General features: G+C 45.3%; 1 protein-coding gene across 1 annotated transcript; it reads right to left on the reverse strand.

The window, feature by feature from the left end:
• Positions 1–30,033: 30,033 nt before the first annotated feature.
• FHDC1 (FH2 domain containing 1) lies at positions 30,034–60,550 on the reverse strand (the record flags this gene model as incomplete). Its single annotated transcript, XM_084285675.1, has 11 exons — positions 30,034–32,079; positions 35,107–35,271; positions 37,496–37,613; positions 39,944–40,014; positions 40,911–41,018; positions 41,119–41,189; positions 43,757–43,857; positions 43,939–44,024; positions 52,726–52,828; positions 53,407–53,468; positions 60,065–60,550. The coding sequence occupies 11 exons, from the start codon at positions 60,548–60,550 to the stop codon at positions 30,034–30,036; spliced, it is 3,417 nt and encodes a 1,138-aa protein (XP_084141801.1).
• Positions 60,551–60,948: the final 398 nt, after the last annotated feature.

Consider the following 60,948-nt stretch of genomic DNA (forward strand, 5'->3'; position numbering starts at 1 on the left):
AGTATTAAATTGACATATGGAAACATCACTGTAAGGTTTTCTCTTGAGGTTGGAGACAAAATAGATTATGTCCTACATACATAAGAAAAGAGTTTGAAAGTGTTCTTTTATTTTATTTTATTTTATTTTATTTTATTTTATTTTATTTTATTTTATTTTTTGATACGATTACTTTTGGGAAAACACAGGTGGGTCTGAGTCATATAAATGTCTGATTTTCGGAATTGCTAAGCCTGTATAATCCCCCCCCCCCCAGTAGGTCTGCAAGTCTATCCACAAGAGGGGCAGTAGCACTCTATTCCAGCACTGAACTTGTCCTTCCAGATGCGGTTTTAGAGCCGGAGATCAGGACATTGATTTTGCTTAATACATCACTGACACTGCCATTTTAACAGCAAAATCCTCCATCCGCACTCTTTTAAGGAATGAGGAGCCAGAGCCTGTCAGGTGGATTAGCCATATGTCAGCTCCACAGTGCACACCACAGCAGAGCCATAGTTAATCTCAAACCTTGATCGCAAGCCAAAGGGAACAATTATATAACTTAGAAATCTGAAAGGTGCATAGAACAAAAACAAACAAGAAGGAACAATCACCCTTACTTACACATGTGCACATTTTACTACAACTATTAGGCAATCAAGATTGTCATATAATTGGCTTTTTTTAAATTACAAAAATGATGGAAGGGTAGCAGTAATTAAAAAGTGCAGGCAAGACGTTGAAAGATGATAAATTACACAAAGGCAAAGTGCAAATGAAGCAAAACCTTTACAAGTATTTATTTGCTTCTTCATGGATTCACCATTTGTCGTGAGAAGCCAGTGTCAAACTGGTCAGAGGGACACGTAGCCCTTGGAGGGAACAGAGTCACCAGACCAGAAGATTACTTTTGAAAAATGGTATCAAGCCCCAGAAAAGATGCAAGCCATAGGAGTGGAGCTCTTCACTGGGACAGATTGCACGGGCAAGTTCTGTGGCACACGCCTGAACTGTCACGAACATCCAAAGCAAACTTTTGAAAACTGATGAAAGGAGAAAAAGGTCCACTAGCATTATTCCTCCCACATGGTTAAAGGAGATGATCATGCAATTAATTCAGCTTATTTAGTAGGACAGTGCCTAGGGCCCCTCAAGGTGGGGCCTTATTATGCTAGGCACGTAAAAACAGAACAAGTCTCTGCCCCAAAACGGCTTACACTCTCCCCATACAAGGTCAGAGAGAAGAGGATAAAGGAGAAGCTGAGTGAACTAGCTGTGGAAGTGAAGATATTACTCTGTAAAACACGCTAGGAGTTATTCTAAGAGGAAACTGTCCACTTAGGTAGTTTGAAATGCCGGCCTTTCTGCACTGCCTCAGAGCAATGCTCCAGAGATCATTTACAGAAACAGATGTTGGTGTCACACTGCACAGGAAGGCCACCAGTCTGTAGTAAACTACTCAGGCCTACCTGACAGCAGTGGCTGGTTTTCCACAGAATAACTCACAGGAAGCCAGGAAGCTAATGGTAACTTCACTGCTCCAAGGGTCATGGTAGCAAGTCTCCAAACCTGGCAAGCAGTTTAATACCAGATATCTAGACATACGTTCTTGCACATATCATCTGCTGAGATATTATTTGCAGCACGTGGGTTGCAACCAACTCATTCGTATTTGCAGCATCCTTGGGTTTTCTTTTCCTTTTTATTTATTTATTATTTGGTTGTTTGGGTTTTGTTTTCCAAAGATATCCCAGGTTGCACACCTCTCTAGCACTTTACTTATACATTTCCTAATCTACTGTGGATACATGGCATTGCTCCTCACTGGCAGGAGCAAACTCTTTACACTAAGTAGTGCTAGTAATAATAACTTTTGCTATTTTTCTCTATCTTCGAAGCACTGAACAAAATAACTAGCTAAGCTACTCAGAATGTTTTTCTAGCTGCATTTCACATTTAACAAAACTATCCATTTGCTTTGTGCCCACGCTCTTAAGGTACTGCAGTGAAGGTGCAATGGTAAACTCTAGCTGAGAGATGTCAGGCCTGACCTAATCTGCACTTCAGCACATGTGTATGCATACACAAGCCCGTAAGTTAGATTCATGAGTTGTCCAGATGAAGTCATGGATAGTGGTCACTATAACTGTGGTTGTTTTTTTTGGTTTGGATGTTTGTTTGTTTGTTTTTTTCCCACATACAATGATAATTTCAGTGAGAATAACCCTTAGTTTGGATTAAAGGACCAGAAGGAAACAACCCAAGCAAAACACTGGTGAGAGGGCAACACATACAATTTTGTCTGTCTGGCCTGTTCTGAGCTGGAGACAAAATGGCTGGCATTTTTTCTTGCCAACTTCGACATTAACAGGAGGCACTGAAGCCAAAGGATTGCGTGCTGGCCTCGAATGCAGAAAACCTGCGTTCTGCAACCTGCCGGCTAAGTGACATAAGGCGTACTTACTTCCACATGCCTCTCTTTCCTTTCCCACCCATTGCTACTTTTGTAGATCATGAACTCATCTGGATAGGAGCTGGCTTTTTTTATTCTCTCTGTGCACAACAGAGCCCTGATCTCAGTTGGGCCTCTAGGCACCAGGTTAATATGTATAATAATAGCGTGGTACAAAAAAACAAAGGCATAACAGTTTCATGACAGAACGCATCTCAGATGAGTTAATGTGTGCAAAGCACTTTGAAGTTGAAAGGTACTGCAGCATGTGAAAGCTGAGCAGTACTTTCCTATGGATTTGTTGATCTTGAAGACTCAAGAAACCACTCAAAACATGCCTCTACTCAGCGAGATGCAGAATGCGAAGCCCTGCTATACGTTCTGATCTCCAGATTGAGTACTATGTCCAAGAAATTCCTATTCAAGGATGTCATTAATAAAGCCGATGTCACTATAAGCAAATATCCTTACTTTTTGCACCTCTCTATATTAAAAACAAGCATCCCTGGGGAAAAAAATTCAAATAGGCTTTTCACAATCCTGCTGATTTTGGCATTATCTCTTCTCCATTGCTTTGAGTCACTCTTGCTTTCTGGTTCTCCTATGTAATTTGCCCTGGGAAATCCAAAAATTCAAAGAAAAAGAGTTACAACCTGCCAACAGGTTGACATGAATCTTATCCATTCTGGATCCTGCAGTTAAGCTGACATTCCAAGGCTCACTGAAGACAAACAGATCCCCAACCAGGAATAAAGAGCATTTTGTGAGTACATCCAGGTTTCTTGGCTGGGTTCTTTCACGGGCCTGAGGTGAAACTCAGCCCAAGCACTCCCTGGATTGATTGCAGACCCAAAATGCTACTTAGGCTCATGCTTGCTTGAGCTGTTCTCGTACTTCACTGCTTCACACTACCATTTAATGTATTTCAGGAACAATGAGCAGCCTAGCTCAGGTTTAGGACCTACCTCACAAAGGACACCCCACAGTGTCTTGGAGCTCATGTTCTGACTGAGACAAGCTGCAGTAACTGAGCAAAACGTCTCCTGAAGGAAAGCACAAAGGTTACAGGAGAACAAGGGGGCTGCACAGAGCAGCTTTGTGCCTAAGTTTGGCCTTTCTGAATTATAAGTTCTGCACACTTTTGTGTACACATAACGCACAGTAACCTGCACCAATGCGCCCGCTTACACATGCATCCATCCAAAAGGAGCAAAGCTATAATTAAATAAGGCTGACGGACGCCCACAGTCCCCACTAGCACCCACCCCCGGCCGCAGACGTCTCTCCAAAGGCGATGCCACTAGGTGGAGCCAAGCATCTCAGTTACTCCCTGGCCATGTGCACAGCTGCAGCATCAGCTGCATTGCCTAAACCACAGGTTTAAACACGTTTCTTGCTTACCGGGCAGTAATGTTGTTTCCCTGGCCAGTTGATACAGGGACAGGCTGTGGCGAATTGTCATTACGAGATTGCAAAACCCTACTCCCCAACCGCGCTGATTCACCCTTAGCGGAGGGTGATGTCAGTCCGGGTAGATTTGGCAGCCAGAAATGAGTTTGGGAAATGAAAGGAGGGGCTTCTGCTTATAGGGTGGAAGAGCCTCCTCTGTAATAGCTGCTTCTGGTTATCTAGGGAATGAGGGAGTCTGGCAGCTCTTGGCCCTTGAGTGAAACGCTTCTGCTCATCGACAGCATCCCAGGAGCTGGCAGACATGTGAGGAGCTTCTCCATGCTCCCGTAGTTGCCCCTCCAGCCTTTGTGGCAGTCAAAGGAGGACACACCTGGCTTTCAGATGGTCCAGTGATTGCAAATTGGACAAGAAGCTGCCTGTTTTCTTTGGTGAGGGGTACGGCAATGGGGAGAAATACAGGGAAAATGCAGAAAACACAGGGAGTAAAATAAAACCCCAGCCTCGTGGTCCACACAGAGCAGAAAGTTCAGGAAAATGATCAAAATACAGGTAGCAAAATGGCTGTCACTGTGCTGTTACATGGGTGGTGATGACAAGAGGCTGAAAACTAGTGCTGTGCAAACACACAGTCCTGGAACTCCCCGCCTGGAAAAGGAAACAGTGCCAGGTCTTGTTCACTCAGACCTTTTGCACTGATTTGTCTCCATCTCTTTGGAGGCCAGCAGAGCTAAGTGTGCTCAGCTGCCCACAACAGAAGGGATTATCCCACCATAAAGGTGGTGAAAACCATCCAGTTTATTTTGTAAATCAGTTTACATTCAACCATGTCCATATCTAAACATGGTGTGGGAAAATCTGTTTATAAAGACACTGTAAGCAGAGGAAACAAATAAGTGTGGAAATGAAAGGGGGAAAGGTTAAAAAAAAAAGTCATTAGCAAATCAACTAATTGCAACATCTAGAAAATCATTAGGATGCAGATTGTCAGGCTAAATTTGAATTGCATTTATCAGCAAATATCATGGACTGTGGCAAGCAGGGAGCAGAATGTAAATACAACCACAGCTTGAAATGTATAACGCTATATAGATTCTTTGTTGAAATGGGAATGGGGATTAGCTAAATCTGCACTACAATGAGAGCTGTATATGTGGGTCCAATATAAACTTCAGAGAAGCTAATGTGAAAACAGAATCAGATCTTAAACTTTATAGTGCACTTACAAAAACTCTGTGTTCATCAGAAAAAGAAATCTTTAGTACATCATTATATAAATCTGCAAATACCATTTTTCTGCCCAAGTCTAAAAGTATTATCCAAAATAAGCCTGTATTCGTATTTACCTTGTCAAGTGGATGTATCTACAGAGATACCATTTATCATCTCTCACTTTTTATTCCATGCATGTCTCATAGTGTGGTGATCTCAGGTTTTGATCATTATGAAATTAATGTTTTCTATATGCCAGCTCTTTCAGTGGCAAATACCTAGAGGCAATCACCCTTAACAGGTGTTAACGGTGCATTATGCAAAGTGGGTCGTACAATCATGGGTTTGTACAAGAGCAGCCAAGTGGCCCAACTGCTGGAGGACCTCTTCTCTTCAGGCAAAAATACTAAGATGCTTTGCAGTCAAGGCGAGTTGAAGCCTGCAGGAAGGGGTGTGGTAGGCTCACAAAAGTGTGTCGATGGTCAAGGTGTGTCCCCGGTGAGTCATTAGTGTCACATTGCATAGCCTCCTGGGACAGGTGACATTTGGTAGCCACATTGCTAAACACAAGTATTGGTAAACCTTGCTACTGGAGCATGACGTGACCATCCTGGGCCTTGCAGGCACATCAAAGAGCAGATTTACAGGGCTGTTATCACCTGGGATACAGTTATCACCTGAGAAGAGTTGGGGCCTCTGCTGTTCTCTGGTGAACAATTTTGAGGAGATTTTGGTAAATGTCAACAGTCCGCCCATATAATACCCCACTGTAACGAACAGAAATAGGTTTTTAAAATGTAACTTATGATTAACTTTATCCTCAAAAAGCAAATTATTATTTACTATAGTTTAAATTTGCTGTTGGGAAGCTGGGATAAAAATAAGTAAATAAACTTTTTTTTTTTTTTTTCTGTGTTCCTGAGCTTTAGACAAACCTAACACGCTTAGCCAAAGGTAATTCAGCCTTTGGCTTCAGCTGTGCTGCCCTGCTGAGGCAGATTGAAGCCCCTTGGTGTCACCACCACAGTAAGGCCTCCTGGACTGTCCTTTGAAGTGCGCTGAGGTGCTCCGTGTCCCGGATCCTGCCTCGCACCGCTGCCTGTACCGCCGAGGCAGCTTGCCTGCAGGCCTGCTGAGACTTGCCTGCCACCCATGGCGCTTGAACGCCAGCCTCTGCTCTGGGCCGAGGCCCAGCTCCCGCGGGGCACCCTGCGAGGGGAAGAGCTCGGGTACCCTCCTGCAAGCCCAGCCTGACACCTCTGTCAGACATGGGCAGCACCAAGGCCCACACGCCCCATCCAGGCACCCCACAGAGCCACTCTGAGAGAGTCACAAGGATGAGCAGCCATGGCCTGAGGGGCTGTGAGCTGTGCCTGTGAGAAGCCCCACATGCAGCACACCAAGGCCTCATGCTCAGTGAGACCGCTGCCTCCAGCCACAGGGCACAGCAGGACACAGGGCACGTACCCTGGTGGCAGCAAGCTGGATGAGAGGCACCCCTCTGCCAGTGAGCTGGAAAAGTCACCCGGGTGAAACGCCAAAGTGACTCTGCCTCGACTCTGCCTCCCAGCCTGGGAGTTGCTGTGAGAAGTGTTAGCCTGGGCACAGCAGGACCCCTTGCTTCTGGGTCTGCTGGAAATAAAGTGCTGTGCATTGGGCTTTTTCTTTGGCTGTCAAACCCTAAAGTCACATTTTCAGCCAGCTCAAACAGATACTTTAGCATCCAGCCAGGAAAAATGTAAGGCGATATTTACATATCTCTGTGTGTGCATGCCTGTTGACACTGTTCGCCACCGTTCCAGCGTTAAACACAGTGGTGCCATGCTTCCTCCCTTCCCCTCTGCCTTGTTACTACCAGGGTTGGCTCCTGCACTTACAAAGCAGCTTTGTGTCCTCCCAGGACATAAGAGAGGCTGTTCTAAAGTCCGGCATCTGTCATTTATTGTTTACAGTGAAAGCTGCAGCTTTGAGCTGAGATCAATGCAGTTGCTTGAAGTGTTGGAGAATGTGCTCAATTATCACCAACCTTCCTGTCATTTGTTTGTATTGCTCTGCCGTGCACTCAGGCTGCAGGCCACAAGCTCCAGCAAAGCCTCCAGAGCCGGACAGCAAAGGCAGACATGAAAGGCGCAATCACACACCCAGTTAAGCCGAGAAGCTAAAATTAAAGCTGGTTGGAGCGGTGTGAAACGCCCTGCAGGCAGCAGGAGGATGTCTTTCTCCTAGGACCTTTTACAGGGCAGCAGTGAAAGCCCAAACATAACAACCGATAGGGGGGCTTGCTGCTGCCTCTTGCTGACCTGTCTTCAGAAGCAAAAGCTGTGTTTGCTTTGCCAAAACGAAGCCGGCACCTCTTGACGGTGACGTGCCCAGCAGGTGGGAAGTCTCCTGGCTGGAAATCTCCCACGGTGTCTGCATGGCCACATCCAAAGACCCCAAACTGACATGAGAGGCGTACAGTGGTAGATGCTGCAGTGTGATACGCCGCTGCCAGAGGTCACACACCCTGACACGAACTATTCCCACCATCACTCGTAAGAAGCCAGGGGAGCTGCAGGTATGGTTGTGGCTAATGGGAATAAGATCAGCCTAGATAGCGCGTTCTGGGAACAATGCGATTGTTCAGCATCGCTCATACAGGAAACCAAACAAACCCTGTACAAACAGAGCCGGTTCTCCCTGAGAGCTCCTCGAGGCAGCTTCTGGTGCCCCACAGCACAGGGACCCCCCAGGCCTGGGGGGTGGCAGGCAGGGAGCAGTGCCCTGCTTGATGGTACCGCTGGTGCCCCCATTGAGCCTGCCCCTGCCAAAATGTGGGGGGGGGGGCACAGCCCCACACAGCTGCGAGGCAGTCGGGATGGGAACACAAATTAAAGCCACCCATTTATGTAAACTACCTCCAAGAACCAAATGCAAAAACAGACGCTTAGAAGCAGAACTGCAATACCAGTTTCAGTCAGGACCCACTGGCGTGCAAGATGAATTATATACATGCAGAATTTCAAAGAGGATTAATTAGGACAGGCTGAGTTCTGCCCACATCTTAATGACCTGAATAGATTATCCTCTCCCTCCTTGCTGCCTTGAGCTATCTGACTGGGGATTGTAACTGCAGATTTTCGCTTCGCTTCACACTGTAAAACACAGCATCAGCTTCATGCACAGGGCAGGGGGCTGGCGATGCACTGCTGCATCTGAAGAGCTCCCATCACCCTGCTGGGGGTGGCTTGTTTGCAGAGACAAACTGGGGAACAGCAAGGGGGAACAGGCTGCCCAAAATTAGTGTTTCTCCAGTGCTTCTCAAGCATTATTACAGGAAAAAAAAAAAAAAAAAGAGAGAGAGAGAGAGAGAATAAGTGAATCAGTGGAGGAAAAACACGATGAAGGAAGGATTATGATAGCAACCGGATGGAGAGTTTCAACAAAATAAATCAAAAGATGAACAGGAGGCCCCTGCACCTTGCAGTATTTGCTTACAAGAAGTGGTCCCAGTTCTACCAAATAAACTGTTGCTGTCCCATGGTGGACGGACAGCACACAGCCTCCCTCCAGCCTGCACAGGGCTTGTCTGCAAAGCTCACACTGCTCTGCCCACCCCTGCACAGACTGGGCGCTCTCCTGCCCTTCCTGAGCATGGGTAAATAACCCCACGCCTGCACACCTTGGGGTGAGTACATTTTTCATGGGTGAATACAGATTTTCCAAGTGATCAAGATAGGCTAACTGGGAGTGGGAGACTTGATTATATAGCAGAGCTCATGGATTTCCATGGAGGCCAGGAATGCTGTGTCACGGGTGTCACCTGTGCTGTCACCTCTGCTATTTTCCAGGACCAATTTCCAAAGGTAATTTTTTCAGTTGCAATAAACAGCCTTGGAGTAGCTCCTTGGAGGAGCTACTTTTCCAGAAAAAAAAAAAAAAAAAAAAAAAAAAAAAAAAAAAAAAAAAAACCATTTAATTTCTTGGTAAGAAACTGTGCCTGTTTGGTGAACCTTAATGAGCAGAGCCGCAGTAGTTTGTAGTAGTTTGTATCTATTTATTTTCTGTAGATCACATCCATTGACTGTTCCCTTATTGGGACAGGCAGCCAGGCAGCATCCTCACAAGCCTAACCCAATGCGAGCATCACTTCAACTCCAGCACAGTGCATAAAAGGTGACCTGGCACAATCCACATCCCACAGCTCTCTGCCAGGCAAAAAAAAAAAAAAAAAAAAAACACCACCATTTGGGTTCTCATGCCATTTTATGCCCTTTTATCCTGCAGCTCTGCCTGTGTTCTTTCATGTAATAAACAAATCATAGGTCTTGCTTTACATATCGCCTCACATGAAATCTCTTTCCGGCACTTTGTCTAGAAAGTGCCTAGCAGACCACTGCATTAAATAAAAATGAAGTCAAGCTTGGAGCTCCCCTACCCAAAGCCCTGGGGTTTACAGAGCCTTCTTTGTGCAGTTTCTATTTCTGTCTGATTAAGCTATCTAATTCTCAAAGATTAAGCTATCTAAACTGACTGAGCACTGAAGCATTTAAAATGTAAATGCACTGAGCTTTAATCACAGCCTGCAGACTACCTCCCTCTCTCTCTCCTGCATATACGTGGGGGCTATTTCCTGGCCACTTCTGGGCATTGCACCTGCACCTGCTGGCACATGCACATCCCACAGTTGACCAGAGCACTGCTGCTGTGTAAACTGCTGGTAAAGTGCCTTGGGGATCACCCATCCAGCAGAAGAGAGGCCTAGGTGGAGGCAAGCTCCTCACAGGGTGTGTGGCAGTGCTGTGGGGCTTGGGGACGTGGGCAGCTCACTGCACGTGTGGTCGGCACTTCCCCAAAGCCATACAGAAGTCAGATCACCCCCAGGTGTCACCTGGAGGGTGAAGGACAAGGTGTCCAAGCGTGAGGACGCGAGGCCGAGGGTGCAGCTAGGGTAGCAGACGTTGTCCCATCCCCCCTTCTCTGTCCTGCTGCCCCCATGGCCTGGCACAAGCCGTGGCACCCACACCAGTGGCTTCCTTGTTGGCTCAGCCTGCTCTTGGTCAGGCAAAAACATTGTCAGCAAGAGGTCGGAGAGGAGGAGGAAGGCAAAAACATGGCTCCCCCATCCAAGGCCAACTTATACTCCTGCAGAAACACACCTCAGAGAAGCAAGAGTTGCCAAATCCCCCTCTTCTCCCTCCCAGTAACACACTGTGAGAACGAGACGTCCCTTGATTTCTTTTTACATTTGTTCTCTACACAGGGAACGTTGCAAATCTGCATGGGGAGCCCTGGGAGGAGAAGACACGCTGTGGCCATCCTGCAGCTCTGGTCGCGGGGGAGAGTGGCTTCCTGAGCCACAGGCAGCAACTGCAACATCAGCTTTACCAGGCCTCCACAGGCTGCTGTCACATTAATTTGCCTAATTGCTTTTGAACCAATGTACAGTTTGGGCACCTGGAGCATCCCGTGGCAATGAGTTCCACCAATTAATTACGTCCGCCTGGAAAAAAAAAAAAAAAAAAAAAAAAAAAAGACGACTTCCTCCATGCCTTAAAAAAATATCTGCTCAATGATTTCATTTAACATCCATTAAGTCTTATGAGCAAACGGCTCCTGTTCCTCCTGTTACTCAGCAGGCCGGGGACTGCTGCCGTAGCCCCGAGCCTGAACCTTTCCAGGCTGAAGCTGGCAGCCGGGGTCTCCTCACGCAGAGGCAGCGTTGCATGCTGTTCCTGTCATAGGCTCCCTGCCTGTCCCCCTGCCAAGCACAGTGCTATGCACCCACCATCCCATTCGGTGGGAGCCAAGGGCCTTGGGCACCCTTTGAAAATCCCCCTTCAGTGCCACGGGCCGGGCACCAAGGCTGCTCCCAGTGACACCCACAGCGAGCCTTTGTTTGCCGGCACCGCTGCCTCTGAGCCGGCAAACAGTGGGTGGCTGCCCCAGCTCCTGTGGCTGGGATCACGGCGAGAACAGAGGCAACGTGTTGGCTGGGCAATTAGAAGCGTTACAGCAATTAGCCTCTTATGGGCACTCGCAGTAGGAGCACAGCAGATAGGAAAAGACATGACCTCAGCCCGGATCAAATAGGCAAAGCCAGCCACGGCGGGGACTTCTTCCAGAAGGCAAACAGGCGAGCTGCGGCCCTGCCAGGCCCAGCATACCGGGCAGCCCGGCCTTTACGGCTGGCCTTTTTCTCCTTGGGCCTGTAGCCCGCCCTTCTTGAAGCGCTGTTGTTTTTCCCTTGAGCACCACAGCCGTTGCCTTCGCGACACAGCTCTGTGTGCCGAAAACACGCTGCTGGCACTGCACTGCGCCGAAGCCTTGCGGCTGGGTGGCTCCTGACAGCGCCGAGCTGGCAGTGACGGCCCCTGTCCCGGGCAGGTGAACCGGGCAAGCACCAGCAGGGATGTGCCCATAGCAAACCCCGATTTATCTTCTGGGGCAGGGACTTTTCCTGTGGCTGCCAGCATGAATCACAGCCCGAGCCTCCCGTTTTTTGGCTGAAAGCATTCGCAGGAATCACCACTGCTCCTTCTTTAACATTACTCTGCAAAAGCTGAGTAAAACAATGCAGTTGTTGGCTTTGCAGGAGTCAGGCAGCTCTTCTGTTAAGCAGAGGATTTTGATCGTGCCCTGTTATTTCATCTCTTTAGAATATTCACCAGACAAAGTAATTTTCCTGTCTCTGAGCAGCGCTAAGCTGTCAGGCTCCTATTCTCTGAGCAAAAAGCAGTGCAGCATCTTCCCCCTACACAAGTGCTTTTTTGGGGGAAGAGAAAAAAGAAGATGAAAAGAGAAGAAAAGGAAAAAAAAAAAGAACCAACCCCTCCCTCCTCACGCTGGTCAGTTAGAGGCACACAGTTTTCCAGAGGTGGCAAGAAGAAGGAAATCGTGGCTGTTCACATAAAACCCCAGCACCCAGGAACTGCTCGTAGCGCCCAGGAGAGTCAGCCCCACCAGGTAGCATAGTATAGAGAGGCTCATTTAGCTGCTGGAAATAAAATCCCACCCTGAAAATACCTCCCCATTGGGAATTAAGCAGCACTGGGGCTAAAACTGGGCCTCAGACAGGATGGTGGGGGGTGAAGGATGGGGGCAGAGCGAAAAGGGATTACCCAGAGCCCTCCCTCGAAGGCAGCACAGACACTGCCCGTGTTGTTTCTTTAATTGCGGAAACAATGTGCTCTTTCACAGGCTGCAGGTGGCTCGGGGCATGGCAGAAAAGGGACATTATGGCTTTCCACCACAGCCTGCTTGAAAGGTTTGGAGCCCTATGCACAAAAAAGCCTTTGCTGAGGGTATGGCTGCTGCATCAAGTATCTATGAAAGCTGCGTATCTGCTGCTATGAATCCGATCGCCACAGAAAATGAATGGAAAGCATTAAGAGCAGCAAACAGTATTTCAAGCTGCGATGAACAGCATCCAATTCATCAGTGAATAGCAACCCCGGGTCAGCAAAAGAATAGCTTTGTTTGAATGAAGTGTGGAAGTGCCTCGAGCAGTCCGCAGGAGCAGATGGGCAAAAGAAGGAGCCAGAAACACGAGCACTTCTGAGATCTAGCGAAGGGCCAGCCCCGAGCGAGGCAGTCTGGCTGGCCGGGTGTGCAGAGGATACCTGGGCTGAATGCCCCAGGTGAGCTGGGTGATGGGGCTGTTGGCTCATTCACAGCACCCCCCAGGTGATGGGGCCGTTTGCTCATTCACAGCACCCCCTCGTCATTCCATCCTGCTCCCAGCTGCTGCTGGGCTCCCCCTGCCCCAGGTGCCTCTGCCCGACCTCCAGGCCAGATGCTGCCTGCAGGGTGGTGACAGCAAGACAGCTCTGATAAGCTCTGATGGCTCTGTACTTAGGGGAAATCCTCTTGGCTCTTGCCCAAGGCAAGGAAGGCTCAGAGGCCTGGCTTCCCAAAGGATGCATCCGGATCAAAGCCTGCTCCCCAGCCGCCACCGCCACCGCAGAGGCATCACCTCCAGCCATAACAGAAGGTTATAAAAACAAGGTCTCTCCCTGACACATCCCAGGCTGCAAGGAGGAAACAGCTCCCAGGACCTGGCTGCCAGCGTGCTGAAGGTTCACAGAAATGCTGCTGGACCATAGGGACACACAGGAACGTGCCCCAGCTGTGAGAGGCAGGGCAGCAGGCACCACTCAGCTCTGTGCCATTCTTGCCTTAGCCACAGGAGCCCGGCATGGGTCTGGGAATGCCTCCATCTGCTCCCACTGTTGCAATCCCACAGTCTTAAAATCCAGAGCACCACAAGGCTCAGGGCCAGCTTCTCAGTGCAGAAGATGCCCAAGAGTCGAGCTGTGACAGTTTATGTTGCTTTGATAATTTATATCCCGTTTTATAGCTGTTGATGTTACAACTCCTTCGACATGAAAGATGGCAAGGCCCCCGTCTTATGGAGCTTGCAGTCTAGTACAGACAGGTAAACATAACAAGTAGAAACATTAAACTTTAGGTAGGGAGTGGGGACAGGTTGAGGGAGTATGTACAGAAATTATCTTTGGCACATCAAAGAGCTGGAAAAAGTCCATCAGAGGAACCTTTAGGCTATTTATGTATTTCAGGTAGCAAGATAAAATCATGAATAATGAGTTCCTGCAGCCTCTTTGCAGAACCAGCACTGAAGCAATGCTTACAGAGGCACTTCTCTGCTCACCTATGTCCTTCACACAGGGTACAAGGAATCCTCCATGGGTTTTCCTTGCTGACTTTTAACCAGCAAAGAGAGGAGAAATAGCAACCAGTACTGCCATGCCCTCCCCACCAAGGTTTGGTGCCTGTCCACGACTTCCAGATCACAAGGTGCATCTCCTCAGCACCATCCTCGGCATCTTTCTCCTCATCTTCTTCTTCCTGTTTTTCACCATTTCTCCATTCTTTCAGACTGCTTATTTTGAACTTTAGTCCCCAGAGCTCCCAAACCTTGGCCCCGCTCCCCCTCGCCATACCCAACCCACACCATCTCCAGCGAAATCCTGCAGCGCAAGGCAAGCTGCACGCCAAGGACAGGAACAACCAGACCCAGCTCCAATGCAGCCAGTGCTCGCCTCAGCTCCTGCCATCAGAGAGCGAGCACATGCTGAGGGGACATGCGTGGATCATTCCCTCCAAGGCGTTCCTGCACTGTTTCTCTGACCAGGGGATGAAGGCCTGAGACCCATCCCTGACAGGCTTTGGAAATCCTCTGTTGCAAAACCCAGGATTTCAGCAGGAAGAAAGCAACCTGGACAACTTGCTTGTGCTACACCACTGGGCTGTAGGAGGCTCAGGCTTGTGGGGGCCGGAGACAGCTCCAGAGCGGACCTGGGGATGTTTCCCAGCTTAATATAATTATCTCATTTGTGAGGGCTCCCTCCTAAATAAAAATTGAGCAGACCGATATAGGGTATGAACTGTTTCCAATACAATGCAGAAAGACATCACCCAAACAGACAAACATACGTGGCAGCACAGTTTGTTGTTTCGCTGCCAAAGAGACTGAGGTAAAAATGCAAGTTGATCAAATCACAAAGACATCCTGCATTTACAGAGGCTATGCATGCTTTCCACCAGGCTGGAGGAGCTGCTGCAAGTACAAGCCTCAGTAGCCAGGATGTGGAGTTAAGTAGAACTGATGCAGAAAAAAAAGCAGCCCCTTCCACTCCCACTGCGCCAGCCCAAGCTATACTGTAAAGAACCAGGTTAAAAAAAAAAAAAAAAAAAAAAAAAATCCAGCTGAAAAATAAGCTAGTGAAAAGCATTATTTCTTAGCCAGACAAACTGTGCAGTCTATTTCATCCTCCAGCAGCCCAGCATCTGTGGGCTGTGCCAAGCCTGCCCCTGGGCAACTGCGTTGTGACTCCTCTGCTGAAGGCAAGCCATTGCAAGAGATTGCAGTCATTTTTTTAATTATTTTTTTTTCCCTGTTGTTGTTTCTCTTGCTGTTTCAGCCTGTTCAGTAGTTGCAGCATCTCTTGTGGTTTCTGTCAGACCGAGGAGCTTGGTGGCATTTGCCTGGAGACGTCTCTCCTCAGACACCTCGTGCTGCTTCTCTGCACCCTGCCTGTGGGACAGGCAGAGAAACCAGGGGGAATCACACAGCCTGATGGCAAACCCCACCACCACACAGCTGAGATGGTGAAGGGGCTGGCCAGCTACTGGCACACATGGCTCTGAGAGACTGCCTTCAGCTGCCTGACAAACTGAGACAACTTCCAAGGGCCTTCTGCCCTCCTTGGGCCACTCCTCCTCCACCATTGTGGCTGGAGACCTGCTGCCCCTCACAGGTCAGGCAGGCCAGGCCCACCTCCTTGCCCACAGCCCCCTTGTTTCAGGTCTGCTCTGACCCCAATGCCGACTGCAGGGGGAAGGCAGAGACTGATCTCCAGCACCTCCTGCTCGGGTGGGAGAAAGCATGGCCTCGTTCGACCCCTGCAAGCAGCCACTCATATATATTGCAGGCCTGCTGGCTTCAACACACAGAATAGGCCATGGTATATCACACAAGGAGTTACAAGAGGCTTTCAATTCACCAAACGTCCCTTTTCCCACCAATTCAGCATGGACCTAAATCCACGGAGCGCTGTGCAAGGGGCCAGCAGCTTGCCCTGCCGAGCACAGAGCCCAAGCTGTGCTCAGGGCCATCCCCGTGCCTTCCGGGCTCTCCCGATATAAAATCCAAGCAGTAACCCAACCCTGGCAGCGGCAGCGTGCTGCATAGGGGCCGCATGAGTGAGCCGAGTGACCAATCATTTCAAGGCAAAGTAAACAATCAGGGAGAAAAAAAAAAGCATGCAAGTGGATTGGCGTAATCTATGCCAAGAGAAAAGGATGTTTGTTGCACAAATAAAGTGAGTGGGAGCAAGACTTTCCTGCCTGACTGGCGGAAAGGTCCATAAATCAAGACTGGAACTCCCTGCCACGTATGTGAATCAATTAAAGCACTCGATGAATCATTTATTTTCAACATAGACAATCAGCAGCAATGGTTTGATGTTCAATTGATTTCTCATTTGTCTCGCTTCCCTGAGTAATGACAAACAGCTCACCGCTTACACGGTGCATGTCTCAGCCCGACTGCTCCTGGAGCAGCTTCTGCTGCAAGGCATCAGCCGGGCACCTGCTCCTGCCTGCTGGCACTTCACGCCTTGCGGGCACTGCTCTGCAAGGCCCTTGGCTCTGCTCGTCTCACCGATCCCACACCACGTTACATTCTCCTTGGGTCTCTTTTCCTTTCCTTCCTTGACAAATTAAAAAAGTTAGAAATGTTCGTTCCCACTGCTTGGCATGAGAGCCAGATTCCTGGCTAGAGAGCATCAGTGTCCAACTTCTGAACAGCCCGAAGTCTATAGAACAGACACAGGCTGCCCACAGAGGCTGTGGGCGCTCCCTCTTTGGAGATCTTCAGAAGCCGGCTGGACGTGGTCCTGGACACTATGCTCTGGGTGGCCCTGCTGGAGCAGGGGTTGGACCAGACGGACCCAGAGGGCCCTGCCCGCCTCAGCCATTTTGTGTTTACCACAGAAGCAGTAGAGATTTGCATGCAGTAGATGATTATGTGCCATAAACATACATTGCATTGCATTCATCCAGATAGCCTTGTAAAACACTTTATATGGCCCTCTAATTTGTATTTGTGGATGCCTCGTGATATATTTCAATAGTTATAATTGGGAGCATACCAAAATGAAGTCCTCAGTTTGGGTGCTCGGCTTCACCGAGTGGTGAAGTGGTAAAGAAGTGGTGGTCATTAAGACATCAAATCAACAATGTGGACGGATTCCTGTAGCCAAATAGTTAATTTAGGGTGTGCAACTTACACAGACCCAAATATCTGTTCTGAAAAAGGAAGCAGCCCTCGCTGCTTGTTGCTGCTAGCTGATACGAGGCGCCACTGGGATGGGGCCAAGGTGTGCATTAGCATAATCCTATTGTGAAAAGTAAACTGATAAAAGACAGGTGGAAAAAACGGGCATGCCGAGCTTTTTCATTCATGAAAACAAGGTGCCCGTGCTGCTCAGTGCACAAGGTTGAGCGTTGATCTGGGGGCATGGGAGCCGAGTACCCTTGGAGTGACTGAGACCCTCAGTGTGCTTGTGGCCTCTGGAAAAGGAGGCCCTGAGCTGCGCCGCCTCTTCTGGAGGCTGAGCACCAACGCACCAGCACCTGGCTGCACAAGCAGCTGTCCAGGTTCAGGGGCCACAGGCAAAATCCAGGTGTCAGTGAAGAAAGGTCCAAGCTCTTCAGGCTGTACTATGGTGAATTTTATGGACAGACAAGCCATACTGTGCTGCTGACTGCCTACAGTCCCTCCAGGAGCATCCCCTCCCTTTTCCCCTCCCATCACCCCTCCGGAGAGCAGGGCACCCGACAGGCACCTTCACCTTTGCAAATGAGCTGGCATTCATCAGCCCTCAGGGCTGAGCAGTGTTTGAAGCTGCCTTTGTGCTGTAACACTGCCCAATAACCCCCACTGGGCAAAATCTATTGCCTAACATGCTGACCAACAGATCTCCCTGCTTCTTTCTCCTTCACAATATAGGTCTCCCGAGTCATTTTTGGCCATATTTATACATAAGCTGGGCACAAGAGTACTACAGAGTAATAAACAACTAGTTTGCACTGCTCTCAGAACATTTCCAAATGCCTCTGCTTTTCAGCCACTTCACTGGAGAACCTCTCAAAAATCCTCTTCCATTTATAGCCAGGATTCAAAGACTGGAGCTCCGTTGCCCACAGCCCTCATGCCCGGCTCTCCCACATCCTCGCTCCAGCAGATCAGTAGGAAAACATTTGCATCCCCAGGATTGCCCAATGCCCAACAGCCCGGGAAGCTGTTGAGGCACCTCTCTCAGAGCAAGCCTTGCGTCACCTCCTGCGTTTGGGCAGCAGTGCGGTCATGACTCAAGGCAGCGTGCGCAGAGGCTGAGGAAAGTCCTTTCAAGCGGCTCCGGATTCACCTATGGGGAGCAAGCGCGCCCAGAGTTCACCCCGCCTGAATTCAGCGCTAGCTGCCTGATGTCACCGCGATTACAGCTCACTTCCTTCAAATCCTGCAAGCCAGGACACAGCAGGCGCTCGCAGGGGCTGTGCAAAGCGTGCCCGCAGTGTGCCGTACCCAGCTGGTGACACGCTCCAGTGCACGCGCGCACCGGCACAGCAGCTGCTCCGGAAAAGGCGAGGAACTGCTCCTCTGGGATTCCTGAGCTTCCCAGCTCAGGCAGAGCATCCTGCACGGGCTCAGTGGTACTTTGCCCCCGTTTATCAGCTCGTCCCTTTTACTGGTTGAATGATGGGGCTGCCCCTGGGATGGGCAAACATTAGGGCCAGAGCGGGAAGCTGAAAGGAAGGAGGAAAATTCACCAGGCCAGCTTTCACAAGTAATGCAAATCTAGGGCTTGGTACCTCTGGGCCAACATTCAGTGCCACTGAGAGCCACCACACTCAGCTTAGATTTCCCTGAGGCTTTTCTGAGGCTCAGCAGCTTGGGCCTGAGAAGGAAACATTAACGGCCCTGAGTGGTGGTGGAGGTGGTGAAGAACCTGATGGTCTTTGGGGAGGCAGTCCCATTCAGGGCTGGTTTCTTCAGCCCCGTCAACGCTCAGCCCAACAGCATCATTATCTAACTCATGCTTTCAAATGTGGTAAGCCACCACTACACACATAGCAGAATCAAGGAGGGGAAAGCAGCAAACCCACTGACCTCCTGCAGCAAAGGGTTTCAAGGGTCAACCAAGGGTCTCCTTGGTTTGAAGATATGGCACCTCCAAAGCAGGTCCTTGGGATGGGGCTTTCTCCTCTTTCTTCTGAAGCCTGAGCTCTGGCTGCCCACCCCCACATGACAGGGACAAGGAGCTGCTTTGAGATGCTTCACTGTCACAGACAGTTCCAGCTTCAGCAAAATCCACCCCACCAGCCTTTCTTGCCAAAACGTAGGCTGATTTTTAATTTCTGCAAGGCTTACACAATTTCAAGACAATATTAAAAAAAAAAAAAAACAACAAACAAAAAAACAAAAAACATACTTTACCAATTTTCTACACTTGTCTTGATTTTAAAAGACAACACATCTTAAATAAATAACTAGCACTTCTCCTGGGCTCTGCAATTTGAGATTTATCTTTGGAAGAGGAGAACAGGGTTTTTATTGCTTACACTTGAAACTGGAACAACACACTTGATGCCTGCTCAGAAATGCGCAAGCTCTTTGAAATAATGACACACCACATGGGAAGGTGTAACTCATGCCTTGATTTTTAGAAGAGGCAAAAGCACTTGATTGCAGCTGGAGTTAAACTCGAGTGAATCCTTCAGCTGGGTTCAGCCAGTATTATGGTTACTTGGGTCCATGGGTGGCTGGGCATGGTGTGCAATAATTGCAGCCACTCAGTGCTTGGAGAACCACGACAGTAAACAAAAGGAAGAGTTGCCCAAAGAAGTTCTTAAAACTGACTCCTCCATGGACCATGCACCGCATCTTTCCTCCTGGCCTCACAGGTTTTGCTCCGAAAGCCACCTCAAATGACTTGTATGCCCCCTGCCATCTCCTCCTCACGTCCTGAAGGAAGCACTTTGCCCTGCTGGTCCCATAATGCTGAATAAGATTCCCAGTTGAGTCATCTGCGAGCTCTTTCCTGGAACGTAGCTCCTAAACTGGGGCTCCAGTGACCTGCCCCCCCTCAGCAGGTGGTGGCATCGGCCTGATATCCCCCTCCTGGTGGCCCAGGAAGCGCTGCAAGTCTCCTCAGGCTGCGGTGACTCACGGCGAAGCTGCCGGAGGTGGCTTTGGTGGAGCACGGCACCCGTGACTCACCCCGCGCTGGATCAACACCCGCGTCCCAGGCCCAAAGCAGCCATTTCGGAGCCCTCCTCCCTCCGCCCCGCTCCTGCTCCGAGGAGTACAACTGCTCCGGTTGCCATAGCACGGGGCTCGGCAATAACATCAATAAGGAAAATGACCCGGGATGAGGCCATCTGTTTTATAGTCCCTCTGAGGCACCGCAGTGAAGGTGTTGCGCTCGGTTGAGTTGTGTCTCACTCCTGGGGCACCCAACGCAGCAAGCAGGGACACGTGCTCAATTAGGGAAGAAGGCTTAGGGGGGACAGAGAAGTCCCCTCTGTCTAAAGGGCAGCCTTAGCTGCCTTTCAGGGAGAGAATAGAACAGAGAAAACAGTCAACATGGACACACAAAGGTCAACAGAGAAGCAGCATTTAATCTGCACACACATCAGAGTAGCTCCAGGCTCCTCGCTAGCTTTAGCTTAAGGCAAGGAGGAAAGGAAACCCGGGAGAAGAGTCTCAGAGCTCCCTTTTTAAAGGACACCAGTAAATAATCATTAGATGTTATCACTGCCTCCCTAATTACAGAATGCTCCCACATGGGAGGGGAAGAGGCTTACTGAAAAACGCCTATTCCTAGCTCAGGGGACAGCAGGAAAGGGGAAGAGAGGAGTTTGTTGCAGGAGGCAACAAAGGGGTGAGCAGATAGGGTTTGTCAGTACAGACATCATCCCCACCAGAGAGATGGAAAGGGCAAGCACACAACTCTGGCGGAGGACGGCCCTGGTGATACCAGAAACTTTCAGGCCCTGCAACTGACCATGTAGTAGATGCCTAGTTAAAAACAAACTCTGTTGTCAGGCACATTTACACTCTGACAGAGGAAACGTTGGCCACCGAGAGCAGCCTGGGAAGCCGTGGCAATAAAGACAGGCCAACCTCCAGGAGCTCCCTGCACACCACAGCGTGCTGCTGCCGGACAGGCCTTTAAGCAGCGGCTTTGGGTCTCTCCCTGGGCCACAAGGACACCAGCACGAGCAGCAAGGCCTCCTCCCATGCCAAAGGCCACTGTGCCCCTAGGGACAAGGCCGGTGCTGGTCTCCCCGGCCCCTGCGCCATCCTGGCAGCAGGCCGGGGCCTCCTGGGGCCTCCTCTGCCAGCCACTTCACCGCCCGGCCTGTGTGGGTCTTCTCCAGGAGGAATCACAGCTCCTTCCCTGCAAAGGCTGCCTCTGAGAAGCAGAGATCTGATAATAAGAGCCTGCCAGTTTGGCACACAGCATTGTAACAGATCCAGTTACCAGCAATTAGACACTCCACCCCGATTAATTCGTGCTAGAAATACTATGACGGTTTTAAACAGAAAGCTTGATTATCTGTTCGAACTATTTACCGAAGGTTGGGGTGAATTCTCTGTTATTTAAAATGTTGTGTATTAAGGCTGGACGTTTTATTCAGAGATAGTTACTGTAGTTTAAATGAGATTTATTAAGAGAAGTATTTTAATGAAACAGGAGGTTAGCCTCAATCGTACAATGGCCCTCTGTGATTAGTCACACACCTGCTTTGCCAATTCATGCTGAATTTTGAAGCTATGCATTCTCACAAATTTCTCTTTCATAGTCTTTATAATACTGTTGGGTGATTTTGCAATTACAAAATGTCTCCTGCTGTATTTCCACATGCCCTTCTCCCACGGGTTGCTTATGCCGTGTTTCACGTTCTTTCAGACACCTTTGTGCAAGCTGGGGACACAACAGCACCCAGGAGGCTGGGACAGGCTGGAAGCTCACCTGTAAAATTGTCTGGTTTTGGCTGGATGTGTTGTTTAGTGAGACCAAGTGGTCAGGAAGCATTGTTTAAGCTCCTGCACAGGCAGAAGACAGGAGTTAAGATTTGGCTTGAGCATTCGTCTCTTCACTGTAGCCATCTCCTTGCTGTCTTATTCCGTCTGAGGTCCATTTGGGGCACAAGCTCTGATCTTGCACCCTCTCCACTGCTGCATGAACGGGTCTCATGGAGCAGTTGCATCTTGGAGCAGTTGCTAAAGCACCAGCAGGAGCTGCCACACAATCCAGCCCACGCTCCATCCAGTTGAGTTAGATGTCTCTGGCAACAGATTGCATCAAACCCTCCAGAGGAGCACAGATATTTTCCTGCAAAGAGAAATATTAGCTGAATTTCTAGGCTTACCAGTTAGCTTCACACTTAATATAAGCGTTTGTATTACTTGGGATGAACACAGTGGTTCTATCCTAAGTGTGGGTGTGCTGATTTCATTAGAAAAGCCACGTTGCAAGCAAAGATATGCATCTGAAGTGTCACATTTATCATGAGACTTGCTGCTTAGCTGTGTCGTTATAAACAGACATCCTATCCTGGAGGAGACAAAGTAGTCATTGGGAATATTTATTGTATCTTACTAAGCTGTTTGGCGGGTAAGCCCTTTAAGAGCAGGCTAAGCAAACACCTGCCAGGAATGGTTTAGCTATAGCTAATATTGCCGTGGGGCAGGGGGACAGACTCTTTGCTTCCTTCCATTTCCCTTAGACCCATGATGGCACTGTCGTCAGCTGCCCACGTGAGCCTGCCCTCAGGTGAGCAGCACCGGACCAATGTGCAGTGTGGTTACCAAATATCTCTCACATCTCCTCCTCTCTCTCCATCCAAACTGCACCAAACTGCAAACATCCACCCTTTCCCACAAGCCTCTGCAATTTCCAGTGTTTTGTTGTTGTTGTTGTTGTTGTTGTTTTTTCCATTGATTTGTCTTTAGTTGCAAACTTGTTTATTTCTTGCACTCAATAGGTTCCCTCCTGCTTCCAGGGTTTTCATAGAGTCATAGAATATCCCAAGTTGGAAGGGACCCATAAGGACTCAAACTCCTGGCACCGCACAGGTCTGCCCAAAAGTTTAGGCCGTGTGACAGTGCACAGTCCAATCGCTTCTTAAATTCAGATAGGACAATCACCTCCCTCGACCGACTAGCAGTGCTGTGCTTGATGCACCCCAGGATACGGCTGGCCCTCCTGGCTGCCAGGGCACACTGCTGGCTCATATTCAACTTGCTGTCAGCCACAACCCCCAGATCCCTCTCTGCGGGGCTGCTCTCCAGCATCTCGTCACCCAGTCTGCACGTACAGCCAGGGTTGTTATGCAGGGGTGTTAACAAGAGTAGATGGGAAGGTGAGGATTTTTCATCCAATTCCTTTCCTGACTCCTGCCTTTACTTGCTTTAGCAACTTCACACCACCATCAGCCACCGAAGGCAAAGTAGCATCAACGGTTGCAATATATTCCTTGGACAAGGTGGCAAACACTTTTCAAGCCTTAGCCTATAGAAAACCAGCTTAGTGGTTTCCCACCTTGAACACCCTTGTTTCAGCAACACTATTATCATGAGAACCGCATGCCCCCCTCTTTTAACCACCCTGTGCTAACCGCAACACCCTGAGGTCCTCAGCAAAGTGACACGAGTGTGAAATTTGTCCTTTTTTGGAGCAGGTGGCTGCGCAATTTTATTTTTTTATTATTTTTTTTTTAGCAAAACCATGTTTAAGTACTCACAGCAATGAGCAGTGCATACACTACATAAATACACTATGCATACACTCAAAGTGCTCTCCATTTCATGCAGCATTAGTCACTTCCACCAGAAGGAAGGCTGAGTACATATTCTCTCAGAGGCACCTCTGGGCTTCTGAGAGCAATCTACTGTTGTCAAAAGGTCTTGGTCCTTACTGTGTGAGAGAAAAAATCTGCTGCAGTCTTAACCCATACCATAAAAAGCTGCGTGCCAGTGTGAAAACAATAATGCAATTATTTTGCTCGGATGCGCAGGGAAACGGCACCAAACTGGCTGCACAAACCTATTTTGCTTCTGGTACCAGGATTATGGGTGGGGTGAGGAATCACTTAGCCTTAACTTTTTAAGCTGAGCTGTTGACATTCTCTCATTATAGCTTTCCAGATTTGAACCACAATGCTAAAGCACCCACACCTTTATTTGAACAGAATTCCCCCTCTGCAAAATGAGCCCGTGTGCTCCTCTCCTCTGTGCCCCTTCCTGCCCCCCATAGGCTGCTCGACGTGTTGGGAGCGATGTTAGTGCAGAAGAGATGGGAAGATGAATTCTGACTCTTCCTCTGCTTGGTGACAGCCACCTCCAGCAGCTACCCGCTCGCACAGACAAGGCGAGAGCTACAAAAAAATAAATGTAAACCCTAAAAACGGATCCCATTTTTGTTGCTCTATTCCCACATCTCACTGGAAGCTGGCAGGGAAAAGTCTCAGCTTGCAGGTTTTGCAGACAGACGTCTGACTAGCCTGGGCAAAAAGGAAAGGAAGCAAAAGAGCAGAACAGCCACTGAAGAGTCAAGAAACAAAAAGAGAAAGCAGGATGGAGTGAGCAGAAGAGCACAGAAATGCTGGGGTGTGGAAGGGAGATAAAGAAGGGAGATGAGTTATTAGTGGAAGCTGGAAAAATTAATAGAGGAGGATGGAAAACTGCAATAGAGGAAATAGGAGTGGGAGGAAACAGTCATGGGATGTAAAGGGGCAAATACAGCTGTAAAAGGGTGGGGGAAAATCAAAAACACATTTACACCCATTTTTCATCCTAAAATGGGAGATTAGAGATTTGCATAGGGAATACGCTTGAATCAGTTTAAATGCTGCATGAGAAAGAGCAGAAACAAAAACGTGAAGCTTGCAACGTGTCCTATGTTCAGCACCAGAGCTGAAGTGACTCCAGCAGCACTCGCTCAAGTAATTTCTGCAGTGATTGGAGTCAGTCACAGGGGATTCCTCGTTTCTCCTGGAGACTGCTTCGTAGCTGGGTTAGCCAGAAACAGCAGACACGCGGGGAAGTGTGAGGATGCTAATGACACAGAGAAAAGGATCCACATGCTTTCTGAAAACTTGTCTACAGCTGTGCCTGTCCATTTGTAAGCATCACATTTTCCCTCATACACGTCTCCCTATTTCCACAGGCAGCACGCTGAGTACTGGACCTCAGTAATTCCAAGCTGCCAATCATGCACGTGTCCATCTTAGAAACAAACTCAATTCCTTCCCAAAGCTTGTTATGGATCACCAAAAAGATGCAAAAGCTTCTTTTTTTTTTTCTTTTTTTTTTTTTTTTTCAAAGAAACTATTGAAAGTGCACTGGACAGTCCATTCATTTTTTTTCCCTGAACTCATGGAAAAGGATCAGGAGTAACCACCAGCAACAACACCACAGATGCGGATTCATTTTTCACCCATTGACCCTCCTTTACTGCTGAAGGAAGCTTTTTCACTTGTAACAACAAAGAAATGCAAGGGTAATGGTAAATAAAGTTGATTGTAAATTATTATGCAGAAGTGGAATCAAAGATTTCGTAGCCAGCTCCTTTTGATTGCCCAAATAAACACTGTTTGTGTTGTTATTTCAGGATAAAGAGGAAATGCGAACTTTGGTGATCTGAGGCTAGACAGAGATTTGCTTTTATGCCTATTTTGCTGCTCCATCACTGCAAATGTTGAAAATAGCTGGTGCCCCTGTGCAGCAGAGAGTTACTTGAAGCTACACGCTCTATGTGATGGTCAAAGTCCTATTGTGAAAAATGAAAAAAAAAAAAAAAAAAGAAAAGAAAAGTAGGTAGAGTTCATCTCTCTCCTCCATTTGGCCTAAGAGGAGGCATCAAAGTCTGTTGTTCCCCTTCTCCCCCCAAACAAATAAGGATGGAACAGGGTAAAAAAGGAGCTATTGTTCAGACATGATCAAAAGCAGGAGACACATCACTGTTCAAAGGGAGTCTGTCCCGCATCCCTGCTTCAGATGGGGTGAATGTTCTCAGAAACGCTTGAAACTCTCCCCCCTCCTTCCAGACAAGGCCACCCTTGTGGAGCATGTGCTCGGCCCCTCCAAACCTGAACACCGCCGCTGAATTCAATGTCTTAGAGTGGCCTCCATGCTCCGCACTGGTTCAGCGCATAAAGAAAAGACATCAGCAACTGGGGGCTAGTGATTTTTTTTGGTCTGGTTTTAAAATCAGAGCAAGTTGCTGGCTGGGACAGCGCACGCTCCGCACTCTCAGCCTTCTGCCTGAAACGACACAGAAGCCAGCCGCACGGCAAGGACCCGCGCAGCGTTGGCTGGAGCAACTTTGTCCGAGTGCAAGTAGTCGGTGCTGCTGCTGGTGGTCGCACACTGGGAAGAGAAACACGCTTTGTTGCCACAAGAACCCTTCTCACATTCTTTGCCTCGGTGTCACTTTCTTTACAGTCGCAAGGCTATTTGCTTGGACGCCAGCTTTAACAGCACGCAAGATTTCCAGAATGCATCTTTCAGCCAGGAGAACAAGACAGATTTTTATTGGCTTACGAGCAATAAAGAAGTAATGTATTTCTGGCTATTTAGATAGTGACGTGGCTAAAGCAAACTCCTTTGTTTTCAGCAGCTGCTAACAATACCTGTAGGGAGCTGTTCCCAAGGCAGTTATCTCTGGCACTGGCAGCAGGAGGATGTAAACAGCATGTATCAAGTTAATGGAAAACGTCGAGCAGCCAGCTCGGAAAGGAACTGTGTTCAGCCGGGCCCCTCTCGCGGGGATCGCCTCCTCACGTGGAGCAGCAGCAGCAGCTTTCCGAGGGCAGGTCCTCCTGGGCCTCGGCTCTCCGTGGGTGCGCGTGGAGCTGGAGGCAGCGAGCCGTGCAGAGGATGGGGTCACCGTCACTGTATCTGAGCTCGGGGTCAGCGCTGAGCTAACACGCTGTGTGCTCGCTCCCAGCCCGCTGCTGGCTCCTCTCTGGCTCGGTCAGAGCCAACGCGTGAGCGGCTGCATCCGTCCACACAGACGTAGCCTAAGATGAGAAAGATAGCGGTGGGGTTATTTTGAATGACATAGCCCGGACTTGCACGCTGTGGGAGGCGTGATGGGAACTCTTTCTGTCTTCCCTGATAATTTAATGAGCTGTTGTAATGAGGGATGCACTGAGCCCCTCATTTGTATGCAGTTCCCACATGAGATGTGAATATTAAATTCCTTTAAGTATGAATCAGCACCTCTCTCCTACTCCCACAGCTCCTTCCCCTATCTCGCCATCTCTTCCAGCTCCGCAGCCCCAGATTCCCCTGCGGTCCCCCGGGCTCCCCCACTTCACTGTCACCTCAGCAGCCATCAAAGGAGACAGATGCGCCTCTGATCGCGATCACAAGCACCAGCCGCTCGGCAGAACAAAGCTGGAGAGAAGGTCTCGTGTCTTTCTTCAAAACCGACTGCAGCCCGGCTACCCCCGCGGCCTCTTTCTTTGGGAAAATTTCATGACATGGGAAATTAAACCTACGGGGCAACGCTGTCTCTGACAGCTGGTAGTTTAAATAATGAATTGGTAATTATAAACCCTTTTGAAATAAAAATGAAGTTTAAAAAAACATAAACTTTTGAGACACACCTTTTGATGGCGCAGGGCTTTCCCATGTAGATTCCATCAGCAGCCATCACTCAGCGCTGGCAGACAGCAGGTGCTCGCCGCTCCGCACGGGGAGAGACGCACTCACCAAACGAGAAAAGTCAGGGGCTAGGCGAGTTTGCAAATAGCAGCAATTCCAGTCCAAAAAATCATTTCCATAGCAGAGGGGAGGAAGTGCTCCCTGAGGACAAGGAGGCTGGCTGGCTTTCATTTTTTCCGACCCATAGATGTTCTTTTTTTTTTTAAGCAGCAAGGCAGGAAAAATTATGGGAGAATGGGGTGGAATGTGAAAATTCAGAATTGCAGTGTAGAAATCACCACCTGCTCCTGCAAAACAGGCTACTCTTTATTTCCAAAGCCCTGGGAGCTGTAAACCAGGATTTCTCAATAAAGTGTGCTAAGCTAAAAGGCATGAAGATAGTGACAGATCCAGACTTGTTAGTGCCACGAACATTTGTCTTGGCCACATCATGCAGTGCATACACAAAGTGCTGCATCTACCATCTAATACCTTCCACCTTATACCCAAACATGTGCAGAAAGCCCTGCCTCAGGAACATTCAGAAACTAAAGACGAATTGCATGTCTTAGTACAAAAACAAACCCGGCACTGTAAAAGCCAGAATTTCTGCTGTGAAGTCCGTCCTTTTAGGATTTTCCCACAGTCACCTACACTCAGATTCCAGTTGCCAGAGACCTCCAGGACCAAAGCCAAAAGCGTAACAGGAAAAAGAAGCATAAAGCTCATGCCCAGTAAATGGGAACTTTATTAAACTACCAAGTTACTCCGAAATGTATAAATGTTCCATTAAATACATTCAGTTTTCTTTTACACAGATTTATAGAAACTTATTTACATATTCCAAACACATTTAAATTATTTTTTTCAAGCTTACTACCAATAAAAGTTTTTTTTTTTTTTTAATAAAGGAGAAGAGTTAATCATCTGCTTTTGCAGATGTGCATACATACACACAGATACAAATAAGGAAAAGAGAGATTTTTTTTTCTTTTAAATCTAACCCACAAGGGAGGCAGCATCCAAAAAGCTTATAGGGTTTCGAGCAAAAATTCACCCTGACCAAAAAGTGGGCTATATAAATTCTCCCTGTGGGACAGACTCAAACAAGAAGCCCTATGTAATACTTCGTGGTGTTTGGGTATGGTGTCTGCAGTAAGATTTGCTGGTATAAAGGAAGCACTAAGGGCCCCTTGCCAAATTCAGAGTACAAAGGTAGCTGTCCCTGATACTATCCCATGAGAAGCATGTGAGCAATCTGGCGGCTCGTTCTCATTCCAGCACCAAGGGATAGAGCAGACAAGCAGATCTACCATTAGTAAGTCAATGCCACTTGTCTGAAGAGATTTTCCTTTTATTTTTTATTTTATTCTTAAATGAGGCTTCATTTGTAAGCAAGTAAAAAGGCAACTCTTTAAATAAGATGCTTAGGAGAACAGCGATCAGTTTCCTCACCTACGTACGTTTCCCTTAGGAAGACGCATAGCATGCTGAACAAGTTTTCCCTCATTCTCTGTACCTTAGTTTGGGAAGATGTTAAAATTTGTATCTGCAGGAAAAAAGAGCTGTTTCTATTTTGTAAAAAGCTCATCAAATACTAGTTTAAGTCATCCTTTGGAGTCTTTAAACATTAAAAACCACATTCGAAGCAACCAAGGAAGTCTACAAAAACATTGTCATGCGTAAGCTCTGTGTTTCATGCTAAATATTCATGTTGACAAGGAGAAGAGGAGGAGGAGGCAGGGAAACTGATGGCTCAATCAGAGCCACTGCAACATTCAAGTAATTTGGTAGTAGATAAACCAGTGGAAACATGGAATAGTACGAAAGTGCTCAGCACTACAACGCAGCCTTCAAGACTTGAACTGCAAACATCCTTGATATGTATCATAAATATATGGCACTTCTGTATGACCCAAAGCTGGCAAGTTTGCTTGTGACTAAAACAAGTCAGATGAGGAGTAGGCATCATCCCAATGGTTACTGATGGCCCTTCCAACAGGCACAGCCTCTGGCTGTGCTGCTCAGCGCAGCACCAGCCGTATCTACTCGTGCATGCAAGACAACGCTGCCACATTCTTGGAGAAAAAAGCCTCCTGGCCAGCAGAAGGTTTTCTCCAGACACACGTACACATTCATAAAACATGCTAGAAATTCTTCAGTGAGGTTAAAGACAGCCACAAACAGAAAATATCCCATTTTACTATTTTTTGGCCAGCAGTTCCCAGTCTGTCCAATTGCCAGCAATGGACTTTGCAACAGGCAAAAAAGAGTTCCTGAATCCGAGGCAGTAGAAGCAACGAAAAGCACGATCACCCACGTTCATTTTCAGTACTGTTCCACAGGATTCACTTTAACATCAAATAAGGAACCGACCAGCACAAACGCTCGAGTCTTAGGAATAATCTTATGTACATACAAACTGGCCTTTATCCATGCTTTCTGTCACAACGCGTTTCATCTTGTAGTTTAACTGCTTTACAATTTTTGGCTTTTGGTGACCTTCTATAGGATAAATACTCAAAGGCTTGCTGTTACGCTCTTATTCCATCACAGTAGCTTCAAATACATTCAAATTCATAAAAAAAGGATTTAGACCAGAACCCGAGTAGTTGCCCTTTTCCAGTGGTGTGCGGTACTTCAAAGAGCACATGGTGTTGCTTCTCAGCAATGTTACCGTTTTAAGGAATCCCACGACGCAGACATCCAGTGCTTGAACAAGTGTTCACATTCCAAGGTTCCCCAAACCTCTCCCTTACTTCAGCAACGGCTTCAGTATTTTACCTATTGTGGTCCGGTTCGCATCTTTCAGTTTAAGAGAGGACTTCTCCTCCGTTCCCTGCTCCTTTGCTGAGGGCTCCACTTTGGTGCTGACAGTGTCTCCCTGGAGGAGGCTTCTCCCAACCGCTCTGGCACTGTTTGCTCTCTTTAAAGTACTGCCCCCGTTCTCCTTTGGACTCATCTCATCAGAGGTTGCTGCTGGCTTTGCTTTAGGCAGCCGCTGGGACACAGACCTCGTGATGGTTGGAGGTCTGGATGAGCTGGAGAGATCCACTTTTGCACGCTTTGAAGAAGAAGCCACTGTATTCCTCGCGAAGCTGGGGACAGTGGATGGTGTCTTGGGGACACTGACTGGGGCAACTTTGGTGTCATCTGCAGGGGTCTGTGGTTTCACGCTGGAGCGACAGATCTTTATTTCATCTGTCTTCGATTTTACAGTACTCCTAATGGGTTTAGAGACGGGCTTCTTGAGAGCGACTCTGTCCCTCTCAAAATGAGCGCTGCTTGAGGTCACAGTCCCCCTCTGTAACCTTGGCTCTTCCACTGACACGCTGTGCCTGTAAGGACTCCTCGGCAGCGTGTCGGTTGTGCCTCGGACAGAGCTGCGACGAGACAGACGACTCTCCACCGTACTAGTTTCACGAAGCGCCGGCTTGGCTTCGGGCTTTTTCACACTGCTTGGTGGTTTGTTAGACCGAGAAATAGGCACCACTTTCCTCATACTTTCATTCTCAGAGGCATTCAAAGTTCTTACAGGTCTGGAAGAAGCTGTGTGGCTTGGGCGAGTGCCACTGGATTTGGAGGAACTTGGAGATCTGTCCTTAAGAGAGCTTCTCTTTGGTCCTATCGTGTCTTTATTTTTTACGGACTTCTCTTTAGAAAGCATGTGCTTGCTGTTGGCATCATCCTTATCATTTGTGGAAGCGTGAGGAGACAGATCCTTGGCAGACGCAGTATTCAGGTTCGAGAAGAGCGTTCTAGACCTGTACTGAGCACCACTCACCGAAGAGCGTGCTTTGCCAGCCTCACTTCTTACTTCGTTGCCCACCGATTTGAAATCATTTCCCTCTTCAGAGTCCAGCGTCAAAGAGCAGTCAGTCGTCGTATCCGACACATAGAACATGGGCCCGTCGTCCCTGCTTCCAGAAACACTTGTATCCAGAGACATGGGGCTGCTGCTGCTGGGCTCTGAAGCTTCGCTCTTGCCACCCACTGCCTTGGCTTTATGGTCATGGGCCTCTCTGGAGCTCCTGCAAGCTGGAGGCAAGTCATCATCGGCAGTGCTAAGGGAATGCAAGCTGAGATCATCTAGAGTCTCCAAGTCTGTCCCACCGACATCCTCTAAGTATATTAGAGGTGTATCTTCTGCGGGCTTTGCTCCTTGAATGTCGAACTTACGCAATCCTTTAACAAGTTCGTGCTCCTCAATTGCAAGGGCCAGAGCGTTTATGTCAGCGGACTCCTCGCAGGAGGCATTAGAAGTGTGCGTGTTGTAGTTGGTGCTTCTCGGTGGGTAGCGGGCACCAGGACCGGCTGAGCCACCGAAGTGACTGGACTGTGCTGGGGGCAACTGCAGGTGGTCACCGCTTTTCCCTTTGGTTTCAGACTGCTGGTGCAAGTGTAAGGTATTTAAGTTGAGATCTCTCGTTTCTTTGGATTCAGTCCAGGCCACATTGGGTCTTGCTTGTCGGGTGTTTGCACGGGGAAGGCTGTTAAACTTGTTTGGATCCTCATCTTTTGAGATCTCCAGGAAACTCTGCAGCTCCCTGTCTGCAGTAATCCCCAGAGAAAGTCGAGAGCGTCTAGAATTGGGGTTTCTGTACGAAGGGCTTTGGGGTCTCTGCTGCAAGAAGGGAAGAAATTCTTCAAGTCCTTTTTTGGCCAGCATTTCCACATCATTTTCACTGCTGCTCCGTCCAAAGCTCCCAAGCTCCCCAGCTGCCCAGGATCGACGCTTCTCCTCCAGCTCCTTCCGCCTTTGCAGATGATGAAGTTCCTGAATCTCTCGTTCCCTGTTTTCCTGATAAAGGAAGACATAAATCCATGTTACAGAGGACAGTGCCCGACATGAGAACAAGTTGCCCTGCTTTATCTTTCCCTTTATTTCTTCCCATCAACGTTATTTCCTTCTGCCATCACCCTCCCTCCACCCCCAATACATACAACCCACATGACTTCACTGTGGCAATCACAGTCTGCAAGCATTAACCATATGGGCAGCAGTTCCCTGCATAACTCATGCTGAAGGCACATCAGTCTGTGCGTTTTCTTCTTATGCTGACCAAGCTCCCGCACAGCACAGAATGTGACCTGTCAAACCCAAGCAGATGTCAGGTGCACTCAAAGAGTCCCTGTTATATATGGAGAGCTTGAAATCTGCTCGCGGTATGTTTAGAGTTGGCAGCCTTATCTGGTGAGTAAACTTCCACCTGAGCATTACATATTTTACAACAAACTCGTCTGATGAGCACACAGTCAGTGTGTTCCTTCCACTGTCCCATATTACAACAACTGCAATTGGAGCAGCAAGTGGGGTTGCTACGGGGTGCTACTTACCTCCAACTTGAACATAACAGAAGGGGAATTTTATGAAAAGACATTACCTACTTCCACATGAAAGCACAGAATCACAGAATCACAGAATTTCTAGGTTGGAAGAGACCTCAAGGTCATCGAGTCCAACCTCCAACCTAACGCTAACAGCCCTCCACTAAACCATATCCCTAAGCTCTACATCTAAACGTCTTTTGAAGACTTCCAGGGATGGTGACTCCACCACTTCCCTGGGCAGCCTGTTCCAATGTCTAACAACCCTTTCAGTGAAGAAGTTCTTCCTAACATCTAACCTAAAACTCCCCTGGCTCAACTTAAGCCCATTCCCCCTCGTCGTTTATACAATGCCTCATTATCATTACTTAGACAACAACGGACACCTCTCAAGGACCATTAATAAATGCTTCATCCCAGATTTGGACCTCTTGTTCACTTCAAAAATTGGTAACTACTGCTCAGAAGTTGCCCGGGGCAGGCTGGGGATTTTGCTAACGAAGCTACTGGGTTCTGGTTTAGAAGGCAGCAGTTTGTGCTTGAAAGACAACACAGGAACACCTTTCTGCTATAAAATCATTGTCAGTGGATTATTATGACCGTCAACATTTTAAGTGTCACCTCTACACTTCAGATTTAATCTAGGTGCAACTTCAGTTGACCTTTCCAGGTTATTTTCTGAAATGGAGAACCTGGTTTTCTAGAGCCAGTACAGCTGTAGCAAAAGAAAGAAGAGAAAGGGCTAGTCTTGACAGAGGATTCAAAAATTACATCATTTTCCAGCATGTTGTTAAGTCTGCCCTCAGCAAGCCTGTATGACACACTGTTTAAAAAAACACACCTCTATTTGTCTGAAGCACTGTCTAGTTTGATTTTCCCAGTGTTGTGACAACAGAAGAGCTGCACAACTATAAACAGTTGCCTGAAAGCTTTCAGTAAACAAAAGCCTAATGCTGAAACTCCTTTTGATGAATGGGTTGATCTACACCTCTTAAAGTGGATTTGAGGTGACACTGGGCTGTGAAAGATAAGATGCATTAGAGACCTCAGAAACCCAAACAGCTAAGAAAGGAAAAAGAAAAAACTTGCTTTTCAGGAAGAATGTCTGTGACAGGGAGCTTTCTTTCACAGGCGTGGAATTACAGAATTAATTCTTGCCTAATGCTAAAGCTTAACTTTAAATATCCCATTGTAAAGAGAAATAGTTAAAAATAGTAGTAAGTAGATATTACTTTCGTCTTCCATACTAGACACAGAACATTTTAACCTCACCCAAAACATGCTTCTGGAGATTTTATTCACAAGAAAAATCTATTTTAAGCACATAGAGCCATATTCTAAAATTGAAAAAAAAAAAAAAAAAAAAAAGAGTTAACACACAGTTTGAAATATGTGCACTTGGCTATCGTGTGTAAGCCATCTTTTCACACTGCTGGCTGTGCTGTCCACATGTTACATTGAGCAGACCTGCAGTCTCTATTCTAAATTGTTCCGTTAAATTTGTAAGGACATAGGTAATCCACATGAAATACCTCATAAGTAAATCTTTTCAATAGTCACAAATAAAAGACTAATTTGTCATTATTTTAGTGTGATTACTTACTACAGAGAGAGGAAGGGAGATCCCCATGGGACCCTGAAGTAATAGCTATTCATCAACCACTTGTAATGTGTGACTATGAATTAAATCCCCAGCCCTGAATAATTGAACACGTCCTTCATGAATGCACAAAGTCATCTCTCACTGAAATGTCTGCAATAGTTACCACCGTTTATATCTGTATAATATTCACATGCATAACTACGTGCTGCCTTGGGTGGTAAACGGTAGGTAAGCTAATGGGGCAATGAGCATGTTAACTGAACGTCCTCTTAGCTTGCTGTAATCAAGAACGTTCTCTCATTTCTAAACTAAAGCTTTTATGCAAAGTGCTGTCAAATGCAGATCTCATAAGGCAGAAAAAATAAATATATTTCTGGATCCATCTAATTGATGCTATTTATAAAGTCCTAAAAATTATTTGTAATGACAGGCAGACTTTTCTCAACCAAAATTCTAACCAGGGCTAATATTGCTCCTTGCCTATGCTTATCTTCGCATACTTGAATTATTTGGGACCAATTCAAGGTGTGCAGTTATATACCATATAGCAATTATCAACCTTCTCACCAAAGGAGGAGGAAGAAGCCCACCTACAAGCAGGCCTACAGGCTACCCTGACAGAACACCTCAATGGTCTGGCCAGCCTGAGCAGAAGGTGCAGAAGAGAACGAGAGCTGATGAGTTGGCAGTGGGACTGCATACCGGGCTGGGCAGGATGACCATTTCCACGGCAGTTTGCTGTAGCCATTCTGGCAAATATACCAAATACCACCAGATAGGAAGTGTCCCATAGGCAGAAAACAAATAACTTAATCCTTGTGGGCCAGCATTTATTTCAAACGAGTGAGAATTGCATTCAGTGCTTACCAGCCTTACTGCAAGTTTAATGGTGCTTACCTTAACAGCCTTGTTGAATCTAATGCAGAAGTCCCTAAATATCTGGAAACATTCATCCAACTTCATAGTTTCTTTGTCCTCACAGAAGAAGTCAATGAGAGCGTTTCCTTCCTTTTGCAATTCCCGTTTCTGGTGTTCAAGCTCTTTTAGATGTCTTACAGCAAACTGTAGCAAAAAACACAGTAGGGTGAACTAGATAGAAAAATTAAAGTCCCAACAGGTGATGTAAATATTAAGAATTTAAGAAAATCACTTTCCATCCTAGAAGCTGTTACAGAGCCCCGGAAATTAAGACTTTGAGGGAAAACTCCTAGTAACTAAAAGAAGCGTCTTGTCATTTCAATAAATTGATTAAGGAAGGTCAAGGAAAATGCATAAATCAAAATGTAAATTCTAGTGACAAGGATACAAACCAGGCAAAAGTTCAAAAGCCCTTGAACTGACATAGAACTTTAATTCTCAGTTGAGTAAAACCAAAGACTGTACTGGTGGACCACTTTGGAGCCCCCATAAAGCTCTCATGCCTTATTTTCCCATTTTCCTGGCAACTTTCAACTCAGTTGAAATGGGTTAGTTCTTTCTCTCTGATTTTCTCAAAAAAAATCATGAATAAATTCATGGATATACATCATATGATCCACTGCTTCCTGAGCTGACCTTAGACCATCACCAAAAAGCCTTTCATGCCAGACAGGTAAGGGAATACATATACTATAAATGTATTTTAAGACATCCAGAAATTATCTCTGTAAAGTAGTGCTCTGAGTCAGAAGTGTAGAGCTATACAGACTTGGTTGGAGTAGATTGTTGGAAAAAAGTCAGGAGGAAGACAGCAAGACTGTAGTTAGACTTTGAGCAGCAGAACTACTTAAAAGAATTTCAGAAGTTGCTCCTCTTTCTCTCTGATCTACATCACCAGCCATTCACTCCCATCCATGCATGGTCCCACATCTGAGAACACATCTGACTCAACGTAATGTGGGGAGAAAATTAATTTCCAGACAAATCTGTTCTGACACTGTCCACCTCATGATCACCTAAATACTTCTTGTACTGCAGCACTGGAGTGTGAATAGGCAGCTGGAGGTACTGGTGACCATTTAAGACAACCCCACCTGCCAGAAAGCTACTTGCCAAATGATGCCAGTAGGGTAGGAACAAATCTGACTTGTTAGCGTTCAGAAAAAAAACAAAACTGGATAGAAGATAAACTGGACAATTGACAAGAGCATACATAGAAAATTAGTTCCTCCCACATATTTCAGTAATTTATTCATGAGGATGAGATAATGAAAGCTGACTTTCAATCAGCTTGGTTATCATCTGCAATTTAAAAACAAAAACCGGAAGCGTTTGTGTAAGGTATGTATTTGTAAAATTATTTTTTTCCCAACATTTTTTTGGAACATGGCCTAAACAAGGTTGTAGTGTTACGTAAAACCATCTATTAAATTAAAAAAAAATTCCCAAACATGTCAGAACAGAACATTAAAGAGTCTGGGTGCAATGGATAAAAGCCAATATTTCAGAGTGAATGAGGACAGCTATTTCAATCTTGACCCGCCTCTTTCTTCATCAGCTTCACATCTCCTGTAAAACTACAGGACTATTAACTACACTTGCAAGTTGAAAATCAGCGTGGGTTAAGTTCCAGTTCCAACGCCTGCTTTTTCACTTTTAATAACTATCTATAGCATGAAACAGAAAAAAAACATTTAATTGAAGTATAATACATATTTCTCCAGGCATCACCCGGAAAATACCAAGAACTTTGCATCAAAGCTAAGCGCTCTGCTTCAAAGTGAAGTGCTATACACATTCATGCTTATGAAGTCACTGCGATAGGAAAAAAGAAAAGGAGAGCCTACCAAGAAGAAATGGTATGGCTTAAGAATAATACACTCTCTGTGAAGGGCAAATTAGTACAGAAAACAGCCCCTTAGCATGCAAGCTGCTAACAATATCTCCCCAGTCACCTAACAATCAGGATTAATATGCATAGCACAGCCTCAGCAAAAACTGACATGATCCAATATAATGTCACAGCTGCCCAAAGTGTAGTATCTGTGTGTTAAGTACAAAACCAGAGATTGGTCCCAATTGTTTTATATTTTAACTACAGATCTCCAACAGTCATTTCACAGGCTTCAAACACGCTTGCCTAACAAGCCTCAGCCAATGTACACTCAACATCCCTCCTGGTAAAAATACAGTCTTTCCAACACTCTTGACAAACAGCATATATTTGGAACATCTTCGTACAACTGACAGAGTAGGCATATCGAAACAATGCTTCACTTTATTAACTTGTCCACACAAATTACACTGAGCTGAGGAATGCTACTGTATTCAGGTGATAACAACACATTAACACAGATATCCTACAAACCTGCAGAAAGCTTTCCATCTGGTAAAAGAGTTTCGGGTCTCGTCGAATGCTGTCTTTAACAGATCTTGCTTTGAAAGACAGCGATTGAAGCTCTGCTTCTAAATTATCAATGGATAACCTAAAAAAACGCATATACAGAGAATACTTATCAGTGAGAAAGAGTTGCCCCTAGGTTAGCCACAATATGCATCAAAAATAGATGTTTAACACGAGGTGCAAGCTGGCTTTTAAACAAGACCTGCCCGTTCAGGAACTATTTCCAGAGTATAAATCGAAAGTTAGGAGAGAGATAAGCACATTTCTTCTTATTTGCAAACCGAAAAGATTCCCATGGGGTGTGGTTTCACAATTAACTCAAGCCAGTCCTACCCAGCCTTACCACCTGAAAGTGCAATGCCACCCTGCCCAAGCACTCCTTTTTTCTCCCTGTGGCCTGTGCTAGCACTCATCTTCTAAATACAGCCATATCTGCGAACTGAAAATTAACCCAAAGAAAGGTAAAACAATTTGCTTCCAGATGGATCATTTCCTTGGTCCATCTTTTTACATTACTGTTTAAGTGCCAAAGCTGGCACAAAAAGGGGTCAGAAGGGACTGTCAGCCAGGACTGCCCATTTTGGCAATAACATGAGGCATCATGAAATTGCATGTTATGTTCTTCTAAGTTGTCACAGCAATGTAGCCCACACCACAGTCTCGACACAGCAGTTGTAACATTTCATCCTTCTACCACATACCAGCAGCAGAGCTGCTCCTGTTTTTAGGCAAAAGGAACTCAACAAATGTACGATCACAGGAAGGAACTCTCATCTGATGTAATCTAAGTCTCATCCTGGGAGAGGCACTTTCCATACGATGGGAGCTTCCACTCAAATCCCTCAGTCACTTTGAGGGTAAACACTCCTAAAGCCACGACACTTCCTTCACAAGGAAACTGAGCTCTGTCTGGAGTTGAAGCACCACTATTTCCAAAACGGTAAAACTTAACAATTTTTGCACATATGCTCCTAAACTACCCTTAATTCACCAGCAGAGAGACTTCAACACAGTAAGGCTGAAGACGTGTGGCAGACTGACTCAGTACACATGGCAGAACATGGTGACAGCACGTATAAATGAATATAATATGTGCTGTGTTTTCTCTGCTTACTTAATCTCCAAAGGTTAGCTCCCTGCTCTAGGAAGATCATGGGTGTTTTTGCAAATGAGAAGAGGTGTACATGATACAGGCTACGTTTTTCTGCCTGTGAAAGAGGAGGATGAAGGACTACAAGGAAAGAAGGTGAGATAATAAAAAATAGAGTACATAATGGCAGTTGTTTTAACATGCTCTAATTGGAAGGATTTATGAGCAACTTGTACATGACAGTTGTCTCTAATAATGATCTTCCTCACGCCCAGTGGTAGGACATGTATTTCATTTTGTTTCATTTTCCTGTAGAGTGCATTCCACAAATAGATTTCAGCAAGAGTTATAACAGAAGATTTTCAGCATTAACAAATGTGATCAAAGTATCAAACGGCTTGAAAAATATCACCGGTTTTCAGATTCTGCCTGTTCCCCCGTAGTTTGCCAGGGGGCTTGGATGCCGAGGGAAGCTACATTCCCCAGCAGGCCACGAGGCAGACTGCCAAGAAGGTGTGTGGGTTGGATGGCAGAGAGCCACACAGGTGGTCCATCAAAAATTTTCTGATTAACTCCATGGCCACTCCTTTCTTCAGAAGATTTCAGAGTCCTTTGCAGACATGACTTAATTCTGCATCAGATATAAGAGCTTGGATCCATTTTACAGCTGGGAAAATAATGTAAATAGATTGCCCAAAGCTCAAGGAGCAAGGAAATAGCAAAACTGGGAGTAGAACTCCAGGATCGCTAGCTTCCAGGTTTGTGCTTTAGATAGCAACATCTCACAAAGGCAGGTACAGTTATCAAGGTATGAATCAGGTGCACTTTAAAATTATGCAGCAAGAGATGTTGAGATGAAAACACAGAGCCCCAAATCCTTCAGATTTTCCACCTGACAAATGGAGAAGCAAACCAAGTATCAAAACACATCTAAGAGAAGCCATGGCCAGCACTTGTATCTGGAACCACACTTGGAAGAGCACTGAACCCCGCTCAGAGACAGATGAAAATTGGTTTAAAGAAAAACATGAATGTGCTTTAGCATGATCTCTTAAAAGTAGCATCCATGAGCGTGGTATTTGACAGAGATGAAACTACAAAACACTTCTGGAGATTGTGTCATAAAAAACCTTACACCTGAAGGCACATTGCAGGCATATTTCTGCTAGCAAATGGAAATGCAGCCCTCAAAGCTATAGTAAACATTTGTAAAGATCTCAGGTTTTGTGCCAAGACTTCTCTGAATGAGCCTCATTGCTGCACAAATAAAAAAGTTCCAAGTCACAGTCTAACCCTAAGTTTTCAGTTTTCTTTTGGCTTACCTGGCAGCATCATGAACATCCCTGATTTTTTCTGAAAAGTTGAGAAGAGCAGCATCTTTCTTTTGGGCTTCCTGAAGCAAACAGAACAAAACCAAAACACACACAACCCATTAACATTCCATTACCAGGCCAAAGTGCCTAAGTCCAACAGCTCTAAAGCCTCTGGGAGGGCATTTAAAGTTTTGTCTCCTGCACTGTTTTCCTTCCTGTGCAATCCTAACACAGTTGAGCAGAGGACACCACTTAAAAGAAAAGCAGGGATGAGAACTAGAAACATTAAACAAGAGCTTCCATTTTACAGTCCACAGCTATAGCTGCTTATACCAGTGAACCCAAGTCACATTAATAGGGAATGCTAGGGAAAGAACAATTTACTGATGCCTATTGTTTGAGCAGATACAATGTTTCCTGCACAAACATCAATTAATACCCCATTGTTTGCTGACTAGAAATCTGTTAAGCCAGTTTGTACACAGATAACCAAAGGCACATATGGAAGCATTTAAATTCCCTCCCTTCTAAAATCAAAAAGTTTGAAAGGAAAGAAAAATAACTAAAAAAAAAAAAGTCTGCTGCAGCTTTAAAAATACTTGTCAGTCACCAGAGGTAGAAAAAAAGAAAAAAAACAACTGTTGATGAAAAGATTCAGTAGGATGATTAAAAGAGTACTTATGAAAAAAAAAAAAAGTCACTTCTACATTGTAAGAATTCAGGACAGTAAGAGATAAGCTACAGTGAGAAAGTTAGATGAAGGTAAACTCCTACATGAGATTAAAAAATCAAGCTTTCCATGGATTTCTGGATAGGGTGACCAGAGATAGAAAAAATAGTGAACTTTGTGTAAGGAGGAGAAAAGAAGAGGATCAAAGCCTTAAACAAGCCACTTTTTCTGAGACACATAGCTCCTTATATTGTCAATCATCTATGGCTTTAGGTTTGCATCAGTTACAAAACAGCTTTTATATACCAGAGCAACAAAATGCAGCAGGCTCATCCCAGGTTTGTTTGCTTTTGTGTCCGCCAGCTTGAGCAGCGACGACAGTTTAAATCCAACAGCATTGCCAGCATAACCTCCCTAAAAAGAAGGAAACAGCTGAGGTGTGTGGCATAAATGGACTGCAATACTAACAATGAAGTTTGGTCGATCAGCCGTCCCCATTTTAGATGTCACTTACCGCATTCATAATATTCCCAGCCTGGAGGACCAAGTGCAATATGGAATGCAGCTCCTCACAAGTCATTAACTCTGTAAGGAGCAGAAAATTGCTGTCTAATAATTGTTTACAAATACACACACACTTAACAAACTGCTCTTCACATCAAGCTTTTAAAGATACTGATTTTTATTTTAACAAGAAACTACAGTGAATTGAAAGGTCATGGGAAAAAAAAGGTCCTATATAATTCAAAGTCACAAGCACAGTTGGCAAACCTCAAGTATATGTTCAGACTTCAGCTTTGCAAGTGTAGTATTTCCAAGGCAACCCCCAGTAGCTCACAAAACATTTGGGGCCTGATCCTGCAATGTGCAAAGTATCTTATGCAAGTGTCCTCACAACCTGCTAAATTCAGTGTGAGGCAAATGTTCTGCACCTCGCAGGATCCATTGCCATCTGTCAGGATTGGATTTTTGAACAATTATTCTTTTTTAGGGAGACTTAGCCATCAGACAATGTTTTAATTTTCCATTCTTATCTCACTCCCATTATGAATCACTATTTTATTTCTATATAATCACCAACTCAGAGTGGCATTTGTTTTACCTCAGTGACATCAAAGACGATCAGCAAAGTTATATTCAGTGTGAAGCAAAGAGTCAAATGGAATAGAATTGCCACTTAAAGCTTTTCCATCACGGAAGCTTGCTTTGTACACATGCCCTTTTTGCAAAATGCACAATAGTGTTCTGAGTTCGTACACCTCTTCACCCACCCCACACATGAACAGAAAACAACATGTGTTTAAAAGTCACTGAGCATAGCACCTTAGAAATAAAGACATGGGAATTCAAAATTGCTAAGAGTTAATAAATTAACATTACACAAATGGCACAGTAAACCAAGTAACTGAAAATTCGCAAGTCACCTATAAGGCAAGAAAATCGATGTGAGCTGTTTTTAATGTAAGGTACTAATAAAAGGTGGAATCCTTTCGATTGCAGTATAAATGCTTTTAGAAATTATTTCGTTTCAAAGTTCACATTCTGAAATTTACCCCACATTTAACTGCTTAACACAATGCACTAATCTATCATGTTGGAAGCAGACAGCCCTTGTATCTTTGGATTTCAGTGTTTGCAGGATAAAATCATAGAGCTAATTAAGCAGTCTGAGATCTAACAAGCTATAGGTGAGGAAGTAAGGGGGAAGAAAGAGGAGGGAATACAAAAGAGAATACTGGATTTCATAAGGCCAAGGAGAGAAAGCAACATCTGAAGTTTTTGCATACTAAGAGCCTGCTTAGCGTCACTACGAGATACATCCATTTGTAGGCGAGATGAGAATCCACCGAGCTATTTAGACCATCCTAAGCCTTAGTGGTTATCAGCGTTAGGATTTAAGTAAATATTCTCGCAGCTTAATTACAAGGAAAGAAACAGAGTAGATGGGTATAGAAAAGTAGACAGAATTCCTAAACAACTTCAGGCTATCAACAAGCCCTCAAGTGAAAAGACCAAATGGAGAGGAGCGCATGACACAACTGGACTGAAGACAGGGAAGCTCAGCCTGATTTGCATGACTGGCCTGGTGCAGGATCTGGAGACTAAAGTGTCTCCTCTGGAGGGAAAGAATTCATCAGAAAGGTCCTGGGTGAAGGACATGAAGGACAATAGGGCGCGGCTGCTTTTATACATAACATATTCCCCTCACCTATGTCTGTTGCTCAAAACAAAGAGCAATGATTTCAAAGAGCTCCCAATAAAAGGCCAAACTCAAACCTCAGCTTAAAGTAAGGGACATTTTCCTGAGTCAGGAAGGACCAGTTCAATCCCCACAGTTGGGAAGAACACACCAGACTTCTCTCCCTTTCCTTTCACTAAAAATGACTATCCTAAGCGCTGGTGTTCATATTTGAATATTTTGACTACTGTGCCTTTTTATCCCACTAGAAGCAGTCTAGACAGTGCTCCAGTAGTCTGTCAGAAAATTTACCAGCACGAAGCAGGACTTTCATACTGAGAAATAGGACAAATAGGTACTCAAGGCATTTGAAAATGTCAGCATTAATGTTAAATTAAACTAGGACATCAGTTATTTTCCCACAGAGCAGAAGATACCAGATTTGCTTAAGAATAGCCAGTCATAGTATTTCAAAGCTTGTGAAATGTAGAGAACATAAAATAGAATTACGTCTCCACAGTAAAGATTTTAGCCTATCAGTACTGCCACCTCAAAAGGCAGCTGCACATAGGGAAATCTGAAAGCTCCACAGTGATTTTCTCTGAAAATGAGCAAAAAAGTTTAACAATGGGATTCAATCACAGCAACACATGATACATGAAAGAGTGAACTGTATTCAAATGACAAGGATGTGTCCTAATTTGATCATGGACACCTTTGCTTGCGTCAGCTTAGGATACGCTGTTTGTAGGCTTTGGTCATGAACTCATTGGCAGTGTGTCCAAGTCTCCAGATTTTTGATTTTGGAAGCAAAGATTCACCAGACACACCCTGATGGCATTTGTCAGAGGGGAGTTAGCTTCCTTTTAATAGTGAAGGTACCTGAAATTCAAGCTCTGGTCTTCATAATGCAAACTAATTAACATGCTAACAAAAACAAGAGTATTATACATGTCCCAACATGCTTAATTACCTTTTGTTGCCCGTCTTATAATTTTCATGTCATCCTGCAGAGAAGCACAGGAGGGTGAGAACTCCCTCTCTAACACCATGGCTTCAATCCTAAGAGCGTAACTGGAGCAGACAAACAAACAGGTTTAGAACTGACAGCCAAAGAGAACCATCATGAACAGAATAAACCTACTATCTCCTTACTTTGGCACCTGGATTAGTAAATACATGAAGGAATCAGCTTGAGACAGTTTTGATACATCTCCATCAAAGGCTTTTAATTTCTTTACCTAGAAAAGAGAAAAAAACACTAGCAAAGAATTTTATTGAAGATCAAGATTAACTTGATTCTGGAAGGAAACACCCTGAAAAACAGTAAATTTAACAGGAGTTAAAGAGTTCACTCAGTGGCTAAACAGCTTTAGAGCCCAAGATCTTGGGATTTGGGCACATCCCAACCAGAAAATAAAACCATTAACACCACTCTTCTCCCCAAAGCCTAGCTACAAAATCCAATGGAAAAAACATGGTACCATCACTCTGTATCTCCTCCGCTCCCCGTCCCCAACTGCTCCCTCACACATGTTCAGTCGGTGTTTAAAAAAAAAAAATTGGCCTCATCATTATGTCTAGGATAACACTGTTCCAGTTTCCCTGTGAGAATCGGTTCTTCTCTTTCTCACTGGTCCATTTGCCATTCTCCAACTAAATTTTTGTTCTGCCAGGAAACAGCTGCTTAAGTGATGATCTGAAAAATGATCCTCAACTTTTCAGCAACTACGATACACACTTGGGCATAACCTAAAGTACTGGGTGTAGTTTAAAGTTAACTGTGTTCAGCATTTTCAGCATAAGACTGCCTAAGTCTCTTTGGCACTGCCTAAGTCTCTTTTTTTTTTCCAGATACTTGCTTCAACTGTTGCCTCTAAAACTCTCTTAAGGGGTAAAACCTAATGCTCGAGTTTATTTTTTTTTTCATTCATATGACATAGTTTAAAGATAAATGCAAGGTTGCATTTTGAAGTTATTTGTGGTCAGTATTTTGAGACAGCGTTTACGTGTAAAGGAACTATCACTGCATTCATTTTGTCAATCTTCCTTCCCAGCTCCACCAAAATCCATATATTTGCATGATCTGCAAGCCACTGATCTGCCCACATACTTAGTATATGTTTATACAGAAGAAAGGGAAAATACATGCACATACACTTAAGTATAACTGGAATTTCTTCCACATTTCCCAACACAGCAATTGTGTCCAAAAGCAGAGCTCACTCACAATTATGCTATTGCTTCATTCAACCAACAAGTTCACATCCAGTATCAGTTGTACACTTCCACTGATTTAAACACTACCCATCAGCCTTCCCTTTTATGACATTACACTTAAGGCCCATTCATAACCACATTTACACAGCTGCTTTTCAGTTTTAGGAAGCTTGTTAAGATATCATGGAAAGAGACACACTCCATCAGGGCATCAACAGTTTTCAGGCTGCCAGGAATTAACAAGATATCCATGAGTTCTAGATTTTTTTTTTTTTTATATTGTTGCTGTTGTTTGTGGCTTTTTTTTTTTTATTTTGATTTCACATTGTAAAAAAAAAAAAATAGCAATACTGATCTATAGTGAAAGACAACACAGGTTATGCTAAATCAGGGATTTTAAAAAAAATCGGCACTTGCAGAATAAAAGGATTCTTAAATCACTTTTTCCGCTTTATTCCCATTCTTTCTTTTCCATACCATACAATACTGAGGTGTTGAAAGCACATTAGTAAAGAGAAAACAAAAATTGGAAATTAAATCCAGAATAACAAAGCTTCCTTTTCAAATTTCAAACCAACAACAAAACAGACCAATATAAAAACTTCTGCCAGAAAGAGAATTCCAAGCAAAAAAGCAATTTTTATTCAGGCTATCTAACTCAATTTCCTAACCTGCCATTTAACTCAAGATATTCGGACAAAAGCTCCTTCTAAAGACAAACTGCATACCATTTATTTGAGGCCTGAGAAAACTCCTAATTTACAGAGTCATTCAAGAAGTCTGCCAACAAAAAACAGGAAAGACCAGACTCGACATTCCTGATATTTCTAAGGTGTTAAAACAAGCAAGAAACAAAACCCAAATAAACACTTTTTCCCCCCTACATTATGAAGTGGGGGGCGGGAGATAGTAAATATCTCAGGCAGTCTTTACAGATGGTTCTTTAACCTTCCCAAAACATAGCGGTCTACTTTCTAAGCAACAAAACCTGCAAATTCTCCAACTTTGTTTTAGTATATTGCAAACATCAATTTGCCTATAAAGGACACAGGCATTCAGATTTTCATGGGCGGAAAAAAACCACCACCAACAACAAAAAAACAAAAGGAGCACACCACTGCCACCCGCAAATCACCAAGATGCCACAGGCATTTAAAGAAAGATGCAATTTTAATACTTAAATGCACAAAAAGTGAAGAACAAAGCCTGAGATACTCACACAAATATTAACTTATGCTGCCTGAACTACATTTAAATGTAGTGCTGTAAGCAGACTCAATGTTACTTATATGGAGTGTTAATGCTGCAATGTGAATTTTGCTTCCCTGGGAGTCGAACGTTTCAAAACTTTTTGTGGACGCTGGATGAAATCCACTTTCTCCCACCCTGTACCAGGAAAAATGCCTGGAGTGGTACAAGGGCGTCAAAACCCCAGAATTCACCCAGAGGAGTTTTCCTGTACAAGCAAAACAGAAGATATTCACCTGGCTGCTTTCTGATGGGTAGGATGGGGTGTGAATGTCACAATGCAAAAATTTGGGGCAGTTGCCAGCCCAAAAGAGAGTCTGTGTAATGATCCTTAAAATAAAGATGTTCTCACAGCATGGCTACGCTTTTTCCATCCCACATCAGCCATCTTAAACCCCGCTGTCTTTGCCCTAGATGTCCAAAACTACCTTTATAAGGAATAACAAAGAATCTTCACTAACAAGCCCCAAACCCAAGCAAGGTAGAGGACAGTGACCCACTCCACAAAAACACAAACAGGGAAGAGTTACAAGGTCCCTTTTGTCCTACAATTCAGCACCTCATAGCCTGGTTCCCTTTGTGAATTTCAGTTTTCCAGACAGGAGGCTGAATCCCGTGTTAACCCTATCTTAAAACTGGAAATACTCTGGGGAATGGCTAAGGACAACACCTCAATGAAGTTACAACACCACTTGCATGTGCATTCCCTCTTTGTTAATCAATTCACAACTGAAAAAGTCCCTTTCTCCCATCATGAAGCAGAAATAAAAGTTACTTGTTTGACACTCCCTATAAACCGAACTAACAGCTTCTACACACCAAAGCTCAGAAGTTTTGGATGGCTGCCCCTACGTGTTCCAGGGCTACTCAGAAGCCCATGGGAGAGGCCTCTTCTCTCTACAGCCACGTTGCCTCAGTCTTGCTAACGAGAACCAACAACCTCCAGCACTCCTACAAGTGGGAGTCCAACCAAAACACCCAACGCAGCCAGGAATTGCAAAGAAACTACGGGCACTGTCAACAATGGTCGCTATTAATCATGTGAGAAGATACAATAGATAGGTTTATAATTAGTCTGAGAACACAAAAGAGCTTAAAAAAATGTGGTTTATTTTAAAATCACAATGAATAACTCAAACATTTCCAGCCTTGACCTCCTCTCTCCAAGCATAACAAAATCTTTTCCACAACCGCATGTAACAAGACACAGCAGTGTAACGCATACACGCAAGACAGCAGAATTGTATTGTATGCTCAGTTCTGTATTACTCAAATTGGGCACAGAGTTACTAATTTCATTTTTTCATCATATTTGTATATGGAATATGCATTTGCACTGTCCATGCATGCCCATGCACACTACATCAGATTTTAGATACTGGAGGTTCTCACATAAATAATTTGCTTCAGTTATGAAACACGGAAAGCCTGATCTTTTATTTGATTTGTGAACACTTGGACTAATTATGACTACTGCAAATATCATTCCTCACAGATAGGAGAGCTACTGCATTCCTGCCACTCAACTTCTCAGACATTTCTTGGTTACCAGAAGTACTTACTTACAACTTCTGGGATTTTACTGGGGCGTAGAACAGATATGCTGCACTCCTAAATAGAAATCCAAGATCTCTGAAGAAGAGTATACATCAGTACACCACTCATCCTCAAATATATGTCTCTAACTAAGTGCTTTCCCATGTGCCAATCAGCTAAGTCAAATATTCCCCATATTACAAATAAATAAGTAAAGCCAAGTGCAACAGTCCTGAGGAGTAAACATCTCTCTGTTGTTTGTGTATGTGGTGGGTTTTTTGTTTGTTTGTTTTTAAATATTTCCATAACATTGGAAACACTCAGGGCACTAGAGAACAACACAACTGAAAAACACCAAATCACGAGGGCGTATGGGAAAGCAGCTAATGTATTAGGTGGTGAGATACCATGGGGCACATGCTTGGGTAGTGGCAAACCTCTATCAGCTAATGGTAAACAGAAAAGGAGAAAAACCCGTAGCTAATGTAAGGGGTGAAAAAAAGGAAGCAGAAGACGAAAGCCCTGAAGGATGGTCAGCCGTACAGAGCGCTGACTGAAGGAAGGAGGGGACAGTTGCTATACAAACATGGTTTGCGAAGGGTAGAGCTGATAGACAGAAACAATTCCAGTAAAGCAGGTGACAGATGACTAGGGTTTTAAAACAGCAGAAGAGCAAAGAACGGGCTTGAGAGATTGTGAAGGAAGACATTGTGTTGATAACCTGGGCGTGCATGTGTGTGGGTGCGCTGATTAGTAGTATGATACGCTCTCTTCTGTATATATTTAAAAAACAAATTCTAGCTATTCTAGCTCATTAAAAACTGGACTCTCACCACTTCTACCAGTCGGGGCCTGCTGAACAGCATGATGATGTGCACATACAAGCAGCTAAAAGCTTCTCTGTTTTGGACAGGAACAACAAGTAACAGTTGTCAGCTGTTTTAACAGGACGCAGTTAAGAAACTTAGCTAGGAATTGGTTCAGAAGTGATGAATCAGAGAAGGCCATTGCTTCAGTCACAACAAAGGCTCCTTGGAAATCAACATGAGCTGCAAGAGGGGTTAAGCAAAGGAGAATCCAAATAGGCATTTCTTCCTCTTACAGAGCTGCTAATCACCGTAAGGCACAAGCAGCAGGGCTTCCAATAAGGCTTATTCAGTCAGAGAACCTATCCTACCTGTTAACGGATTTAGAAATGTTTAGACCTTCTCCTGTTCCTTTTTTTTCTTTTTTTAAATCCACACTACTGTGGCTACTCTGGTGCCACTCACAGCCCTGAACTGTTGAGTGAAACACTGCAGCAAGCTGTGGGTTTGCCAGTTTCAAGAACTTGTCAAGTTTTTCAAATTAAACATTTGAGAATACCTAAACATTTTCAGTGTGACAAGAAGCCTTCACAGCAGTGCCAATATTTCAACAATGGTCTTATTCACATCGGAAAAAAAACATCCAGCAAAGAGACAGTACTTGCCATTTACACGCAACAATCCCAACAGCTTTCATAGCTGGAAGAAAAGCTAGAAAATTACTAGTACTGACACCTATTTCTGCATGTAGAGTTGACACAATACAGCAACGCAAAAAGAATAATCCTAAAGACAGCAGATGGTAAATTATTTGTTAGCCTGAGTCTTTAGCTTCCGTTCCCAAAAAGCTGTTCCATCTCAAAGATGCTGGAATGCCTCTCAGATGTCTGAGATAATACGGACTGAAATGGTGTAAAATGTGTTGCACACGTCAAAGCAGTGACTAGGAGAATGCTGAGGTAATGTGACTATATACCATAACACTTCTAGATAAGATTAGAGTATAAAGCCAGTGTTTATCCACACCAGATAAACTGTAAAGGTTGTTGGTCATAATGAAGGAGTGAGGCGGTCCAGAGTTGCCCTTCCTACAGCTGTGACCAGTAATGGTGTTCCTCCCACCCTGCTTTCATTTTGACAGACTAAAGGTTTATGGTACCATATAAAAGAAAGAAGAAGACATCTCCAAACACGCAGCTATCAGGGCGGAGTATATGCCCGGCACAGGGTGCTTGGACCTCATTCTAACTTGCAAGACAACTGTGCTACTGGGAAATGTAACTGCAAATAGCTGAGCTGCTGAAATGAAGGACATACAAAGGGGGAACTGCAAAAGGACAGCCAAGACAGAACACGTAACTAAATAACAACTAACTTTGTAGGAGCTGACTGCCTAGGTCTCCGCTCAGGGCAATTCTCAACCCCTACAACAACAAAACTGGTCTTTAAAAGGATGGGAAGTATCCAAGGGTAATCCCAGAGATACCTTGCTGAGAACACGTGCAACGTTCTCCAGGGACATGACAGCAGTAGGATGACATGATGATGACACCTTGCCAAAGCTATGTCACGTGCTATGACCACTAGATCAAAAAACAATTAGGGACTATTAAACTAAACAGGGAACACCAGAAGAAATAGCACCCCTTCATCTGATATCTCCAGTGACTTCAGATGATTTGTATGTTTGTATGGTTCTGATGCCTTCCCCTTAGTAAACCATCAATCTGTATTTCAGGAGGCAACTATTCAAGACTAGGAGGCAGATGATAAACTAACAAAAAAGAATAGGGCATACAAAGAGAAAAATTAATATACATTTAGAAAAAAAAAAAAAGCTTTGAGAAAGACAAACAACAAAATCTCTAAGGTTTCTAAAGAGATGGATTTTCTTTACTGCACTAATATTCTAGGAGCCACAAGTAGCAAACGAGTTACTGGACTCACTCACTCTTTGAGCACTTGAAGAATGAGGACGTGAAGGCACTGAAACACTCTTCCATTACGGCAGCACCAACACACACACTCAACATATTCTCCCTGTCCCACCCCAGCTATAGCTGTGGTACTGTACAGAGCTTCCCATTCCCAGGAAGCAGTGAAAGCTCCAAGAAATGAAACAATTACAGGGAGAACAACAATGGGGAGAGGGGGTCTTTCCTTTTCCTGACCGTGAGTAAAGAGATCTCTGAAGCATGGAATTCATTAAATAAAATACAAGTATTTTCACACCGAGAACAAGCTTCTTCTCTGCCTTCCCTTGGGAACAACAACAAATCTAACATCTGATGCACCATAATTTCTAATAGTGCTCTACATCACAGAATCTCTTCCATTAATTTCTGAAGCGGCTCCTTAAAAGCACTTCTTAAGGGTTATGGTCCCGCTATCTTGATGGGTAGGCCTGTTGTCAAATCACCGAGTTGGAAGTAAACAAACCGCTCAACCCTGAGCAGCACCAACTGGATCTATCTACAACGTGGCTAGCTAAGTACTGAGGACCATCTCCTGGGGATTCGGAAACTACGCGCTGCCTACCAATAGTTAGCAGGAGGATGCATTTTGACTACTGTCATGCTCCAAAAGACAAAATTCAGCAATGCACATTAGACTTCTAGTGGAATTACAACACTTAAATCACACAGCAGTACGCCCTTTGAAACATTTTCAACTTGTGTTAAAATAAAAACCAAGATCTAAACCAGAAAGAGCAAAAGAAGAAAAAATACCTTTCTCTCAGCTTACTGCACTCAATATGCACAGTTACCTAGGAGTCACTTAAACTCCACTGTTTTCTCTGCCTGCCCAGAGAGATAAATCCCAGAAAGTTAAATTTTGTTTAAATACAGAAATGTGCACTGGAATTCAAAAAAGGGGGAAGGAGAAACAGTTTGAGCCGCCAGAACTATTTCAGAACTATTTTCACCACTTTTTTTCATATTACACATTTAAACTTGCTGATATCATCTAACTCTAAAAAAAAATAATAATAAATTAACACCACTTTTTTTAAACAAGATTCCCTGCAAAAGAAGCTCAATTTAGGGTTGAATAGTCAACAGAAAAATAATATGTTTTGCTAGTGACTGGATCTGAGATCTGCTGCTGCACAGAGGAAACAAAGTGCTTGGACAGCATGACCTTGAAGTGGTAAAGCACGTGAGGTGAGGCTGATCTCTATGTGGATGTTAACTAGCAATTTCCTGAGTTTCAGCCATCACCTTGATGTGAAACACTCAAGCAATTCCAATGGTAATTCTGTCAAGTTTGTGTTACACATTTCTTTCAAGTATGTACTAATGGGTCAGTACAAATACAAGAGCAGACAGGGAACTGTGCATCATTAAGCAGGGCTCCAGGTCAGTTGATGAAGCTTCACCTCCTAAATCACCTGATTGGGCTTGAAGGGTGGGACCATGAAGGGAGAAAGCAGCACTTGCACATAGGTCATATCATGGGCACAGAAATGGAGCAGAAGGTGCTGCTGGCGATTATATTCTCCTTTGGAGAACTGAACAACATTAGCAAGTTGTACGGGTGCTGCACAGAGGAGCAGCCTTTCTGCCCTCCTTGGAACCCAATGACCTGGGCCAAGGCGCAAGCAGATCCCAGATGCACCAAGAAGGCAGCAAACCATGAGGGATAAGAGAGCACCAGAGGATTGACGACACTCAGCTCCCAGGCACTGCAACAGGGAAGTACGAGGCAGGTGCCAAAGAAGTGAAATAATTTGTTTGCATTAGGATATACTTTGATTTGGAGTTTCCTGACCCGCAGTGCAGAGTTCTCTGCACTGCACATGGGACGGTTCCTTTCCTTGGTAGCGTGTTTATGGGACAAAAGCTCATAAGGGACATCAGAGATCAAAAATACCTTAGCAGTACTTTCTTTAAAAAGCACATTAAAGGTAGGTGAAGTTACCTGATGAGAAGGGAATCGCTGCAATCTCAATGCCACATGTAAAATGAAGATCAAACCTTTGCACTCAGGGATTTCCTATCCCCTGACCTAAGGATGGTTCTGGATCCCCACCAACACCCCTTTTTTATTATTTTTTGGCAGCCCTTCATGTTGGGATCCCAGACAGTAGAACTCCACAGAAAAATAAGCTCCATGTAAAACCATTATTTACCTCCTCTGCTTCTGGCAACAATTTAAGAAATTCATTCAGCAATTCAGAACCATAGGGCTCACTTCTTCCATGATAAATATCTTCAATGATGGATTCAGCAGACCTTGAAAAAACAGTTGAGCATACACATTTCTAACACTTGTAGGTTGAATAGTTACAGAAATTGAAAAAAACATCACGCCTGTGTTACTGAAAGGAATTATAATGAGGTTATTCGTATCTGTGTCTGCAGCAATGTTATTCTAACATTAGTTTGAGTGATGCCTTTACTAAAAGGTAACATCAGGAGTGAATACAGATAGCATTGAAACAGCTTACTCAAAAACAAACAAACCCCCACCTCAGCTTTCTATTAATTCTTTATAACGAAGGGGGCCCAATGAAAAGCAGATCTCATGCAGTATTACATGAGATATAAGGGCTTCCTTGAACCGCACCTGAAAACTCACTTCAACTAACAGCAGCAAAATCTGAATGTTTGGGGATAAGTCATATTGCCTGTCAAAACTAAGCATTATTAAACAAATTATGAAGTGTAGTTACTTATGACTAGCTTGTATAGGACTGCAAACTCCATCAGAACAGAGCACAATATACCATACATTTGATGACAACTGAAATTCACTATGAATTGCACATATCTGCAGCTTGCACTAGCAGCGTGGAAAAATCAAATCTTACTTTTTGAATTGCTTGAGAAATATCCCAATGTTCATACTCCGCTTTGCATCCAAAATGGAAACCTGAGAGAGAGAACAAGAGGGATTAATCTACTAATACATAAGAGAATACTACATACTACAGATATCATTCTTAAACTGCTATAAACAGTTGTATGCACTTGCCACCAAACCACAAGCAAAATAAATAATTTCTAATCAAAGAACTAGTTTTTACCAGGGAAATGCACAGACCACCCACAACCCCTTTTCTCAAAGTGTAAAAACACAGCGACATTAACAGAAGGAAGGAATAAAGTTCTATTTCATTACAAAACGAAAACATTCTTCTTGCTTATTTCACAACACTGTATCTGTAAAACGTTGCTCAAGTAATACTTTGTGCTGAGTCTGGAGGCCCCACAGTTAGTTAGCAACACACTTCAAAATCAGTGTATTTCAGAGGTTACGCAGCAACTATGAGGAGGGGCTTTCTATAAGCAGAGGTCAACATGCAATACTGATTTCATTCAAGTGGACTAACAGCCACGCTGATCAAATGGAAAGATAAACCAGCCAATCTTGAATCAAAACCTGAGACAGGTGACATTCAAACCTGTTTCCTTGGTCTAGAATGAAAACAGAAACCCATAATAAATGGGTCTCCTCCCCTCACTGTACTTTAAAGATGATTTGCTAAATCATCTTACATGTACAATTCTGGAGATCAAGCGAAAAGGTGTATTTTTCTTTTTCCCCTAGCTTTTTTTGCTTAATTTTAAATAGAAACATTAGTTCTTTTCATGCTGCTTTTTCTGACTGCAGTGATGTACAACTGCAAACCTGAGATGTTAGCCACAGTTCTAGAGAATCTTGTCCTGAAGGTTAAAGTTTTACCACAGCTATTTTGGTGGCAACAGCTAGAAAATCAGGAGGTATACAAGGACAAGAGAATTGCTTCATGCTAATAGTGCCACAATAAATCAGCTCAGTACACACAGATGTTCAGGACTGCTGTTGGACTCACATGATGTTTGAGGTTTTGGCAAGTGGAAAGGTGTCTTGACCTCTGTGACAGCGTACGAATTAGAAGTGTATGTATATATAAACAAAAAGTTGGCACCGTCAAGAGATAGCCTGCAGTCAGCTGGTGATAGGGAAAATACAGGTATGGCTAACGTGCTATCCGCAGCGTACTACTGCATGCACATAGAAGACAGCCTCTTCATATGGTGAAAAAAAAGTGAATCAGATTCTAAAGTTTTGCAAAATCTGGGAATCTCCTCTCTCCTGAAACCAGTAAAGACCAGGAAACACAGGAAATATCAGAGCATCAGGTTTAATTAGATGACTACTAGCCTGAAACCCTTCATTTTTAGCATATGCAAAGATAAGAGGCCAGGCCATGGTTTATTCTCTCCTTATCTTAGGAGTTGAGAGGCCCCAACAGATCATTAAGGGAAAGCCCCTTAACATAGGACAGGTTCAGCTATCTCTTCTCCTGCACTATCTAATCTGTTTTCAAATGCAGGGACCTCTCACTGACCTCTCGCACTGCAGCTCCAGTCCCTAATTGCTCCGGTCACTGTGAATTCTCTGATCTCTCTCTACTGGTTTAAGTCAAGTAAGTTCTGCCATCGTGACATTAGCTTTTGGGTTGTTTGTTTTTTTTTTAAGCATTTTCAAAGACAATCTCCAGTACACCTCATTTTCAGTCACAGTTGGTAACTATTACAATAAGACTGACCATCTCCTGGGTAAACTTTTGGTTTCCGTGGCACAATTCAGATGTACATTACCACCTCAGATAAAACTAGAGATTTTTTTAATGTCTGCACTTGAAGAAAAACAAGGGATGATAACATATAAAGCTGCATTTGCCTTATCAGCATGACATAATACAAATATCATAGTTGTTCTTCTTTTACGTACAGGGACCTTACATGCTTTTCGCTCTGACTGTACTCTAGTTTTTCCCACTTTCTTGTTCAAGCACACCATCAAAAAGCGTGACTCAGTTTTTGGTCATTCCTTGTCTGGTGTCCTTTTTAAGATTATCAAAAGCGTTTGAAAAAGCTGTCATTACTTAACTACCTTCAAGGAGTTTCCAGACGCGAGTGTGAGGAGGAAAAAAGGGGCACCTGGCAGACACTCCATAAACACACCTCCCAGCTCTGCACAGACGTACGGTACCTTCCACCTCCCATTCAGTAGTACCTGGCTGCATATCAGATTTAACAGCCTTAACATCTATTCCCAGTGTCTACTCCTCTTCCCCACTGAGCTTTCATTCAATTTGGTCCTTGCAGAAAGCTATCTGCATGATTTCCTCCCAGGCGCTTGCTTTTTACCCTTTAAGCACTACCCCAGCTTTTCATAAAGCCTGCTCCTCTCATCTCTTCACGCACACCTTCAGTACCCCTGCCAGCGCAGCGCATCCTGGATCTCTGCTCGCCACCTACAAAGACACCGAAGTGCTGTGTACCACTGACATTGGTTGACTGCTGGACTTGGGACACAAAGAACTGAGAACAGGCTCTCCCCGCTCACTGGGATCTTTCACACCAAAGAAAACCTCTTGTGGTTCCTTATGATTTACTTCAGGTCCATTCAGGAGAGTTTTCTCTACTCTCATCTTCGACTCTCCTGACAGAGAACACTATTAAACGCCTGTTTACCTTACCGTGGAAATATTACAACCTGCTCAAATGCCTTGCACCACCTCAGCACCTGCACTTTGCCAGACATGCTTGCCAGCAAATGCAAACATCCCTGCCTCACACACCTGCCATCTCCCTTTCTTAGTCAGTTCAATCCTTTACGAAGGACAGCTGGTCCACTCCCAAACCCACTGGTCACCACCATCATTTGCAAGCTGGTGTGCTTTTGAGATCCACAGCAGGAGCAGACCCTGGAGGGTAAGAACAGTGTCAGCTAACCAACATTAATCCACCACTGTTGGATTAATTCACTGTTTTAGATGCCGCTGTGTTAAGAGAAGGGGGAAATTAGCTTGTGAAGTTGTGATGATGGTAAGAGGAAATCTGCTCCTGAACTCTGAGACAAATTTTCAACCAACAGGAAAGATACAGAGGAGCATTTTGGGAGACACAAAAGACCTCATCTCAACCCCAGATTTGCAGTCACTGTGGGAAGGCAGCGGGAGTTTCTTGCCATGAGATGGTCAGTGAGGAGCAGGAACATGACAAGGTGAGTTTATAACAGACAAGCGAAACCAAAACATTGCATGGATTCCCTGGATGAGAATAACAGGTTTTCACACAGTGGGACATAGCTCATGAATTTCGGCAAGCATGGACAGCCTGGCAGCACAGGCTCGGAGCCGGAGATTAGGAAGGACGCAGACCACATCCTGCTTCAGCTTCCAGTTCACTTTACAACCTGCTGAACACCAGGGTTGAATTCATCATTTGGGGCTCTGCTCCCCGGGTCACACGCAGTGCCTGAGGAAAGGGGCACTTCAGCAGGCCGGGCAGGCCAGGCAGCAGGGCCGCCCCCTCCATCTTGCCCGCCTGCCACACTCCTCGCCTGCTCCCTCCCCAAGGCTGGCACTCAGCTCATTGCTTTTTTGCTGGGTCTGTTCCCTGCTGGATTAACAGGCTGAATCAGCTCTCAGGAAGGTGGAATGAGTGCTAGAGCTAGTATAGGCAAAAGAGAGAGAGGGCACAGCCAGGAGAGGGGGAAGAGACATATGCTGTTTGCCCCTTCCACCTTCCTTCTCCTGTCACGAAGCCCTCGCACGGGCTCTGCGATTCACTGCACCCTTTCACAAGCCATCCAACTCCCTAAAATGACAGAAAACCACTCCCAATGATGCCAGTGCACACGTGAGGGGAAGGGGGGACGGGAGCTGAGGAGGAAGCCAGGCCACATCCCTCGGCCGGCCACACCACCTCCAAAGGACAGGGAAAGTAATTTGCAGTCAGTGTGTAAACTTCGCTCTGCACCCCCTGTTTTTAAGAGACTCAAATTACGCGAAACCATAGCGGCAAATTAAGCTCTTAGTTAAGGAAACATGCTAATTAATCTCCCTTAAGGGTTTGGTGAGGGCTTGTTTATGAAAAGGAAGGCATTTGCTGTAGGAGTGAGTCTCAAACCTCAAGAGACTTCAGTTATAATGATGATGTTTAGTACCGAGCCTCCAGAACAGGGATTCAATAACCTGAGCTGAGCTCCTAAATTGCATGCATATAGCACTGCAGAGCGAGGAATTAAAAGAGAACGCAGTTCTGTCAGCTCCTACAAGACAGAACTTTTGCCAACTGCCTCGTGATTTCATAATCGCGCTGTGCAGCAGGCATGAACACCCATCTCCACCAGTCTCTGGGGAGTGCCCTCAACACCAGCTGCAGGCAACCTTCAGAGCTCCTGCTGATGCCCCCGCACCGTGCAGAGGGGAGCACCTGAGCCCAAAGAGCAGTCTGTGTCCATGCACAGGGGCGTCACTTTGGACAGATGCTGTTTTCCTCAGATTTGGACTAAGCAATTCTTGAATTTAGGCACTTGAAACTATCACGAAAATTTGCTGCTGACACACGGCAACAACTAGACTGATTCCACCACGTGAATTCGGAAGACGCAGAAGCCACAACACGGCCAGAACAGAACCGCAGCTCCCTCAGCCCTACTCCAACACCGTCTCCACAAGGCCACGGGGATGCCATGTGCCTGTCTGCTGCAGCGAACCGAGGATATTTGTCGCAACACTAGGGTGAGCAGCAGCTGCCAGCACTGATGAGAGAGAGCACAAACACAGCCCATGCCTCCGACCTCCATCCCTTGCTGCACGATGCCTACAGTAACACCGAGCATGTGAGCTGTTGCGTCCCGTGCTTCCGCGCCTCCAGTGACACTCAGCTCGGCAGCATTATCCCCTTCCCTCCTTACTAAGCAGCCAGTACCGCAAAACCCATTAGCACACAAGAATTGCTCACCACTGTCTGACATGTTCTTGCAGCGTGCTTGACAAGGAAGTTGATCGTTTTGGCACCTAAGCAGCGTGATAAGCACACAGAGGCAGGTCCTGGTCCCTCGCTGCCCGCCACCTGCAGAGGCAGTGGACAGGCATCGAGCTGCCAAGGACCACGGTATCAGCTCTGGATGTGTGCAGAAGAACATTAATTGTAACAGAGGTGGAGTTTGTTTCCCTCATTTTGCAGACCCATATTTTTAATCTCCAGCATTGCTCCAATGTGCCCCAAGTCTCAAGCTGTACATTTAGAGCACATTGGGGTTTTCCCTGCCCCAGCTGCTGTACACTAGGGGCCACATTCAGTTTATGACATTTATCATCACATTTGCTACATCTAATTCTTCACCACATGGCACTCCTGGAAGGGAGCAGGTGCTTCTTAGGAAACACGTGAGGAAGGAGCTGTACTCATCCACATGCAGCACAGGAAGTCTACTCACTGCAATCCTGATTCAAAGATGCACATAGCCCGAAAACAGCGCAGAGGTTAATCACTACCTCTGATGACGGCCTCAATTACTTCTTCCCGATGTCAGGGCTTCAGAGCCTGCAGTACTCATACCTGTTTTAAACCCCTGTTTATTCTGGGGTTTATTCCTCTTTATGCTATGTACAACACAAACACTATCAGTGCATCACTTTGTTCTTGCTGATATTTTATTTTGATCTCTTCCAACTTCTGAGAAACACCATCAGCTTTGAGTCCCTATTTTTTCACTAAAAACTGATACATAATCACATCTGTTAACCCTGTGCCCTCTGTGTTTTGTTTACAAGCTAACATGTAAACACACACAGCTGTGATTAAATCTGCACTTCTACCCCCCAATTACTTCACAGAAAGATCACTTGAGACAATTCAGCTCAGGCTTCAAAAAGAGGCTACCTCTAAGTCAGGACTGAAGAACTAGAAAAGTTACTTCTCAGTTTACTGGAGAGTGCACCTGGAAGTGTTTCGAGTATACCTCTCAGCACCAGAACAGAAATCTGTAACAACCTTCTGTTCGAGCTGAAAAATCAAGCAGGTTATTTCTGTGTCCAGAACAACCATGGTAGATGCAAAAAAAAAAAAAAAAAAAAAAAAAGCATTCACCAGCAACATTTATGGAAGTTGAAACTTTAAAGTTATCTCAATTGAATAACAAATTCCCTTAACCAATGCATTGTATTTTATTGCCTCATTGTCATTCCGGTACTTCCCTTTTTGACGTCTCTAAGACATCGGAAGTACATACAGAACATGTTAACCCTTGAGATATGACTCTCCTCCCTCCTGCCTAGTATATATTTGCATTTTGATTGTGCAATGGACACAGTGGAAGAGCTGAAGATAAAAGCTACAACACACTGAAGTTTCACACTAAAAACTCAATGGCTATCCAATAAAAGTAAATACAGGTGCCTTCAGTTCCCTTCGCTTTTATTTATTTTAAGAGGTGGTCAGATCACAGCACTTACCCAGGTAAAAATAATAAAACACTGTTAGCTCTTTAAAAAACAGATTTGTGCCACCAAGGACAAATCCTCCCTGTCGTTTATCCTCCCTGTCGTTCCCCTCCCATTCAAATCAAGGCAAATTTATAGTCAGAATGGACCACAACAGAGACAGAGGTAAACAAAGGCCAGACGGGATTCATACCAATTCCCACAGCATGGTGGAAAAGAAAGATTGAACTTTGGTTCTTACCTCCTCTTTAGTCTCCTTAAACGAAGACTTTAAAGACCGACTTCTGGTGTCCTGGGGCTTGGTTTCTTCCTGCTGCCCAAACAGCTCCTCGATCGTCTTGGTGTCGATCTGATACTGCGGTCTCGCCGCGATCGTCCAGATGTTGGTTTTGCCACGGACCTGCTCCTCGGGGATGGTTTTCCAGAAGAAGCTCCGCATCCGCTTCTTCCTGCTGTGGCTGTCGTGCCCGTTGGTCAGCGGCGGAGGCAGGGGGGGGGTCGGTCCCGGCAGCGGCGGGGGCGGCGGTGGTGGCGGCGGCAGCCCCGGGGGCAGCGGCGGGGCAGGGGGTGCCCCGGCCAGGGGACATGGCGCAGGGGGCGGCGGCGCCGCGGTGGGCGAGGGGAGGTGCGATGCCGCCGTGGGGTCCTCGCCCATCAATCCCGTCGCGACCGAGATGGCCCCATTTTCTTTGTCATTGACCAAGGAGAGGCAATTCATAACATGCATCTTACGGCCCCTCCGAAGAGGAGAGCGTCAGTGCCTCGGGTCTGCCTCGCGCATGGAGCAGCGCAGCAGCAGCGTGCGGTGCAGTGCGGTGCGTCGCGGGGCGCCCGGTCAAGCTCTAGTCTGCCAGCAGCAGCGGCTCACCAGGGGACTGCGCCATCTTCGCAACCTGCAACGAAGGGCAGCGGGGAGACTCGGGTCAGGGAGGCTGGTGTCGTGCTGAAAAGACACCAGAATTAACACGTAACGGCAATCAAGAAGGAAAATTTAGGGTATCAAGCATCCTTCCTGAGGCAACCGTGTAAAATCTGTCCATGCAATATCTCAAGTATTTGTGGGGACTCAGACTTGGAGAATACATATAAAAACAAGAATCTCTCCTAAATCACACACAGCAGATA

This window comes from Netta rufina (assembly GCF_964035555.1).
Source record: "Netta rufina genome assembly, chromosome: 4".
NCBI classification, from domain to species: domain Eukaryota; kingdom Metazoa; phylum Chordata; class Aves; order Anseriformes; family Anatidae; genus Netta; species Netta rufina.